At 54.0% G+C, this 53,244-nt stretch overlaps 2 protein-coding genes and 1 long non-coding RNA gene across 6 annotated transcripts; 1 reads left to right on the top strand and 2 right to left on the bottom strand.

Moving 5' to 3' along the window:
• Positions 1 to 1,785: 1,785 nt before the first annotated feature.
• LOC135190084 (uncharacterized) lies at positions 1,786 to 8,121 on the top strand. Its single transcript, XR_010308422.1, has 2 exons — positions 1,786 to 1,911; positions 7,483 to 8,121. It is a non-coding gene; the product is annotated as an uncharacterized LOC135190084 (long non-coding RNA).
• Positions 8,122 to 9,445: 1,324 nt separating this feature from the next.
• TMEM268 (transmembrane protein 268) lies at positions 9,446 to 29,450 on the bottom strand. Of its 4 annotated transcripts, none has more exons than XM_064170985.1 (11): positions 29,377 to 29,450; positions 28,648 to 28,698; positions 28,113 to 28,294; positions 25,523 to 25,840; positions 22,048 to 22,157; positions 20,004 to 20,111; positions 17,031 to 17,180; positions 15,414 to 15,524; positions 12,832 to 12,912; positions 11,650 to 11,835; positions 9,446 to 10,214 (listed from the first exon to the last, which is right to left on the bottom strand). In XM_064170985.1, exons 4-11 carry the CDS (start codon positions 25,626 to 25,628, stop codon positions 10,035 to 10,037), a joined length of 1,032 nt encoding a protein of 343 aa, XP_064027055.1. In that variant the 5' UTR covers positions 25,629 to 25,840; positions 28,113 to 28,294; positions 28,648 to 28,698; positions 29,377 to 29,450; the 3' UTR covers positions 9,446 to 10,034. The 4 variants fall into 4 exon arrangements, with proteins under 4 accessions (XP_064027055.1, XP_064027053.1, XP_064027056.1 ...); XM_064170983.1 differs by lacking the exon at positions 29,377 to 29,450 and adding an exon at positions 29,141 to 29,254; XM_064170986.1 differs by lacking the exons at positions 28,648 to 28,698; positions 29,377 to 29,450 and adding an exon at positions 29,141 to 29,254.
• Positions 29,451 to 41,367: 11,917 nt separating this feature from the next.
• On the bottom strand, positions 41,368 to 45,884 carry ATP6V1G1 (ATPase H+ transporting V1 subunit G1). Its single transcript, XM_064171205.1, has 3 exons — positions 45,742 to 45,884; positions 43,503 to 43,603; positions 41,368 to 42,130 (listed from the first exon to the last, which is right to left on the bottom strand). Exons 1-3 carry the CDS (start codon positions 45,821 to 45,823, stop codon positions 41,957 to 41,959), a joined length of 357 nt encoding a protein of 118 aa, XP_064027275.1. The 5' UTR covers positions 45,824 to 45,884; the 3' UTR covers positions 41,368 to 41,956.
• Positions 45,885 to 53,244: the final 7,360 nt, after the last annotated feature.

Raw genomic sequence — 53,244 nt, 5'->3', positions numbered from 1 at the left:
ATGATAGAATCAAGCAGGCTGGCAGAGAGCTCCAAGCTCAGACAGTCCAACCTAGCACCCAGCCCTGCCCAACCAACCAGACCATGGCACTAAGTGCCCCAGCCAGGATTAGCTTCAATGCCTCCAGGGATGGTGACTCCACCACCACCTCCCTGGGCAGCCCATTCCAATGCCAATCACTCTCTCTGACAACAACTTCCTCCTAACATCCAGCCTAGACCTCCCCTGGCACAACTTGAGGCTGTGTCCCCTTCTTCTGGTGCTGTGTGCCTGGCAGCACAGCCCAACCCCACCTGGCTACAGCCTCCCTTCAGGTAGTTGCAGACAGCAATGAGCTCTGCCCTGAGCCTCCTCTGCTGCAGGCTGCACCCCCCCAGCTCCCTCAGCCTCTCCTCACAGGGCTGTGCTCCAGGCCCCTCCCCAGCATCGTTGCCCTTCTCTGGACCCCTTCCAGTAACACCCAACACTTTGGGTCTGGAGCAGGGGGAAGCCAAACAACTGGTAGCAAAGCCTGGAAAGAGCAGTTTAGTCCCTCCAGCCACCTTCAGTGCCTGAAGAACAGGGCTGTGCTGCAACCATTCCCTTTGTCTTGGTAAGCTCTCCTGTGAAATGGAAAGCTGGGTCCTCTGGAGAGGACTGGAGGTCAGGAGGGGTTAGCAGAAAAGGTCTGCCCAGGGTTTGGGATATTCACCTTCAATTTTGTTCTCTCCTTTAAACACCTAGAGATCTTGCACCACCTAGAAGCTGATGTGATGGCTTAGAGCCAAGGTCAGCTTCCATGTCCCTGTAGGTCTTCACCCTTCACTAACAGCACACAGCAACCTGACAAGACTCAGCTGAACTGAAGGACTCTGTGCTGCACTTCACAGCTTTCAGTGCATCAGAGATTACTCAAATCTGCCAACATGAAACACCAGGACAAGACCAAGGGTGGGTTGGAGAGGTGTTAGCTCCTCCCTGCCTCACACATTGATCCTGCATTTTCTTCTGCAGCAGACCAGGCTGCTGACTTGCAGGGCACGAGTTGCAATATCTGGGCTCCAGCAGCCACATCTTTGGCCAACCTGACAACATCCCAAGGCAAGGCCATCAAAACCAAACTCTGACCTGCCTGAATCACTGAGTGCTTGGTCAGGAGACAGGAGGCACATTGGCCTGGCCAAAGGGCAGAGCAAAAGCTGTCAGAATTCACCTGACTTTGAGATTAAGGAGTGCAAACCAAGCACAAACATCAGCAAGGTTAACAAGGGATGCACAAGCCCTACATTTCCTTAGAGACCCTGAGGACAAAAACCAAGCAGTGCTTTGGAGGTGACATGGGGGAAAGGATGCCAGGGATGTCACCCTTACCTTCTCCTGCATACAACAGGATGAGTAGCAGAGGGTTTGAAGGTCTGGCTGGGGAGGGAAGGGCATTATTCTCCCTACAGTATACAGACAGCAGCAGGAAAACGGAGGAAATGTCCCTTCCTCACCCCTGCTCCACACGAGCAAGAAGCAGGCTGCAGGCATCCTCTCCTGCTCAGCTCAGAAACCACAGCGCAGGATCTGTTCCCCCAAACCCAGGTCCTCCATCAGCCCTGAAGCACAACCATCAGCTCCTCCAGCCAACCCTCCAGCACGCTTGGCTCCAACCTCAGATCATCTGAGCGCTTTCTCCTGCCCAGCAGCTGCTGGGATCCCATGGCAGGCACACACAGCCCAGCCTGGAGGCCGATCCTGCCTCCCAGCATGTGACTGGGTGTTACTGGAGCAACAACCCCGCGGGAGCCAGCCGCGGAAGGAGGAAGCTGGGCTGGGAAGAAGCGAAACCACCACGGAGCTGGCTGCGGGAGGAGGGAGAGGCAGAGGCAGGCTGGCTGGAGAGGAGAACCTTGCTGAGCCCCAGAGGAAATGGTTTAATTGTCGACGGTAAGGAGACCTCTCGTTGGAAGCAGGAGAGCTTGGAGGGGGTTCTGCCAGGGGAATGCGCTGCTGGTTTTATGGCCTTGGCTTGTGGGGCAGAAAGGCTGGAGCTGGAGCGGCTTCAAACACAGCACCAGACGCAGTGACTGCCTTCTAGCCCATGAAATCCACTCCTCCCCCCATCCCCTCTGCTCCTTCTGGCCATGTGCTGCGTGGATGCGGCACAAGCCCCAGCAGGTCCTGCTCTGCAGGGAGCCGCAGCTCAGCGGGAGCTCCTGTTCGGGGCTGCCTGGGGAGGGGGGTTTGGGGCAGCTGGTGCTGCCAGCAGGCAGGCGTTACCCTCCCCACCAGCCTGCCGCTCTGCGGCCGGGAAGATGAGGAGCCTGTGCAGCCAGGAGCAGCAGGAGCCGCCCCGGCCCGGCGCAGGCAGCGCCCACCGCAGGCAGTGCCCACGGCAGGCAGTGCCCGGCGCAGGCAGTGCCCGGCGCAGGCAGTGCCCACCGCAGGCAGTGCCCACGGCAGGCAGTGCCCACGGCAGGCAGTGCCCACCGCAGGCAGTGCCCGGCGCAGGCAGTGCCCACCGCAGGCAGTGCCCGTCGCAGGCAGTGCCCGCCGCAGGCAGTGCCCGCCGCAGGCAGTGCCCCGCGCAGGCAGTGCCCACCGCAGGCAGCGCCCACCGCAGGCAGCGCCCACCGCAGGCAGTGCCCCGCGCAGGCAGTGCCCACCGTAGGCAGTGCCCACCGCAGGCAGTACCCACCGTAGGCAGTGCCCACCGCAGGCAGTGCCCGCCGCAGGCAGTGCCCCGGCGCAGGCAGTGCCCACCGTACGCAGTGCCCACCGCAGGCAGTGCCCACCGTAGGCAGTGCCCACCGCAGGCAGCGCCCGCCGCAGGCAGCGCCCACCGCAGGCAGTGCCCCGCGCAGGCAGTGCCCGCCGCAGGCAGTGCCCGCCGTAGGCAGTGCCCGCCGCAGGCAGTGCCCACCGCAGGCAGCGCCCACCGCAGGCAGTGCCCGGCGCAGGCAGTGCCCGGCGCAGGCAGTGCCCACCGCAGGCAGTGCCCACCGCCACCAGCCAAGTGAGCCTGCGGCTCGCTGCGGGCTGCCACATCCACACTCCTGGGCCCTGGCCGTGCTGGGCATGCAGGGCCCGGGGTTTGCCTGGCCTTACCAGCTGCTGCTGTGACCTGCTACCAGCTTGCGGGGGAGATGCTCTGCCTCCCCAGACCCCCCTGCCCGTGCCCCAGTGACCGCAGCCTGCCTCGCAGCCAGGCACTGTGTCTGGGGAGGAACCAGAACAGGCAGAAGTTGCCCAAGTTTCCGTCTAACCCTGCTTTCTCTTCCCTGGCTGTGCTGTGCCATGGCTGCATCCCAGCCCCTGACAGGCAGGACGAGCGAAGAGCAGCTTTGGGAGGGAGGGCAGAATTCCTCGGGGGGAGCAGGCAGAGGGGGGGTGAGTGGCTGTGACCTGCTGAAGCTTCTCTTCCCCAGAGCTACCTCTCCCTGGGGCAGTGGAGCTTATGCCAGGCACCCTGCTAAATGCCCAAATGCAGCCCCACGCACCCAGCTGGCACAGAGCTTTCTTTCCTGGCTGCCAATCCTCCCCCAGCCCCTTCCTGGCCCATTTAAAGCTCACCAATCGCTGTGGCTTTGCAGGTCCCTCAGGCAATGCTCTGGCGAGCAGCTGCTCCTCCTGGCCACCCCCATCTCAGCACATACCCACCAAGGACTTCCCTGGCTCCTTGTCCCTTCCCCAAGCTCCTGGTGCGGAGGTCTCACCAGGGAGCTGCCGCTGTATCCCCCAGCCATGTGCTCAGGCGTTAGAGCTCAAACAGAAATCATTGCTTCCAGCAGCAGGCAGAGGAATTTCAGCCTGGGAGGATCTGCCCCACCGATAGCAGTTTCAGTGCTGTACCTGAGTCACTCCTGATTGCTCCTGTGCAAACCTGCCCAAGCTGCACCCCAGCACGTTCCCAGGCAGCTGCTGCAGGGGTCAGATGTATCCCATGGTCTCCTGCCTCTTCCAGAAGCTCAGGGCTGTTGCCAGAGACTTGCAGGGAAGATGTAGGGCTGGGCTGTTGCCTTTCTGCTCCTTCCATCTGCTGTGTGTAAGGAAAAAGGGAACCATAGGCCTTGGGGGTGCCATAAAATCTGCTGCAGGTCACCTTTCTCCTCGGGTAACATCATCTGGGTTCTTATTGGGGTGAGGGAAGGGAGATGTTGCTCTTCCTTAGTGATCTCCATTAAGTGCCAATGAAGGGAAAGCAGAACATCATCATCTGGGCTGCAACAAGGCTCTGTGGACCCCAGGACAGGAAGATCAGGGCAAGCACTTGGGTGTGCTGGTGAGAGCAACCACGTTCCTCTGAGCACTGGAAGACCTCAAGCTCCTTCTCTGCAGTTAATTGCTGAGTGTTTAATTGCATCAGGGAGCTGCCCAGTGGTAGCAGCAGAGGGTCTGACCCTGTGCACGTCTGTCAAGTTGGCCACAACTTATTTGTCAGCTGCTGTGGGCACAGGGGCTCCACCGGTATGAAAGCAGTGGTGGGCTGCACCTCTCCTTGGCATGGAGGAGCCCACAGCAGGGAGCTCAGGGGCACCCCAGGGCAAGCTGGCCTGGGACAAGGCACCAGGAGCACACAGCTCAGCAGAGCACAGAGCTGGCTGGCAAATGGGGGTGGTCTGGAGGCACCGGTGGTGTCCAGGTCACAGTTTGGAGGCTGCAGATCCTTCATCCCTCCTTGCAGCAAGCTGGGCTCTGCTGGGGAGCTCTCTGGGGCACTTGGTGCCATGGTCTGGCCTTGAGCTCTGTGGTAAAGGGTTGGACTTGATGATCTGTGAGGTCTCTTCCAACCCTGATGATACTGTGATAAACCTGGCCTGGTGCCCTCAGCCTTACCTAGCGTAAGGTGCTCTTCCCACCAGCAGGTTTCCTGAGCGCCTTGCCCAGCCTGCTCCCTTCAGCAACCACTTTTCCTGCTGGCTAATCCTAAATCCTCCTCTTCTCTCTGCTGTTTTTGCATCTGTGTCCTGGAGTCCTGTATACCCAACAATTCCTCTCCCTCTGCCGTTGGAATGGGGGAGGAAAAGGCACGAAAAGACCTGATCCCCCCTGCCCCTGCCCTGCAGGCATGAAGGGGGCAGTGAGACACTTAGTGCCATGGTCTAGTTGACTGGCTAGGGCTGGGGGATAGGTTGGACTGGATGAGCTTGGAGGTCTCTTCCAGCCTGCTTGATTCTATGATTCTATGATTCTAAGAATGGAATGGAAAGGCCCCTCCAGCACCAGGGCTGCCCACGCAGTGCCCACGCTGGAATCGGGCTGGGATCTGCAGTGTGCTTCGTGCCCAGGCAGTGCTAACTCTGCTCTGTGTCTAGACAGGGTATCAATATCGGGGGGCTGCCCGCCTTGGGGTGCCTGCCTTAGAGCTCTCCCCCCTCTCGCCTGCATAGCTGCTGCAGCAGGAGCCCCTGGCGCTCTGCCCCGAAGGAGCTTCCTACCTTAAGCATCCTTTGTGCAGGCTCAGTAAGCCTTAACGACCCTCGGATGGGCTCTGAAAGAGAGCCAGGGGACAAGCAGCTGGAGGGGACAAGCAGCTGGAGGGGACAAGCAGGTGGAGGGGACAAGCAGGTGGAGGGGACAAGCAGCTGGAGGGGACAAGCAGCTGGAGCGCCCTTCTTTCAGCCAGCCACTAGCAATGTTCTTACACTGATAGGACTGGAAGAGAATGCCATGGCAGGTTAATCAGGATGGACCTTACACACTGTCACTCCTCAAAATTATGGGACTTGGAAAAAGCCTGGATGAGGCACTTAGTGCCATAGTCTGGTTGATTGGATAGGGCTGGGGGATAGGTTGGACTGGATGAGCCTGGAGGTCTATTCCAACCTGGTTGATTCTATGATTCTATGACTGTGTATTGTTTGGTCTTAAATGTGATGCAAGATATGTATTCCATATAACTCACAAGTAACAGGTATTCTTTTTGTGTTTGTCTATTTTCCTTAGCTACTAGCTGCATTATGGTCAGTAGATGGCAAAGCAATCACAGTATCACAGTATCCCAGTATCATCAGGGTTGGAAGTGACCTCACAGATCATCAAGTCCAACCCTTTAGCACAGAGCTCAAGGCCAGACCATGGCACCAAGTGCCACGTCCAGTCCTGCCTTGAACAGCTCCAGGGACGGCGACTCCACCACCTCCCCGGGCAGCCCATTCCAGTGTCCAATGACTCTCTCAGGGAAGAACTTTCTCCTCACCTCCAGCCTAAATCTCCCCTGGCACAGCCTGAGGCTGTGTCCTCTCCTTCTGGTGCTGGCCACCTGAGAGAAGAGAGCAACCTCCTCCTGGCCACAACCTCCCCTCAGGTAGTTGCAGACAGCAATAAGGTCTGCCCTGAGCCTCCTCTTCTCCAGGCTAACCAATCCCAGCTCCCTCAGCCTCTCCTCGTAGGGCTGTGCTCAAGGCCTCTCCCCAGCCTCGTTGCCCTTCTCTGGACACGCTCAAGCATCTCAATGTCCCTCCTAAACTGGGGGGCTCAGAACTGAACACAGCACTCAAGGTGTGGTCTAACCAGTGCAGAGTACAGGGGCAGAATGACCTCCCTGCTCCTGCTGGCCACACCATTCCTGATGCAGGCCAGGATGCCACTGGCTCTCTTGGCCACCTGGGCACACTGCTGGCTCATGTTCAGGCAGGTATCAATCAGCACCCCCAGATCCCTCTCTGTCTGGCTGCTCTCAGCCACTCTGACCCCAGCCTGTATCTCTGCATGGGGTTGCTGTGGCCAAAGTGCAGCACCCTGCACTTGGAGCTATTGAACTCCATCCCCTTGGACTCTGCCCATCATGAAAATAAGAACCTATTAACAAGTCACCATCCCTGGAGGTGTTGAAAAAGCCTGGCTGAGGTACTTAGTGCCTTGGTCTAGTTGATTGGATAGGGCTAGGGGATAGTTTGGACTCAATGAGCCTGGAGGTCTGTTCCAACCTGGTTGATTCTATGATTCTATGACTGTGCATTGTTTGGTCTTAAATGTGATGCAAGATATGTATTACATATAATTCCCAAGTAATAGGTATTCTTTATGCATTTATTTTTCTTAGCTACTAGCTGCATTATGGTCAGTAGATGGCAAAGCAGTCATTTAACCTTAAAGATTTGTCATGAAAATAAGAACCTATTAAAGAGTCACCATCCCTGGAGGTGTTCAAAAAGCCTGGATGAGGCACTTAGTGCCATGGTCTGGTTGATTGGATAGGGCTGGGGGATAGGTTGGACTGGGTGATCTTGGAGGTCTCTTCCAACCTGGTTGATTCTATTAACTTTGGCTCAGCCTTATTAATAGAAGGGGATGCTATGTTTAATAGCTCAGCCTTTTCCAACTCCTGACTTCCCAAAGAGTCAAATTACCTATGGTATCCTTGTAGATCTTCTCAAGCTAACTGAATCTTCTAATTAAAAGCTGAATTAATTTCTGTGTCTACTTTTGAGGGCAGTTTTTTGGGGAAAATAAAATCACTCTATTTTTCTATCCAATTCCTGACTCAGCCATGTTAATTCCCTGCCTCCACAACAGTTTGCAGATGTAAAGGTATCAGCAGCTCCCCAAGCAAGAGCCTCACTTCCTGGGAGCATCAATCCCATCCAACACCAGCCCTGCAAGTGCTGAGGGTAAAAGCCCTTCTGCTCCTGCCCTGAAGGCCACAAGCTTGCTTCCCACTGGCAACCCAAACATCAGCAAATCCCTCCTCAAGACAGAAGGATGATGAAAGAATATCTTCACTGATCTCACGTTACCAGGACTTTTTGGATGGCAGAAGAACAGGAAATTGCCAGCATGCACTTTTGGGGCATGGAGCACCAGGGCAAGAGCAATGAGCTGTTGCCTGCCAGTAGTAAAGCTGCTGTGAAATCAGTTGGTGCTCCCAAAGATACTGGTGTGGGTTCCCATGAAGGCAAAATCAGCTCCTGGGCTGGAGGAAGGAACCTTAGAGCTTAGGTCTGTGGAAATCATCCTTCCCCACCCCGTGCAGCTGTCCTTGCCTGCACGCTGCTGGGACACGCAGCACCCACAGGGCAGACTCCAGCAAACCCCACATGGTCACAGAGAGCAATGACAGCAAAGCCACAAACTCTGCACCAGCAGGGAGGAATCTGCTCGACCCCTTCCTGTGGCAGCCCAGGCTGGGCCAGAAATAAAGGCTGATGGAAGAGACTGGCTGGGAGCAGGGTGGTTTTCCTCCTGGATGGGGTTTGCTGCCAGAGGGTGTTTGAACAGGCTGATGCTGCCTTGAGCTTGCTGCTGAGGTTCACCTTGCTGCTCTTGGAGGAAGGGGTGGAACTTGTCCCATCGTTGCTTGTGATAGACAGGGAGGGAGCAGTCATCCTGCAGCCCTAAGGGCAGCTGGCTGTGAGCTGAGTCTCCAGGCCTCAGCCTCTGGCTGCCATCCTGAGCAAAGCTTTGGCCTTTGGGACCAAAACTCTTCTGGCAAAGAATCATGTGAGGAGGAGATGCTTGGTGACAGAATGGGATGCACACAGCCAAGGAACATGCACAAACTAGTGACCTTAACTTTAACCTCTTCCTGGCTGGCTGTGTCCCATGCTGAGCTGCCTTCTGGTGGGAGAGGCAAAAGCCCTGCTTGGGGGGGGCTGCAGGAGATGGGGAGGGAGGAAGGGCTGGAAGGTGATGAGCAGACATAAACTCTCCTGTGCACACAGCAAGGCTGGAAAACACAGGCTTAGAATTCTTTATTCTGACATCTGCCACTGCCTAACTGGTTAGGGGGTCAGGCAAAGAGCAGTGCCTGCAGTCACCTGGATTTCATGGGGACAGAGGGGGACACCAGCAGCTGCTGAGCCATGCAGCAGTTCTGCATAGGCACCACCTGAGCACACCACCTCTTGAAGGCTTACAGTGTAGCATTGCCCATTGCCCCATGGGCTCCACACAAAATCTCCTCCTCACACCTGGCTCCTCTCACCCAGTGTGTCCTCATGCAGTGGGGAGAAAGGAGGAAAGGAAAACCAAAGATCAGCCTGTCCCAAAGGGAGTCTGAAAAGAGCACTGCTCCAGGATGCCTTACAGAGGATGGCAGAACCACAGATGTCAGGGGTTGGAAGGGATCCAAAGAGATCATCGAGTCCACCCCCCCCTGCCAGAGCAGGACCATACAATCTAGCTCAGGGCACACAGGAACACATCCAGACAGGCCTGGAAAGGCTCCACAGAAGGAGACTCCACAACCTCTCTGGGCAGCCTGTGCCAGGCTCTGGGACCTTTCCAGGCAAGAAGTTCCCCCTTGTGCTGCAGCTTCCATCCATTGCTCCTTGTCCTATCCCAGGGAGCCATGAGCAGAGCCTGTGCCTCTCCCCCCACTCCTGACCCCCAGCCCCCAGAGATTTATAGACATTTATTAGATCCCCTCTTGGTCTTCTCCAGACTCAGCAGCCCCAGGTCCCTCAGCCTCTCATCCTCAGGCAGTGCTCCAGTCCCCTCATCATCCTCACAGCCCTGTCCCTGTTAAACCTAGGAGCCCAAAACTCAGCACAGCACTCAAGGTGAGATCTTACCCAGGGCCTAGTACCTTCTTTTACATTCAATGCCAGGGATCATCAAGAGGTCCATCACCAACCTCCCAGGGAAGGCAGCAGCAGTGGCAGGTACTGAGCATTGTCCCAAGCTAGTTCTTGAGTTATGTCTGTCTTAAGTCCCTGTCCTAAGCCTAGAACAAAGTTCACTGTCACTGACAGCTACATGACACAAACCTAATCTGGAGCAAACATCACTACACATAGACTGAAACCCCACAAGCAGTTCATCTCAAAGGCATGGGCCTGGCACCCAGAGGTTCCCCATTGCTTTCCAGGGTCCCCACGTAACAGCAGTGGGAAATTTCCCAAGGGAGCTCCAGGCTGTCCTTGGATTGTCTCTGGTCCTCAGGACAGCTCCTTCACAGCAGGCAGAAGGTCTCAACGGTGAGCAGCTTTCTGGTGGGGCTCTCACACGTTTCATTAGAGTCACATTTCCACTTGTTCACCCAGGGAAGCCCAGCAGAGCAGTGCCAGCCTCCTCCTCTGCCCCACAGCTTCTGCTCCCTGGTGCATGGACAGCTTTGGTCTCTGTTTTCAGCTGCCCACGCAGCAGCTCTGGTGGGCGCTGAGCGCGGTGGTGCGGATGAACTGGCAGAGACAGGGCACACTGCAGTGCTCCAGGTGCCCCCCTGCCACAGCCCCAGGGAGCTGGCCAGTGACCAGCAGGCGGACGTAGCACCCACTGAAGATGACCAGGAGCTGCTGGGCCATCACCTGGAAGGAGCAGAAGAAGTGTCAGAGCAGAGCAGCTGCCCGCAGGAGCGTGGATGACACAGTGAGTACCATTTGCTCCTTCAGCCAAGGACAGTCCTTGTCTGAAGGGAACAGGACAGGAGCCAACAGCATACATAACTGTCCCAGATCCCCTTCTGGTCACACTGTCCCCACAGAGGAGTGACATGAAATGACCACTCAGTGGTGGGTGGCTGCAAAGCCAGGCTGTGCAGGGACCTGCCTGCTTGGCCAATGCCTCCTGCTGCTTTCGATTTGCCTGTAGACAGGCAGAGAGCTTCAATCTGCTGGATGTCACCTGCACGAGTTTGCTTAGCAACAGCGAGCAGAGAAGAGTGAACTAAATCAAACCCAGCCCTTCTGAGGCTTCTTGCTGAGCAGGAATGAGGACACATTGGCTGCTCAGCACAGCACAAGTCTTTAAAGCCATGCTCCACACAGGAGCCATAGCCAGGCCTCATCTGCACCCCAGACACAGGCACTGGAAGTGGTTGTCTTCCAAATGTGCAGACCCATGGCCACCAGCAAGCCTCTTGTTGGTGATGCCCAGTGACAGGACAAGGGGCAAAGGGTGGAAGTTGAGGCAGAGGAGGTTCCATGTGAACCTGAGAAGGAATTTTTTCCCTGTGAGGGTGACAGAGCACTGGCACAGGCTGCCCAGGGAAGTTGTGGAATCTCCCTCTCTGGAGATATTCAAGAACCATCTGGATGTGTTCCAGTGTGATCTGCTCTGGGTGATCCTGCTCTGGCAGGAGGCTGGACCAGAGGAGCTTGTGAGGTCCCTTCCAGCCCCTGACATTCTATGATTCCTCTGAGGTGTTGAAGCCAAGCCTGGCTGGGGCACTTAGTGCCATGGCCTGGTTAATTGGCTAGGGCTGGGTGCTAGGTTGGGCTGGATGAGCTTGGGGGTCTCTTCCAACCTGCTTGATTCTGTGAAAAGCCCAAGCCCTAATTCCTCTAGGATTCAGCAGTAGCTGCTCAGCAGTGTCAGGGCTGCAGAAACTGTGTGTAGGTCTTCAGGCTTCCAGGTGCTCCTGCTGGTGAACAAAGGAGGTGTTGCCATGGCTAGGTGGCCAGCACCAGAAGGAGAGGACACAGCCTCAGGCTGTGCCAGGGGAGATTTAGGCTGGAGGTGAGGAGAAAGTTCTTCCCTGAGAGAGTCATTGGACACTGGAATGGGCTGCCCGGGGAGGTGGTGGAGTCGCCGTCCCTGGAGCTGTTCAAGGCAGGACTGGATGTGGCACTTGGTGCCATGGTCTGGCCTTGAGCTCTGTGCTAAAGGGTTGGACTTGATGATCTGTGAGGTCTCTTCTAACCTTGGTGATACTGTGATACTGTGTGATACAGAGGTGAGGTGCCTGGGGAGGCGATTCAGGACCTCTACCTTGCACCTCTGGGGTGGGATATTTCTCATTACCTCAGGTGGGCCCTCAGGAATGAGGTGGAGCAGCTCATTGCATGTCACAGGCTCTTTGTTGAGGTTCACTGCAGTGGAGAGCAGAGGAGACTCTTCATGTGAAGCTTCCTCCTCCAGCTGTGGGTCAGGCTGAACCACTGCCTCCATCACCACACACAGCTGGTCCAGGCTGTGCCGCAGGCCTGCCTGGAAGAGAAAGAGATGTTGGGGTGGAGGGAGGGGGTCTCCAAAGGCAGGCAGCAGTGGTGTCCTGAGGACAGCTTTTGGAGGGTGCCATTTCCTCCTGCATGTTTTGAACTTCTGGGAGTTCTCATTAGGAGCTGGTGAAGGGTTTGGAGAATAGAGCTGGTGAGGAGAAGCTGAGGGAACTGAGGGTGTTTAGTCTAGCTGGAATATCACATCAAGATCAAAGATCACATTGGGTGCTCCTGTGCTCCATAACCTCCCTGGAGATGCTCAAGGCCAGGTTGGATGAGGCCTTGAGTGACCTGTTCTAGTGGGAGATGTCCCTGCCTATGGCAGGGGGCTGCAGTTGGGTGGTCCTTGAGGTCCCTTCCAACCTAGACCATTCTATGCTGTGTTTCTGCATCACCTTTAACTTGTTTATGTCTGTCTACACCTGCAGACATTGTAAATCTCTGCTTGTGCATTGTGCTAAGCTGTACATAGAAAGCTTCATTCCTTCATTTCCAGCTGGCTGAGTGATTTCATAAGGGAGGGGGGGATCAGGAAACACCCAAACCATCACATAAGGGCAGATTAGTCTTTGTAGATTTATACACCCAGAGAGGGGGAAAAAAAACCTCTGCTGAAGGCCAAGAGGACAATGTTTTTACCCAGGTAGCCCAGTAGAGTGTTCACTTATCCCTCAGGCAATGCCATTACTTCAGAAGGACAGCTCAAGGTGTCAGCTGTTCCAGGGTGTGCTGCAGGCTTTCAGACTTAGCCCTTGATTCCTGACTTATTAAAGCCACACAGTTAATTATCCAGACATGCAGGTAGCAAATGGAGCCCTGCTGAACTGGGCACTGACAGCTGCAGCTTCTCCCCCTTCCAGGCTGTCCAGATCCCCAGTTCACAGCAGGGGATGCCCAGGAGTACACTCACTCGGTTCTCCTCACCCACCTCCACCCCAGCAGAGCTAGGGCACAGGGGTGGACCTGCTGCACCCCCAGCACTTACCTCTTGTGTCCTCTGCAGGTCTGTGATGTGAGCTGCCAAGGACTGGAGGCAGCGCTCTGGGCTGAAGTGCACAAACCACAGCTGGGATGGGCAAGTTAAGGAAAGGGTCTGTCCATGCTTCCCTCTCCACAGCCCTTAGATCTGCATGCAGGTCGTGGTAGAGACCTTGGAGGAAGTGGAGCTGAGGCAGCTTCTGCCCTAGGGATGCTCAGGACTCAGGCAGGAACCAAGTAACACATCACAGGGCTGGAGCCCAGAGATCTGCACTAAGGCAATAACCATATGGCAATGGGGGAGAGAAGAGGAGTGGCAGTGGCAGGAAAGGAGCCATTGCCTCAGGAGGAAGCCAGTCCTGCTTGCATATCTCCTGCATCCTGGAGGGATGACAACCAGGACAACCCAGGGCATTGCTCTTTGCTAATGCCAGTGGCCTTACATCTAAATGTCTGGAGTCTTTAGCACAGGAAGGACACAGACCTGTTAGAGTGGGACCAGAGGAGGCCACAGCAACGATGGCAGGACTGGAAGCCCTCTGCTGTGAAGCCAGGCTGAGAGAGTTGGGCTTGTTCAGTCTGGAGAAGAGAAGGCTCCAGGGAGACCTTCTGGTGGCCTCATAGTACGTAAAGTGCTGATCAGAAAGCTGGGGACAGACCTTTTAGCAGGACCTGTTGTGACAGGACAAGAGGTGGTGATGATGCTGCAGCAGCCTAAGAAATCATAGAGCCTTGGGTTGTCTTCTGCTTTCAGGTAGTTCTGGGACATGTAGATAAAAATGAAGGCTCCCCTAAAACTCTGTCCTGTGCCATAAAGGTATGTCTGAAAAGCACCAAATGAGCCTCCTCCTACCTGGTTTCTTGTCAGGACAAGAGGAGATGTCCTCAAGTTGCACCAGGGGAAATTTATGTTGGACATTACCCTCTATGAGTAATGGCCAACATAGTTATTCCTCATAGGAATAATTTCTTCCCTGAAAGGGTTATAAAACCCTTGCACAGGCTGCCCAGGGCAGTGGTGGAGTCCCCATCCCTGGAGGGGTTTTGAAGCTGTGTAGATGGTTTAGTGGTGAACTCGCAGTGCTGGGTTGGAGCCAGCAGTCTTAAAGATCTCTTCCAACCTGTTTCTGTGATTCCTCAACCTATCCATTTAAAAGGGCAGAAGTGTTTGGCAGACACACACCTGGCCATGAAATCAAGTCCTTTGATGTGCCCAGGACTGCAAACCACCTGGAGAGCAGAGGCACTGGGATGCTGTTGGCTCAGTTTATCTGATCAGTGCTGGGGCCAGTCCTGGTCAACATCTTCATCAATGACATTGATGAGGGCACAGACAGACAGAGGCTGCTCAGCAGGTTTGCTGCTGACACCAAGCTAGGAGGCTTGGCTGAGGCAGCTGCAGGCTGTGCTGCCATCCAGAGAGACCTGGGCACAGAGGAACCAGATGAGGTTCACCAAGGCCAAGTGCAGAGTCCTGCACCTGGGGAGGGAGAATAAACTGCAGCAGTCCAGGCTGGGAGGTGACTGCTGGAGAGCAGCCCTGGGGAGAGGCACCTGAGGGTGCTGATGGAGAACATCCATGGCACAGCAATGTGCCCTGGTGGCCAAGAAGGCCAATGGGAGCCTGGGGGGCATTAGGAAGAGTGTTCAGGAGATCCAGGGAGGTTCTAATCCCCTCCACTCTGCCCTGCTGAGACCTCATCTTGAATACTGTGTTCAGTTTTGAGCTCCTCAGTTGAAGAGGGACAGGGATCTGCTGGAGAGGGTCCTATGGAGGGCTATGAGGATGATGAGGGGACTGGAGCACTGCCTGAGGAGGAGAGCCTAAGGGATCTGGGGCTGCTTGGTCTGGAGAAGAGAAGACTGAGAGGGGATTTAATTAACGTTTATAAACATCTGGGGGTCAGGAGGTGGGGACAGGCTCTGCTCACTGCTCCCTGGGCTAGGACAAGCAGCAATGGATGGAAGCTGCAGCACAGGAGGTTGCAGCTCAGCACAAGGGGCAACTTCTTGACTGGAAGGGTCCCAGAGCCCTGGCACAGGCTGCCCAGAGAGGTTGTGGAGTCTCCTTTTGTGGAGCCTTTCCAGGCCTGTCTGGATGTGTTCCTGTGTGCCCTGAGCTGGATTGTGTGGTCCTGCTCTGGCAGGGGGGTTGGACTGGAGGATCTCCTTGGGTCCTTGTTGGCTCAGTTTATCTCTGCAAGGCAGAAGAGAAGCTCCCAGGGACAGGGACTCTGCTATTGTCTGGGGTTTCTTTTTGCACAGGCACAGTGCTGTCCCTCTGCTCCTATTACGAGCCATCACTGTCATCTAAGTAGAAGACACTCTAGGAATAATTGCCTGCCCAAAACACTAATCCCTCTTCAATCTCTTAGGCTCATTGTTTTTAATTGCCTTTGGGCATATCTCAATCTCCATTTATTGGAGAAGACAAAAACACTCAATCCCTCCTGCCATCCAAGAGGAGAACAAACCCCAAACCTTAGAAATCCCACCCACTGGAAACCCTCCTGGACCACCTACAAACACCTCCACGTCATGAATTAGCTACCCAGGAGGGGTGCAGATGATTTTCCACGGAAAGGATACTTGCAGGATGTTGTGTGGCCCATCCAGGGCATCTGTAATGCCCAGGATTAAACTGTGTTTGATCAGGAGTTCATTGAGAGCTGCCAGCCTGACATCTGTGTTCATATTGATCTGGTAAGGAGTGCAGGAAAGCTGAGCATGCTCTGCAGCCCAGGCTGGGCCAGCCCAGGGCTGCAAACCGCAGCTGCCCAACCCCAAACGCCACCTCTCTGGGAGGAAAGCAGTGACAAGAGCAGCCTGCAATCAGGCAGGGTTGTCACTAGCCCTCAGCACTGGCCAAGCCACCACTAGCAGATGGCTGTGCTGCCAGAAATCTCACTCAGGGTTCTTTCATTTCACTGCCTTCCTCTGTCACTTCTCTCTTCCTTCCCCAGCAGTCCTCAAGTGAAGACTGGATGAGGCACTTAGTGCCATGGTCTAGTTGACTGGATAGGGCTGGGTGATAGGTTGGACTGGATGATCTTGGAGGTCTCTTCCAACCTGGTTGATTCTATGATTCTATGATTCTATGACTCCTTTCCAGAGCCTCTGTTTGCCAGCTTTTCCTTTGGAAGAGCCACTCCACAGCTGTCAGCAGAGGTTTGCTCCAAAACCCACTGCACTCAGTGCAAAGGTCCCTCTGGATTTTGAATGGAGCCTGTCCAAGATTATTCTCCAGATCACTCCTTAGAAATTTCCATGCTGCTATGGTCCAACAAACGAAAGCTGACAGCAGGCAAGCAGTGGATGCTGCAGACTGGTTGCCTCTCATGCTAGCATCACCTCCTTCTACTGCCCACTCTGCCTCAGCTTTGTAATCTTACTGCAATCTCTTCGAGCTAGGAGTTGCCTTTTTCTCCTGGACCTGTTGCAAGGCAGGTGTGGGGGGGACCTGGACCATGACTCTACAACTGAAAGGATTGTCAAGGCATAGGACAGGCTACCCAGGGCAGTGGAGGAGTCCCCATCCCTGAAGGGGTTTCAAAGCCATGGAGGGACATAGGTTAGGGGTGATCTGGCAGTTAAGAGCTGGACTGAGTGATCTCAAAGGTCTCTTCCAACTAAATTGACAATCCCAAGCACAAATCCAGGCTGGGCAGTGAGTAGCTGGAGAGCAGCCCTGAGGAGAGGGACTTGGGGATGCTGCTGGAAGAGAAGCTTGACAGGAGCCATCAATGTGCACTTGCAGCCCAGAAAGCCAAGCAGAGCCTGGGCTGCAGCAGCAGCAGAAGTGTGGCCAGCAGGGCCAGGGAGGGGATTCACCCCCTCTGCTCTGCTGAAATCCCACCTGGAGTCCTGCATCCAGCTCTGGAGCCCCTGGGACAAGAAGGATGTGGAGATGCTGGAGAGTGTCCAGAGCAGGGCCAGGAGGATGCTCAGAGGGCTGCTCAGCAGCAGGAGCTCTGAGCCAGCCTGCCAGGTTCTAACACCTACATTTCAGGCATCACAACTCTTTCCTTGGCTGTAGAACATCCCTCACCTGAACCCAAACTCCAAGTCTGCTTTCAAAATACTCCTCCCTTCTGAGATAGTTATGCTGCTCATGTGCTTCTAGGAGGTGGCCTGGGTCCCAGCACTTGGGTGGGAAGGAGTCCCCTCTTTGCAGGTTGCATGGGCAGGCAGCCAGCCTCCTCTTACCTTCCTCTGGCGACGGTGGATAACCAGGATGACAGCCACGGTGACAGCGACAGCAGCCAAGGTGACCAGCAGGCTGGCCCCCCAGTAATGGCCAAAGGAGCACAGCTGCACTGTGGAGTAAATGTTTGTCCAGAGAGACACGTAGAAAACCTGTGAAAGCCATGGAGAGTGGTGAGAGCCACAGAGCCATGGGGGAAGTGAAGAAAACATCGGGGTGCTGCTGGAGGAGAAGCTCAGCAGGAGCCAGCAGTGTGTACCTGCAGCCCAGAAAGCCAAGCAGAGCCTGGGCTGCAGCAGCAGCAGTGTGGCCAGCAGGGCCAGGGAGGTGATTCTCCCCCTCTGCCCTGCTGAGACCCCACCTGGAGTACTGCATCCAGCTCTGGAGCCCCTGGGACAAGAGGGCTGTGGAGATGCTGGAGTGTGTCCAGAGCAGGGCCAGGAGGATGCTCAGAGGCTGCAGCAGCTCTGCTGTGAGCACAGACTGAAAGATTTGGGGCTGTGCAGGCTGCAGCAGAGAAGGCTCCCAGGTGACCTTCTTGTGGCCTGCCAGGATCTGAAGGGGGCTACAAAAAAGCTGGGGAGGGACTTTTGAGGCTGTCAGGGAGTGGCAGGAGTGGGGGGAATGGAGCAAAGCTGGAGGTGGGGAGAGTGAGTCTGGAGGTGAGGAGGAAGTTGTTGAGCAGGAGAGTGGTGAGAGGCTGGAATGGGTTGCCCAGGGAGGGGGTTGAGGCCCCATGGCTGGAGGTGTTTGAGGCCAGGCTGGCTGAGGCTGTGTGCAGCCTGCTCTAGGGTAGGGTGTCCCTGGGCATGGCAGGGGGGTTGGAACTGGCTGCTCCTTGTGGTCTCTTCCAACCCTGCCTGATTCTATGATCTATCATTCTGTAAATACCAGTCCCTTGTCCCATGGAATCACAGAACTGCCAGGGCTGGAAGGGAACACAAAGATCAGCCAGTTCCAACCCCCCTGCCATAGGCATGGACACCTCACACTAGATCAGGTTCCTCAGAGACACATCCAGCCTGGTCTTAGAAACTTCCAGGGATGAGGCTTCTACCACCATCCTGGGTGTGATGGCTTGGGTCTTACCCAGCCCCTACTGTTACAAAATCACCCAGAGTAGACTCAGCTGAGCCTGGAAATCAGAATGGAGCTTTCTATGTACAGCTTAGCACAGTGTACAGGCAGAGATTTGCAACACCTACAGCTATAGACAGATACATACAAGGTAAAGGTAATTCAGAAACACTGCAGCCCTCCCAGTAACCAGAGTGCCCAGGAGGGGCTCCCAACCACCCTTCCACCTCCTTCCCACCCCTCTGCCTTACCCCAGACTTTGCCTTATGTGCAAGGTGAGTTTGGAGGATCAGCCAGGGGGGTTAGAAAGCAGATGGATTAGTCACACAGACAGCAGGTTAGGGAGAGAGAAATGCATGCAGCCAAGCCTGAGAGAGCAACTCTGTTATCTATGTTTGTGTTCTTGTTCTTATCCATCTCAGCAAGCCTCTGAGTGCAGCAGACATCACCTTTGTTTCCTTTTCACAGCCTAGCATCCAGTTCCTCTCACTAAAATATCTCAGCTAGGCTCACACTGGCACACTGGGAGACTTATTCCAGTGTCTCACCACCCTCATGCTGAAGAACTTCTTCCTAACATCCAATCTGACCCTAGCCACTTCCAGTTTCACTTAGTTCTCCCTAGTCCCAGAGCAATACCTCACCAGAAACTGAGTCACAGGAGGTTTTCAGAGAGAGAGAAAGGACAGGAATTCTTCCCAATAATGAGTAGGGGAAATAGAGGACTGGAAGGATGAACAAAGGACTAGAAGGATGGAGTGAGCTCTAGTTTATTGCAACATATTACTGCTCCTCAAAGGCAGAGAGAGACAGCAATGATGATTCATACCTAGGAAGGATTGCAACTGAGCTCTTCCATTCAGATAAGGAATGCACTCAATATGGATAGCACTTCTGAAAGTCCCTTTATTTAGAAAGCTCCTCTGTCACAGCAGTCAGGGTGGTGCAGAGACCACTGAGTCACAAGAACACTCAAAGGGTGAGCACTGGGCTCAAAGGCTGTGTTAAGGACTGAGAGATTTGTCCTTGGCATAAAGACAGGCAAAAACTTAACAATCACTTGGCCTTTACTTCACACAGCCTGAATTTGGGTAGGAGAGAGGCCAGAAGCAAGGAGGACATAGATCATACAATCATAGAATCAAGCAGGCTGGAAGAGAGCTCCAAGCTCAGCCAGCCCAACCTAGCAGCCAGCCCTATCCAGTCAACCAGACCATGGCACTAAGTGCCCCAGCCAGGCTTGGCTGCAACACCTCCAGCCACAGAGACTCCACCACCTCCCTGGGCAGCCCATTCCAATGCCAATCACTCTCTCTGACAACAACTTCCTCCTGACATCCAGCCTAGACCTGCCCTGGCACAGCTTGAGGCTGTGTCCCCTCCTTCTGTTGCTGGGTGCCTGGCAGCAGAGCCCAACCCCACCTGGCTACAGCCTCCCTGGGGCTGGAGAAGGTACTCTGCCCTCCACCTACAAAGGTGGAGCCCACTAGAACATGTGAAAACTAGTTATCTCCTGCTCAGCCAAACCTCCCTCCCTCCCTGAGCACAAGAGCCCCAGGTGTAGGTCTTAGAATCATAGAATCAGTGAGGGTTGGAAGGGACCACAAGGAGCAGCCAGTTCCAACCCCCCTGCCATGCCCAGGGACACCCTACCCTAGAGCAGGCTGCACACAGCCTCAGCCAGCCTGGCCTCAAACACCTCCAGCCATGGAGCCTCAACCACCTCCCTGGGCAACCCATTCCAGCCTCTCACCACTCTCCTGCTCAACAACTTCTTCTAACATCCAGCCTGACTCTCCCCACCTCCAGCTTTGCTCCATTCCCCCCAAGTCCTGCCACTCCCTGATGCCTCTTGGTGCATCTCAGCAGGTGCCCCTGCGAGACCCTTGTGTCCTCACCACAGCCACGGCGATCTGGAAGGCGCTGGAGTTGTAGAACATGTACCTCCTCACTTCAGGCTTCAGCACAGCATCCTGGAGCAACCTCCTCCACTGATCCCCTGCCACCTGCTCGGGGAGAGAACAGCAGATTAGAGCCCCACCATCACTTTCGGGCTCCTAGTCCCAGCAGCACTACTTTACAGAATCACAGAACCTCAGAGGTTGGAAGGGACCTCCAGGTAGTCCACACAGGAATGCATCCAGGCAGGGTTTGGAAGTCCCCAGAGAAGGAGACTCCACAGCCTCTCTGGGCAGCCTGCTTCAGGGCCCCAGTGCATCCATCACAGCATCAGTCAGGTTGGAAAAGACTTCTGGGTTCCAGCCCCTGACACCCTGTGATTCTGTGATCACTAAGCCCAGCCTAACACCCACCATTATCTAATCAACTAAACCCTGGCACCAAGTGCCACATCCAGTCTGATTTTAACTGCTTCCAGGGACAAAGCTGGTAGAGGGTGTGGAGAATAGAATAGAGTCAACCAGGGTGGAAGAGAGCTCCAAGCTCAGCCAGCCCAACCTAGCACCCAGCCCTGCCCAACCAACCAGACCATGGCACTAAGTGCCCCAGCCAGGCTTGGCTGCAACACCTCCAGCCACAGAGACTCCACCACCTCCCCGGGCAGCCTGTTCCAATGCCAATCTCTTGCTGTGAAGAACTTCTTAGCATCCAGCCTGAGCCTGCCCTGGCACAGCTTGAGGCTGTGTCCGTCATTCTGTCACTGGTTGCCTGAGAGAAGGGACCAACCCCACCTGGCTACAGCCTGCTTTCAGGCAGTTGTAGAGCACAATGAGATCTCACTTCAGCCTCCTCTACTCCAGCCTAACCAACCCCAGCTCCCTCAGCTGCTCCTCAGAGGTGTGCTCATTGGCAGTCACCGTGGGGCCAGGCTGGCACTGCAATTGCAAGCTGTGTCCCAGAGCACAGCTCCAGTCTCATCCACAGAGCTGTCACAGACCCCAGGCTCATGTTCTTGCCTCATTTGCAGTGAGGAATGTCTCCTGGGAAGTGCAGGGAAAGGTGCAAGGAAAAAAGAACACATTTTAGTGACAAAGGATGAGACAAGAGAGCTTGTGCCAGGGATGTCCCACTAGAGTGACTTTCAAACGTGGATGGGCTTCTTCATGGAGGTTTAATCTAAGATCATTGGAGTTGACTACAGGCTGGGGACAGAGTGGTTGGAGAGCAGCCAGGCAGATCTGGGGGTATAGGTTGGCAGCTGAACATGAGGCAGCAGTGTGCCTAGATGGCCAAGAAGGCCAATGGCATCCTGGGCTGGCTCAGGAGTAGTGTGGCCAGCAGGATCAGGGAAGTCTTTCTGTCCCTGTGCTCAGCACTGCTCAGGTCACACCTTGAGTGCTGTGTCCAGTTCTGGGCTTCTCAAGTCAAGAGAGCTGTTGAGGTGCTGGAAGGTGTTTGGAGAAGGGCAGCAAGGCTGGGGAGGGGCCTGGAGCAGAGCCCTGTGAGGAGAGGCTGAGGGAGCTGGGGGGGTGCAGCCTGCAGCAGAGGAGGCTCAGGGCAGAGCTCATTGCTATCTGCAGCTGCCTGCAGGGAGGCTGTAGCCAGGTGGGGTTGGGATCTTCTCCCAGGCACCCAGCAACAGAATAAGGGGACACAGCCTCAAGCTGTGCCAGGGGAGGTCTAGGCTGGCTGTGAGGAGGAAGTTGTTGTCAGAGAGAGTGATTGGCATTGGAATGGGCTGCCCAGGGAGGTGGTGGAGTCACCACCCCTGGAGGTGTTTAAAAGGAGTCTGGACAAGGCACTCAGTGCCATGGGTTAGTTAATTAGAAGGGTTAGGTGCTAGCTTGGACTCATTGATCCTAGAGGTCTTTTCCAAACTGCTTAATTCTGTGATTCTCATTTTCTGGCTGTGGGGAACAGGCTGAAGTTGAACTGAAACAAGCAGCTCTCAGCTGTGTGGGATGTGGTTGCAAAAGCAAAGGAGATGCAAGGAGCTTTCACTCCCACGTGGTCCCCAGAGCAGATAACACAAGAGGAGCTTACCTGAACCCCAAGGGACTTCAGTTTCTCTGTGCAAAGCTCCATGTCAAAGGAGGTGGTTGAGCAATTGTTGTCCATGCTGAGCACCATAAGCACCTGGCCATTGAGGGATTCTGCAAGAGCCCAGAAATGTCATGAGCACAGCTCTGGTGTGGGTTTTTCTCCTAGGAGCTAAGGAATACCTGGCAAAGGAAAGCTGAGGCCACAACTGCAAGTGGTGCTACAGGCTGGGGACAGAGTGGTTGGAGAGCAGCCAGGCAGAGAGGGACCTGGGGGTGCTGGTAGATAGTAGCTGAACATGAGCCAGCAGTGTGCCCAGGAGGCCAAGAAAGCCAATGGCATCCTGGGCTGGCTCAGGAGCAGTGTGGGCAGCAGGATAAGGGAGGTTCTTGTGCCCCTGTGCTCAGCACTGCTCAGGCCACCCCTTGAGTGCTGTGTCCAGTTGTGGGCTCCTGAATTGCAGAGAGATGTTGAGGTGCTGGAAGGTGTTGAGAGAAGGGCAGCAAGGCTGGGGAGGGGCCTGGAGCAGAGCCCTGTGAGGAGAGGCTGAGGGAGCTGGGGGTGTGCAGCCTGCAGCAGAGGAGGCTCAGGGCAGAGCTCATTGCTGCCTGCAGCTGCCTGCAGGGAGGCTGTAGCCAGGTGGGGTTGGGCTCTGCTGCCAGGCAAGCAGCAATAGAAAAAGGGGACAGAGCCTCAAGCTGTGCCAGGGGAGGTCTAGGCTGGATGTTAGGAGGAAGTTGTTGTCAGAGAGAGTGATTGGCATTGGAATGGGCTGCCCAGGGAGGTGGTGGAGTTGCCATCCCTGGAGGTGTTGAAGCCAATCCTGGCTGGGGCACTTAGTGCCATGGTCTGGTTGGTTGGGCAGGGCTGGGTGCTAGGTTGGGCTGGCTGAGCTTGGAGCTCTCTTCCAACCTGGTTGATTCTATGACCTCTCCTAAATGGGTCCAGAATCCCCAGCTGGCTATTTCTCAGGACACCACAAGGTGCTTTGGAAGCAGCCTAATGTGCCTCCAAAGGAAGCAACCTAAGGAAAGGGAGTAAACCCAAATACGTCCCAGGAGTGAGCAGCCAGAGATAACAGGATGCTCTGATCTTCAGCAGGATAATGTCTTCCTCAATGATCCCTAACTGAAAGGACAATGGACTCAAGCTGCTGGGTGCTGCTATGGTTATCTGCCTCTTAGAGAGGCCCCTCCTTGCCCACCCCCCCTAAGAGGAAGCTTGAGCAGTCAAATGAAAATGCTTTCCAATAACCACATTGCCTGGGATGCAGAAGGCTGCCCTGGAGAATGAGCCTCAGAGGGCATCCAGCATCCAAGTCTCCATTCCAGAAGAGCTCCTGGGCACCTCAAGGCTTTCATTTTCCCAGTTTCAGCGAGGGCCAGGATCAGAGATGTAATCTAGAGACCCAGGTTGCCATCAGGAGCACAGAAAGTGTGAGGACAGCCTGTCCTAGATTTGAGGAGCAGGCTGCTGAGAGCTGAGACAGAGCAGCCTTGGAGAGGCACAGGAGAGCTGTTATCTCCAGGCACCCCATCTGGCATTCACCTAGAGCTTACACAAGCTGTGCTGTGCCAAGAGGAAGAGATCAGGCCTAAGGAAGTGGGTGGCTCAGGTGAGATCCTGTTTCTCTGGAGCCTTTCACCCAGCTCTTCAGCTTCCCTCCCACTTGGCTGACCTGAGATCAGCCTGCTGGCCCCTGGGCTGCTCCAGCTGCACTGCTCAGTGCTCCCCTGGCAAAGACACAGCATGCACTCACCTCTCCCTTCTCTGCCACCTCTGCCCTCCATCCTCATCACCTCTTCACTGCTCAGGAGCAGGAGATGCCAAGTGAAAGGAGGCACTTACATTGCAGCAGGGTATGACTGCCTCGAGTCCGAAAGGGAAGAGCAGAGACATCTGAAACCCTCAGGATAAGAAGGTTCTGTTTGCTGAGGCTTATCTCCTCCTGACAGAGCAGTGGAGGTGGGGAGTATGAACCAAGCATGAAAACAAAGAGCCTCAGCCTTGGGCTCCTCTCTCCTGTTCTCCATGGCTGCTGTGGTATAGGCTTCACCTGGAGTACTGTGGCCAGCTCTCAGGCCTCCAACACAAGAGGGACAAGGAGCTGCTGGAGCAGGTCCAGGGGAGGCCACAGAGATGATCAGAGGGGCTGGAGCAGTGCTCCTATAAAGACAGGCTGAAAGGACTGAGGCTGCTCAGCCTGGAGAAGAGAAGGTTCTGGAGAGACCTTCTAGCTACATTTCAGTAGCCAAAGGGTACCAGCAGGCAGGCTGGGGAGGGACTGTTTAGAAGGGGCTGTGCTGATAGGATGTGGGGCAATAGTTTGAAGCTGGAGCAGAGGAAATTTAGGCTGGACATCAGGAGGAAGTTGTGCACAATGAGAGTGGTGAAATACTGCAACAGGCTGCCCAGGGATGTGGTTGAGGCCCCATCCCTGGAGGCACTCAGGATTAGCCTTGCTGTGGCCCTGGGCAGCCTGCTCTAGTTGTTGGTGTCCCTGCTGCCTGCAGGGGGGTTGCACAAGATGAGCTTTGAGGATCCCTTCCAACACAGTGCAATCTGTGGAAGCTGAGTGCCAAGCTGAGGTACTCCAGGTTGGCAGAGGAGCTCAGGCCCTTGGTCTGTGCTGGAGGGACAGGAGCTGCTTTGCCCCTGCCAAAACCAAGCACTATGGAGGAGCCACAGACTGAGCGAGCAAAAAGGGTTCCCTGCTGAGTGGTGTGTGGAGGGCTTGGTGAGAAGAGCCACCCACAACACTACCTTCTGTCTCTGCCCAGCACCTCAGACCCTCACAGAAGCAGGACTGAGCAGAGAGGGAGCAGATTGTTATCAGGGAAGGGAATCACTCAGAAGGCACAAGTCAACTTTCCCAAAGGTTTCTTGTCTTCTGATGGCTAAGACAGGAGGATTTCCAGGGCTCTGGTTCTCAGTAAGCAGATGTCCATTGCTTCCTACACATCAGGCCTTCCAATAAAGGTACAGAGTGTCCCTATGCTCTCCCCAAAATGCTGAAGCATCCCCCACGTCCAGCTGCCTTTGGAAATGAGCTGCTGTTGATGAGCACCGCTGGAAAATCTCTCTTCTGGTCTTTTAAGGGCACTGCACTCAGCACAAGTTCACAGAACCATGGAACAGTCTGGCTTGGACAGGACCTTAAAGATGATCTAGTTCCAACCCTCTGCCGTGGGACAGGGACACCTTCCACTAGCCCAAGTTGCTCCAAGCCTCACCCAGCTTAGCCTTGAACACCTCTAGGGAGGGAGCATCCACTGAGAAGCCTGTTGCAGTTCTCCCCACCCTCACTGTGAAGAATGTCTTCCTAATGCCTAATCTAAATCCCTCCTCTTTCAAGTTGAAGTCATTACTCCCCATCCTATCTCCACACTGCCTGATAAAGTCCCTTCCCAGCTTTCCTGCAGGCTTCCTTTAAGTACTGGAAGACCACAGTAAAGTCTCCCTAGAGCTGCTTGCTTACCTTTCACCCACTGCAGGGATCCTTCCTTCAGGTCACTCTTAGAGTAGAGGATGGAGGTAAGGGACTCATTTTTGTCAGCTCCACCAGCCTGGCTGTTGTGTGCCATGCTGAAGGTGCCTCTCCTTGAGGCCCTCTGTGTGGTGCTGTCAGAAGTTCAGCACGTTGTCTATCCCCCTTATCTTCCACCACTGAGCAGCACAGCTCCTGCCCCAGCCTGCTCTCTCCCTTGGGGAGCAGATGGTGCAATCCTCATTCACACTCCCACCGATGGCTTGCTCGAGATCCTGCTTTCCGTGAGCAAGGAGGCATCTTCTAGCCCTGAGAGGAGAAAAAGAGAATCCCATATCTTGCAGAGAGAGAGCAAATCAAACATGACAGCCCAGACCACTTGGGTGTACTCTGCCCTTTGGACCCTGCTCCCTGAGCAGGCTGTCACCATGTAGGTGTTGGCCAGCCACAGGAGCAGCAGGCACAGCCTCACCTTCGGCTGCCATCACCTTATCTTGGGGTAAAGGTGGAAAAGTTAGCCTTAAGTGTGCCTTAAATTAGCCCAACGTCCTTGTATCTTCTCATTTGGTGAACAGCTACTCAAGGACTAGGCAGGATCCCTCCTTGTGAAGCCAGCAGGTGCTGTGCTATTGCTCTCAGGGGGCACTTGCAAAGGGAAGTGGAGCAGGTGTAAATGGCCCTCCCAGGAAGCGAAGCAACCTGCTCCCTGCTGCCTTGGACTGCTCCCAGCACATGCAGAAGCAGTGCAGATAAGGAGGAAAAGTGAATCTGCTGAAGGCAGAGGCGAGCAGGAGCTCCTGCCCAGTAGCACTGAGGGTCTCTGCTTTCCTTTGCCCTCTCTTTTCCTCTCTGGGTGGTGCCAGCAGCCAGCAGGGCACATCCCCACAGCAGGCACCGTGCCCGTGGGTTTTCCAGGCAGATGCTGCTGACGTAAGCCTCTAAGCTACTGCCAGGACCTGTGAGTGGTTATTAAAGCAAGTGCTTGGAAGACTCTAACATTTACTTTTCAATCATCTTCCACTCACACAGCTCAGCCACAGCCAGGCTGGCACTCCACAGCCACCGTTTACTTTCCAACCTCCCCTCGGCCTCACTTTTGCACCAGGAGTTTGTGGCTGTCTCTTGGTGCAAGGGACCCTCTGCTCCCCCTCCCATAGAGGGTTGCTGTGCTTTTGTTGGTTGTTGCTGTCACTGCCCCTCTGCACAATGCCAGGGCAACCACTGGTCAAAGGATCAGCAGAAAGGAAAGTGAGGCAAGAGAAACAACACCAAAACCTCTTCTAATTGCAGAAAATAACTTGCAGAGGGCTGGGAACTGACAGGTAAAGGAATCAAGCCATGGTAGACGTGGCACAAGAGGTGTGCACTCTGTGTGTGTGTGTGTGTGTGCAGGGCATGGACACAGCAGCTGCTCTTCACCACTGCAGGTGAGGAGTGCTGCCGCTGTGCCTTGAGTTTGGCTCTTCTGAGTGATCCTCTTGCTGAGCATGTTACACAGCATGTCTGCCAGCACCAAAGGTGGATTCAGACAGGCAATTTCTCACTGCTCTCCCTCTTTTGCCTTCCATCCCTTCAGGTTAAGGAGATAGGGGAACAAAAAGCAAGACACACACACCCCCCAAAAAAACAGCAGCAAAGCAGAGTGTGAAAAATCAGAGGAAACAAGAGGGAAAATGTAATTAAAACCTCCTAGCCTGTTGCTGCTGCTCTCACATTTAGCTAGGGATGAATCAAGGCTCTCTTTGGGTTAGATGTTGAGAATTTTGTGTCTCTAGAGGACAGTCCCCAGATCACAGCAAAGGGTGCAGCAGGGTGAGGGCAACTCAGCCTCCTCCAGCCTGTTGAGGAGCTGCAGGAGGGAAAGAGCCTCCTCCAGCCAGGGCCAGCTCCTTGGCAAGGGCAGCTTTGCTTTTACCTTTTGGTGCAGCACAGACCTGGCTTGGCTCCACTGCCTTCTATTCCAGAACAACTGCCTGTTTTGGAGATGGGTCCTCCCCAGATCTGCCCCTGTCACCTCATGCACTAGCACAAGAGGCATCCTCTCTTCTCCTGCACTCCCCAGGCTCTGTGTCTCTTTATGCAATGCCAACGACTCTCTGATAACTTTGACTCCTTCTTCTCAGGACACCTCCAAGTCTGGCTACAGAGCAGAGAAATACTCAGTAAGTCTTTTTACTTGATTCCCAGAGCAGAGGCTTACCTGGTCCAGCTCACCTCCTGGTCCTGGGAAGCCAGCTCAGTTCCCTGCTTCTCCTCACTGTCCTTCATCTGCCATCATCCTGCTCTGAGCTGCTCAGGTGCCTCAGTGTCCCACCACCGAGAGGGAAAGTTGCTTTCCTCTCTGTCTTCCAGGGACCATGGACTAACCAGACACAGCTCACTCAAGGCAAGAAAAGCCTGCACCTCCACACTCATTCCCCTGAGCTGCAAGCACCAACTTGCAAAATCTCCCCTGTGCATGTGACTTTTCCTCTAAGCTGGTTTCAGCAACAGAGTTTTAACCCTCTAGAGCTCCTCAAAAGTGCTTCCCCACCACAGGCACAGCCACGGGAGGAGATCACACCCTGGGAGTTATCCTCACCTTTTGCAGGGTGGGGGGTCCAGAGCTGGAGCCTAAAAGGCTGTGAAGAGCTGAAGAGTGGTGCAGACAGCAGGCTCTCCTCCTCCTTCTCCTCAATCAACAGGGCAGGACTGGTGGAGTACAAATCCCAAGGTTGCATCAGATTAGTTGGCTTAAGTCGAAGCCAAGCCTCGATGGCAGGGCTGCAGGAATCAGAAGAGGTGAGTGAGGATCCGAGGGCTGAGAGCAGGTCACTACATTTAGCACAAGGGGGGAAGCAGGGGGAAGCAGGGATGACAGTGCAGGGTGGCAACTGCAGCTTGCTCGAAACGAGAGTCTCTGCTGGTAGAGAAGGAGCCTGCCACCTTCCTCCTTACATCTCCAGCTGCTGGACTCAGGAGAAGAAAGCAGGAGGCTGAGACACAGGGTCAGACAGACCCTCCAGAACAGCTTAGTATGCTGGAGAATTCATTTGCTTTCATGCAAAGAGACAGTGCCAAGAGACAGCAGATGAAAGAGGAAGCATTAGCCTGGGAATCATGGCTTCATGGCTCACCAAAAGCTAGAAGCTCCATGGAGGGTAGGAGTCAGGCCTCTCAGGGAGTGTCTGAAAGTGAGAAAAGGAAAAGAGAAGCAGCTTGGTTGCAGTGCCTGCCTGCTGTTCTGCTCTTGGAGGGAGGAAACTCTTCAGCCCTGCTTGCTGCAGACATTGCTGAGCAATGAGTTCACTGCGTCATGTGGCTGCACGGGAAGAGACCTTCCTGCAAAGCCACTTAGCCACATGGGATCCTGTTAGCCTGGGAACTGCCAGCTCCCAGGGCCCAGGTGCTGAGAAAATCCAGATCAGTCTTCAGGCTCTTGCCTCTAGCTCCAGGCCCAGCTCAAATCCCCACCCAAGATAGGGCCATGCAAAGCTTTCATCAAAAGCTTTGGCTTGGTTTCCTCCTCTCCTGGCCAAGGCAGGGATCCTGGCAGAGGGGGAATAGAGCAACCAGAGTGCTCAGAAAGAGCCCCAGGCACAACTCTGTGCAGGCAGTGTCGATAATCACCTGCAGTGCTCACACCACACAACTCTTGTTTGGCAGGACCTGCCTGTATGGGCTGCTCTTGGCACCAAACCTCAGCCTATCAGCACAAGCAGCAAAGTGCTGCTTGCCTGGGAAGGGAGTTGCAAGAAAACAAGAAAAAGCCACCAAAAACAACAACCCCCAAGTAAAATAAGGCAATCCCAAGGTGAAAGCAAATCAAATTCAGCTGCTCTCAAGGAGCTGAGAAAGCCACACACCATTAACTCTTTAGGACCTCTTGGCTGTCCCCCTGCAGGCTTTCAAATCATCTGTTTCATGCCTAAGCAAGTGTGATGGTTTGGGTGTTACCTGCCCCTCCCACTTAAGAGCATCACCCAGACTCGAGTCAGCTGAGCTGGAAATCAAATGGAGCTTTCTAAGTACAGCTGAGCACAATATCCAGGCAGAGATTTGCAATGCCTACAGCTATGGGCAGACATAAACAAGGCAAAAAGCAATAGAGAAACACAGCAGCCCTCCCAGAAACCAGAGTGCCCAGGAGGGGCTCCCAACCACCCTCCCACCTCCTTCCCACCCCTCTGCCTTACCTCAGGCTTTGCCTTACGTGCAAGGTGAGTTTGGAGGATCAGCCAGGGGGGTTAGGAAGCAGCAGGATTAGTTACACAGACAGCAGGTTAGGTTAGAGAGAGAGGAGTGCAGCCCCAAAGGCAGAGAGCAAACAACTGCATTATCTGTGTCTGTGTTCTTGTTCTTATCCATCTCAGCAAGCCTCTGAGTGCAGCAGCCATCACCTTTGTTTCCTTTGTACAGCCTAGCATCTAATTCTTCCCACCAGAATATCCCAGCTAGGCTCACCCTGGCACAGGAAGTGAGGAGGGTGGTCCATAGCAGCTTAAACCATCCCACATCAAAGGCAAGGTTGTCTAATTGTTTTTTCTGAGACAGTTTTCCACCCAACCACCTCCCTGAACTTGAAGCTCTGACCCAAAGGAGGTCTACAACTACCTGAGGGGTGGTTGTGGCCAGGAGGAGGTTGCTCTCTTCTCTCAGGTGGCCAGCACCAGAAGGAGAGGACACAGCCTCAGGCTGTGCCAGGGGAGATTTAGGCTGGAGGTGAGGAGAAAGTTCTTCCCTGAGAGAGTCATTGGACACTGGAATGGGCTGCCCGGGGAGGTGGTGGAGTCGCCGTCCCTGGAGCTGTTCAAGGCAGGACTGGACGTGGCACTTGGTGCCATGGTCTGGCCTTGAGCTCTGTGCTAAAGGGTTGGACTTGATGATCTGTGAGGTCTCTTCCAGCCTTGGTGATACTGTGACACTGTGATGGATCTGAAGGCTGGGTTGTAAGGAGTGAAGGTCTCCTAGGCCAACTTCAAAGGAACACAAGGCCTGTGAGGAGAGGCTGAGGGAGCTGGGGGTGTGCAGCCTGCAGAAGAGGATGCTCAGGGCAAGGTTCACCTACAAGGTTCACCTTAAACCATAGCCCCAAGCACCACATCCAAACCATCCAGGGTGGGTGACTCCATCACCCCCCTGGGCAGCTCATTCCAGTCCCTGGCCACTCTCTCCATGAAAAACTTTTTTCCTAATATCTAATCTAAACCTCCCCAGTCTCAGCTTGAGGCCATTCCCTCTTGTTCTGTCTCCAACTACCTGTGAGAATAGCCTCACCATCATGTCCCTTCAGGTAGCTGTAGACACCTTCAGCTGGATTTGGGATTTGGCTTATACAAATCAGAGTTATGCAGCTTGAGGCTTGTCTTGAGCTTCACTCACTGGAGTCTGTGAAGAAGCAAGTCCTGGCTTGACAGAGACTTTATTGCTCTCTACAAGTACCTGAAGGGAGGTTGTCTCTTCTCCCATGTAACCAGAGACAGAACAGGAGGGGATGGTCTCAAGCTGCACCAGGGAAGGGTTAGGCTGGACATCAGGGAAAGAAATTCACTGGAAGGGTTGTCAGGCACTGGAACAGGCTGCCCAGGCAGGTGGTGGAGTCACCATCCCTGGAGGTGTTTAAAAGCTGTGATGGACTTGAAAGAGTAGAGTTAATGATGACCTTGAAGATCTTTCCCAACTTAAATGATTCTATGATTCTAAGTCATGTTGAAGATAGTTGCAAAGTGCTCTTTGCCTCTTTTCTGCTTCCCCATTTATCTCTCTAAGTGATGAGCTCCCACTGCAGCCTTCTCACAAAGGAACACTTTCACCCCAGCACCAAAGGAGACCTCACTCTTCCTTCCATCACCATGAAACCAGCTGCCAGAGCCAAGTTATTAAGGGGCAAAGCCCCTCCAGTCTACAGAAGGACACAGGGAGAGGAAGACTCACTGGTGGCAATGCTGGAGCCTCCACAGCCATCCACACCTCAACCTTCCTGCAGAAAAGCATTTCCAAACCTTTCCCACTTCAAAAGAAACTGACAGCTTCTTCTGGCCTCAAGTTGTGCCAGGGGAGGTATAGGCTGGATATTAGGAAGAAGTTCTTCCCAGAGAGAGTGATTTCCCATTGGAATGGGCTGCCCAGGGAGGTGGTGGAGGCACCATCCCTGGGGGTCTTCAGGAAAAGCCTGGATGAGGCACTTAGTGCCATGGTCTGGTTGATTGGTTAGGGCTGGGTGCTAGGTTGGACTGGATGATCTTGGAGGTCTCTTCCAACCTGGTTGATTCTATGATTCTATGATTCCTTGAAAGGAGGTTGGGGCCAGCTGGGGGTTGGTCTCTTTTCTGTAGTATCAGGTGATAGAAGGAAAGGAAATAGCCTCAAATTGTGCCAGGGCAAGGTTGAGTTGGAGATTAACAAACATTTCTTTGCTGCAAGAGTGCTGAGGGATTGGAACAGGCTGCTCAGGGAGGTGGTGGAGTCACCATCCCTGGAGGTGTTCAAGACAACTGTGGACTTGGGGATGTGGATTAATGGCCACTGTGATGTGAGGCTGGTGGTTGGACTTGATGATCTTAGAAGTCTTTTCCAGCTGAAACAATTCTATGAAGTTTCCAGACTAATTCCATCCCCATCACTCCCTGCTGCATTTGCCACCCCCCACCCAGGCCCTGCAATGCTCTATTCACAGAGCAATTTATCCTCACCTCTTTCAAAGCTCAAGGTCCCAGCAGGGAAAGGAGACTTCACAGCATTCAAGACCATTACAGCTCTGTCACCTCCACCTTCTTCCCCAGGACACTTGTACCAATAGACTGGAGAGTGATGGCTCCATTTCAAGCACAAACCACTTGCCAGCTCCAGGGGAGCTCCCCCTCATTCCACAATTCCCATGGTGCCAAACAGCCAGTTATGGATTGCTGGGGGCTGTGTGTTTGATTGCTGGGGATTGGCTTTGCTTTCACCTTTCTGAGTCCAGCTTTCCTCTTTCTCTTCAGGCAGTCTCATGCTGTTGCTTTCAGATCCTCTCTCCCATTTATCATGATCGTTTTGAATTGTCATTCAGTCTCCTGCACTGTTTGTATCTCTCCCCAGCTTGGTGCCCTGGACATGTGTCATAACTGTGCTCTCTATTCCATCCTGCTGCACCAAGGAATACATTGCAGGGAACCTGGTTCCAGCAGAAAAACATCTGCTGTGTGAAGTGCTGCCTGACAGCAACACCACCCCTGTCCCTGGGGACAGCCTCATCCTCTGTTGTGATCTTCAGCTCTGAGATGCTTGAACTGCTTGATGCTCACTGCTTGTATAGTGAGACACACTGTCAGACCTGGACCTGCTGGAGCAGGGCCAGAGGAGGCCACAGCAGTGCTGGCAGGGCTGGAGGGACTCTGCTGTGAGGCCAGGCTGAGAGGGTTGGGGGTGTTCAGCCTGGAGAAGAGGAGGCTGCAGGGAGACCTTCTGGTGGCCCTTTCAGTGTGTAAAGGGCTGATCAGACTTATGAGTGGGGCCTGTCATAGCAGGGCAAGAAGTGGTGGTTTGAAACCTGAGCAAAGCCTTTGACACTGTCCTACACCACATCCTGGTCTCCAAGCTGGAGACACATGGGTTGGATGGGTGGAGCACTGGATAGATAAAGAACTGGCTTGATGGCCCCACCCAAAGAGTGGCTGTCAGTGGCTCCATGGAGGCCAGTGACAAGCAGAGTCCCTCAGGGATCAGTCCTGGGACCAGTCCTGTTCAACATGTTTGTGGGTGCCATGGACACAAGCACTGAGTGCAGCCTCAGCAAGTTTGCTGCCCACACCAAGCTGTGTGGTACAGCAGCCAGGCTGGAGGGCAGGATCCATCCAGAGGGACCTGGACAGGCTGCAGAGGTGGGCACAAGCCAAGCTCAGGAGGTTCAACAAGACCAAGTGCAACCTCCTGCAGCTGGGTGGAGGCAATGCCAAGCACCAATGCAGGCTGGGCAGGGAGTGGCTGGAGAGCAGCCCTGAGGAGAGGGACTTGGGGGTGCTGCTGGAGGAGAAGCTCAGCAGGAGCCAGCAGTGTGCACTTGCAGTCCAGAAAGCCAAGCAGAGCCTGGGCTGCAGCAGCAGCAGTGTGGCCAGCAGGGCCAGGGAGGGGATTCTCCCCCTCTGCTCTGCTCTGCTGAGAGCCCACCTGGAGTCCTGCATCCAGCTCTGGAGCCCCTGGGACAAGAGGGCTGTGGAGATGCTGGAGAGTGTCCAGAGCAGGGCCAGGAGGATGCTCAGAGGCTGCAGCAGCTCTGCTGTGAGCACAGCCTGAAAGAGTTGGGGCTGTGCAGGCTGGAGCAGAGGAGGCTCCCAGGTCACCTTCTTGTGGCCTGCCAGGATCTGAAGGGGGCTACAAAAAAGCTGAGGAGGGACTTTTGAGGGTGTGAGGGAGTGCCAGGAGTAGGGGGAATGGAGCAAAGCTGGAGGTGGAGAGAATCAGGCTGGAGGTGAGGAGGAAGTTGTTGAGCGTGAGAGTGGTGAGAGGCTGGAATGGGTTGCCCAGGGAGGTGGTTGAGGCCCCATGGCTGGAGGTGTTTGAGGCCAGGCTGGCTGAGGCTGTGTGCAGCCTGCTCTAGGGTAGGGTGTCCCTGGGCATGGCAGGGGGCTTGGAAGTGGCTGCTCCTTGTGCTCCCTTCCAACCCTGCCTGATTCTATGATTCTAGAAGAGGGAGATTTAGACTGGAGAGAAAGGGGAACTGTTTGAGAGTGGTGAGAGCCTGTCCCAGGCTGCCCACAGAGGTGGTATCTGCCCCATCCCTGCAACCATTCCAGGTGAGGCTGTCTGGAGCTCTGAACTACCTACTGTAGTTGTAGATATCCCTGTTGATTGCAGGTTGGGCCTGATGGCCTTTAAAGCTCCCTTCCAAGCCAAACCAGTCTGTGAGTCTATGATCCCAAACCCCATTTTCTGTGTTACTTGAAGTCCTTTAAATGCATCAGCCAGCAGCAGCCAGCATGGGCAGCTCTCATCAGCTTGTGATGGAGCTGCACTTTCAGTGGAGAACTCTGCCATCATTTTAATGTTTGTTTGTTTTTATTTAGTGCTTTTATTTTTCCCAGTGAGCCTTAATTAGGAGGACAAAGCTGTTGAGAGCTTCGTTGTGTCCTTCCCTTCTCTTCCCTGCACAGAGCCTTCTCCTCACGGGCTCTGGTTTGTGTCAAAGCTGACAGATTGGCAGTCATTAAATATAAAGCAACTTTATTTCACCAGCTCCCTGAATTACATGTTTCAAATGAAAAAATGACACTTTGAAGGCATAAAGTGTGATTCTTGGGTGTTGTGAGCTTGCTGGCTTCTCCCTCCCCCTCCCTATTTCATGTAGGAGCTGGGGGTGTGCAGCCTGCAGAAGAGGAGGCTCAGGGCAGAGCTCATTGCTGTCTGCAGCTGCCTGAAGGGAGGCTGTAGCCAGGTGGGGTTGGGCTCTGATGCCAGGCACCCAGGGACAGAAGAAGGGGACACAGCCTCAATCTGTGCCAGGGCAGGTCTAGGCTGGATGTTAGGAGGAAGTTGTTGTCAGAGAGAGTGATTTGCATTGGAATGGGCTGCCCAGGGAGGTGGTGGAGTCCCCATCCTTGGAGGTGTCCAAGCAAAGCCTGGATGAGGCACTTAGTGCCATGGTCTGGTTGACTGGCTAGGGCTGGGTGCTAGGTTGGACTGGATGAGCTTGGAGGTCTCTTCCAACCTGGCTGATTCTATGATTCTATGATTCTGCCTTTTTCCTGTGAAGATTTAAAGCATTACTCTTTTTAGGGTGGTAATGTGAACTCCTCTTTCTTGCATCTCAAATTAAAGGAGGGAGAGCTCGCTGTGTGCTTTGGATAATGATGCAGCTATTGATCCAGAAGGTGCTTTATTAGATTGTTTTGAGGCAGCCAAATGTATTTTAATAGCTATTTATTTTCTAGCCCTATGCCAGGCTGAGGTAGAATGTTTGCTGTATGAATCATAGAATCATTGAATCAAGCAGTTTGGAAGAGACTTCTCCTTTCAGCCTGAAAGATGGCACTGGGCTCCTTCCTAGCATTCCTTTGGGCAACTCTTTGGGGACAAAACATTGATCCTGAGGATTCTTCAGAGTCTTTTCTTGTAATATTTTGAGGCCTGCTGGGATCAGTTGCACCCTGGGCTGATCTCTAGATGTGTGGGCAGCAGGGGCAGCAAGGAGGGGATTCTGCCTTCTGCTCTGCTCTGCTCAGAGCCCACCTTCAGTGCTGGGGACAGCTCTGGAGTTCTCTGCACAGCACAAACAGGGACCTGCTGGAGCAGGGACAGAGGAGGCCACAGCAGTGCTGACAGGGCTGGAAGGGCTCTGCTGTGAGGCCAGGCTGGGAGAGTTGGGGGTGTTCAGCCTGGAGAAGAGAAGGCTCCAGGGAGAGCTTCTGGTGACCTTTTCAGCGCTTCAAGGGCTGATCAGAAAGCTGGGGACTGACTTTTGAATCATAGAATCAACCAGGTTGGAAGAAACCTCCAAGATCATCCAGCCCAACCTAGCACCCAGCCCTAGCCAGTCAACCAGACCATGGCACTAAGTGCCTCATCCAGTCTCCTCTTGAACACCTCCAGGGACGGTGCCTCCACCACCTCCCTGGGCAGCCCATTCCAATGCCAATCACTCTCTCTGACAACAACTTCCTCCTCACATCCAGGCTATACTTTCCCCAGCACAACTTGAGGCTGTGTCCCCTTGTTCTGTTGCTGGTTGTCTGTCAGAAGAGCCCAACCCCACCTGGCTACAGCCTCCCTGCAGGTAGTTGTAGACAGCAATGAGCTCTGCCCTGAGCCTCCTCTTCTCCAGGCTGCACACCCCCAGCTCCCTCAGCCTCTCCTCATAGGGTTTGTGTTCCAGGCCCCTCACCAGCTTCGTCGCCCTTCTCTCAACACCTTCCAGCACCTCAACATCTCTCTTGAATTGAGGAGCCCAGAACTGGACACAGCACTCAAGGTGTGGCCTGACCAGTGCTGAGTACAGGGGAAGAATAACCTCCCTTGTCCTGCTGGCCACACTGCTCCTGATGCAGGCCAGGATGCCATTGGCTCTCTTGGCCACCTGGGCACACTGCTGGCTCATCTTCAGCTACTATCCACCAGTACCCCCAGGTCCCTTTCCTCTTGGCTGCTTCCCAGCCACTCAGTCCCCAGCCTGTAGTGCTGCTTGGGGTTGTTGTGGCCAAAGTGCAGAACCCTGCCCTTGGCCTTGTTCAATCTCATCCCCTTGGCCTCTGCCCACCCATCCAGCCTGTTGTGACAGGATGGGAAGTGATGGTTTGAAAGCAGAGAAGGAGATTTAAACCAGCTGCAAGGACAAGGTTTGCTGCAGTGAGAGTGCTGAGACCCTGTGGGTACAGAAGAAGTGAGCTGGATCAGGGGCTTCGATTTCCCCTCTGCCTCCCCATCCCAGAAGGCTGTGAGCTGTGACCGCTCTGTGGCTCCCAGCTCCAGCAGGCAGCAGCGAGCAGACAGTGACCTTCAGACCAAGCTCTGTGAGCACAGACATGCCTTCAGAAATTGAACCCTGGCTTCAAGCAGCACCAACACGTGTCCTAATTGTGCCTCCAGGTGACAGTCTCATTCTGGTGTCAATAAGCCATTAGCCCATCTGCTGCTTCTCAACGGCGTTTGACAAGAGGAAAGCATCAGCTCTGGAAATGCTCAGATCAGGTCTGAAACAGCTCCACACAAATCAAGTACAAACTGTTGTCACTCAGCATGAATCACAGAACTATGGAGGACTTTAGGTTGGAAGGGACCTTTGAAGGTCCTCTAGTCCAACCCTCCTGCAGTCAGCAGGGATATCTGCAACCAGAGCAGGTTGCTCAGAACCCCAAAGAAGCTCACCTGGAATGGTTCCAGGGATATACCACCTCTCTGGGCAACCTGGGCCAGGGTCTCACCACCCTCAGTGTCAAAAATGTCTTTCTTCTCTCCAGTTTCTGCCTAGGTTAGGCATGAAGGTAGCAGTTGGCTGTTCAAGGCAAGGTTGGACGTGGCACTTGGTGCCATGGTCTGGCCTTGAGCTCTGTGGTAAAGGGTTGGACTTGATGATCTGTGAGGTCTCTTCCAACCCTGATGATACTATGATTCTATGATACTATGATAGTTAAGTCTTTCCCAGAGCATTACAGTGCAAGATGAGAGATTCTCAACATAAACTCAAACATCTACACTGCCTATGTGGAGAGGAATAATAAATTGCACCAATACAGGCTGGAAGGTGATCTGCTGGAGAGCAGCCCTGTGCACAGGGACCTGGGAGTGCTGGTGGAGACCAGCAATGTGCCCTTGTGGCCAAGAAGGCCAATGGGGTCCTGGGGGGGCATTCAGAAGAGTGTGTCCAGCAGAACAAGGGAGATTCTCTTTCCTCTCTACTCTGCCCTGGTCAGACCTCATCTTGAGTGCTGCTTTCAATTTTGGGCTCCCCAGTTGAAGAGGGACAGGGATCTGCTGGAGGAGATCCAGCGAAGGGCTACGAGGATGACGAGGGGACTGGAGCACTGCCTGAGGAGGAGAGGCTGAGGGACCTGGGGCTGCTTAGTCTGGAGAAGACTGAGAGGGGATTTAATAGAAGTTTATGAATGTCTGAGTGCTGGGGCTCAGGAAGAGGGGAGACATGCTCTACTCATTGCTCTCTGGGATAGGACAAGCAGCAGTGGATGGAAGCTGCAGCACAGGAGGTTCCAGCTCAACACAAGGGGGAACTTCTTGCCTGGAAGGGTCCCAGAGCACTGGCACAGGCTGCCCAGAGAGATTGTGGAGTCTCCTTCTCTGGAGCCTTTCCAGGCCTGTCTGCATGTGTTCCTGTATGCCCTGAGCTAGATTGTGTGGTCCTGCTCTGGCAGGGGGGTTGAATTCAATCTCTTTGGATCCCTTCCAACCCCTGACATCCTGTGAGCCTGTGAAGCCAGCCTGGCTGGAGAGCAGAAACTGGAGAAGCTCCTGTGCAAAGTCCTCGAGGCTGGGAAGTCTCAGCAGCTAAGTTTCAGGGAAGTATTACAGCAAATTCTATGATTCTATGAAAATTGATCTTCCTGCAACACTTTGTTCTAGAGGGAGCATCTTCACACCACCTTTTGCCAAGAGGAAATGATCAGGGAAGGGTTTTTCTTTTTCTCCTGCCTCTTGTTGTTCTAGACAGCAAGGAGAGAAAGTCCTCATCAACAAAGGGAAACTTAGGAAGCAACACAAGCAAGTGGGACATGCACTGCTTTTCCTGGACAGAGTAGCAGGCTTTCACTGAGCAGCAAACTGGAGGAACTTGCTAATTACAGCCTGGAGCTAGCAGGACTTTCATGAGCCCTCATGCTGGAAACTGAGCACCTGTTCTCAACAGGAGAAAGTGTTTCATCTCCATAGGACAGCCTGGAATTAGCATAGCTGCAACCTTTTATGAGGCCACAGCACCTCTCCAGTCATCAGACCACACCAATTACAACTGCTGTGATCCTGTTCTCCTTGCACTGACCTGGCTCTTCCCCCAGCCTGGCACACTTGACTTTGCAGGAGGCTTTTGTTTCAATTTTACAACCTGTTTAACACCTTGGATTCCTGAAGGGATCCTTTCAGAACTAGATCACAAAATCTTACAACAGGAGACACCATGGCAGTCTCTCATCATTCTGTGTGACTGCAGGCAGACTTTCATCCCTCCATCAAGGCTTTCATCCATCCTGCTTTCCTCCCTCCCAACCACACTCGAGTTCTGAGAGGCTTTTCATGCCAGGCTGAGGGCCCGTGGAAATGAGGGATGTTCTGAGGAACAGCACCACTAAGTGTGCCCAGCAGATCCCTGTCCCTAAGATATCTCATGTGAATCCTGAACAGATCTCCACGCTCAGGTTTAATCAGGTACATCAGCCAAGGCCAGCTGGCTGAAGCTCAACAACCCTGGAGGTCTTTAATGCCTGGCTGGATGTGGCTCTGATCAAACTGATCTAGGGTGAGGTGTCCCTGCCCATGGCAGGGGATTGGAACTACATGATCCTTGAGGTCCCTTCCAGCCCTGACAATTCTGTGATTCCACAAGGCTAAGTGCTAAGGCCTGCACATGACTTCAACAGCCTCATGAACGCTTCAGGCCTGGGGCAGAGTGGCTGGAAACTGCCCGTTAGAGAAAGGATCTGGAGGTGCTGGTTGGCAGCCAGATGAGGATGAGTCAGCTTGTGCCTGAGTGGGCAGGAAGACCACCAGCATCCTGGCCTGCATCAGGAATAGTGTGGCCAGCAGGACCAGGACAGGGATGGTCTCCCTGTATTTGGGAGACACACACCTTGAGTATTTGGGTCAATTTTGGGCTCTTCACTCTGAGAAGGACATTGAGGTGCTGAAGCATGTCCAGAGAAGGGCAACAAAGCTGGTGAAGGGTCTGGAGAACAGGGCTGATGAGGAGCAGCTGAGGGAACTGGAGGTGTTCAGCCTGGAGGAGGCTGAGAAGAGACCTCATTGCTCTCTACCGCTCCCTTAAAGGAGGCTGGAGCCAGGTGGGGATTGGTCTCTTCTCCCAAGGCACAAGTGATAGGACAAGAGGAAGCACTCTCCAGGTGTGCCAAGTGAGGTTTAGTTTGGACACGAGGAACAATTTCTTCCCTCATAGTGTTGCCAAGCCTTGGCCCAGGCTGCCCAGGACAGCAGTGGAGTTCCCATCCCTGGAGAGATTCCAAAGCCATGTAGATGTGGTGCTGAAGGACAGAGTTTAGTGGTGACCTCGCAGTGCTGGGTTAAGAGTTGGACCTGATGTTCTTAAAGGTCATTTCCATCCTAGAGGAATTTACAACTTAATACTCTGCTGGTGAGAGGAGGAAAAAGAAAACACTGAAACATGAAACTTCTTGATACAATCCTGGATACTTTGAAGAGAGAGGAAAGCAATGCCCAGACAGCTCCAATGCCCTTGTCTCTCACTTTTGGGGCCAGCAGGATGCTGCAGGATACAGCATGACCTTGGTCCAAACAAGCAGTGCCCAGTACTTGACCAAAGGGTAATTACTGCACAGCACTTGGCTATCAAACTATTCTAGTGAACTGGCAGCGTTCTGCTTCCCCTAATGGTCAGAGGAACATTTGTTCTGAAGGGCTTTGAAATGATCTGGCAGGTAAAGCACCAGACTGGAGCCAAGAGGAGGAGCTGGGTAATGGTTTTTTAACTTACCTGCTGCGACCTTCAGACATTTGCTGCATCTCCTACTCTTTCTTTTATCAATACTTGAGACTTTCTCTTCAGAGGGCAGACTCCCAAGCAACACAATGAGACCTGCCAAGGCTCTCAGAACAAGTCAGCAGGAACAAGGAGTGTGACCTGCATGAGAGGTGATTGTGTCCCTCTAGTCTGCTCTCATGAAACCCCACCTGCACTACTGCAATCAGTTCTGGTGCCCCCAACACAAAAGGGGCATCAAACTCTTGGAGCAGGTCCAGAAGAGGCCACAAAGATCCTCACAAAGCTGAAGCATCTCCCGTATAGGGACAGCCTGCAGAAGAGAAGCCTCCAAGAAGACCTCAGAGCAGCCTTCCAGTAACTGAAGGGGGCTACAAGAAAGCTGGAGAGGGACTTTTGACAAGGGCCTGCAGCAACAGGATGAGGGATAATGGCTTTGAGCTGAAACAGGGGAGATTAAGATTGGGGATTAGGATGAAACTGTTTAGAGTGAGGGTGGTGAGACACTGGCACAGGTTGTCCAGGGAGTCTGTGGATGCCCCTCCCTGGAGGTGTTCAAGGCCAGGCTGGGTGAGGCCTTGAGCAACCTGAGCTATTGCAGGGTGTCCCTGCCCATGGCAGGGGAGTTGGAGCTGGAGCTGGATGATCTTCAAAGTCTTTTCCAACTCAAACCATTCTGATTCTATGAACAAGGCTGACCAGAGACTGGAGTTGAAGAAGGATTTTACTTTCAAGTGTCATAGTGCCAGAATTGTAACTCAAGCTAACAGCAGAATATACAGAGAATATTCAATACAGAGGAACTTTGAAGCACCTGGAAATCATCAGCCAGCACTGTACAGCCAGAGAATTCTTCTGATAAGGTTTAATCCCTGTCCAAAGGTTAACAACACACTGAAAAATGCATTTTGGTCAAAACCACAGCTACACAGGCCTATTACTGACACAGGCTGGCCCTTTAAACCTGGCCAGCAACCCTCTCCCTTTTCTCCTTTGCAGAGGAAAGCCTTTCCCTGACCACCACCCAGAGGAAATGAGAGCAGTAATGTGCCCACGTGCACATACACTTAATAACTGAGCACAGATGTGAGACATGGCCATTGATAAGCTCTGAATCCATGGCAAGAGAGGAACTGGCAGACCTCCAACGAGACACTGATGACCTACAACTCACTGAAATAACTGAACACATGTACAAGGGGAACAGTGAAGGTATGGCTGAGAGCTGTACATTCCACCTAAAGCTCAGGTGGTACTGCCAAGCATTTCCAGTGTGCTCATTCCCTCTCCTCTGACTACCCGTTGATGCGGTAATTCACATGGATTTCAGGTTTGATGTCACACACCAGTGACAGCAGCTGGGAGAGGACCACCTCACGGTTCTTCTGGAAGCTCTGCTGGATCACACTCATCTTCTCCTGAGTTTCTTTCTCAACTTCAGTGGTGCAGCTGCCATGAGATCCAAGCGCCTACAGACAGCAAAGGAAGGAGAAAGCTCAGGTGAGAGGTGGTTGGACAAAGGTGGCTCTGTGTTCTGTTCCTCTGGACTGCCTTGCAACAGACCCCAACCACTCCTCTGGGCTGAGGGAAGTGCACTTAAAAAGCCCAAAATACTGTTGGATTCACAGAATGGTTTGGGTTGGAAGGGACCTTAGAGGTCATCTAGTTCCAAGCCCTCCACCAAGGACAGGGACACCTCCTACTAGGCCAAGCTGCTCAAAGCTTCATCCAATCTGGCTTTGAAAACTTGCAGCAGGCTTGCAGCCTCCACAGCTTCTCTAAGCAACCTGTTCCAGTGCCTCACCACCCTCATGGGGAACAATTCCTTCCTAATGTTTACTCTAAATCCAGCTTCTTCCAGTTTGCAGCCACTACCCCTCATCTTGTCACTCCAAGCCATTGTAAAAAGTCCCTTTCTGGCTCTCCTGTAGCCCACTTCAAATACTAGAAGGCCACCAGAAGGTTCTCCCTGAGCCTTCTCTTCTCCAGGCTGAACAACCTCAAGTCTCTCAGCCTGCTCTCACAGCAGAACCCTTCCAGCCCTGCCACCATTGCTCTGGCCTCCTCTGACCCTGTTCCAACAAGTTTGTGCTGTGCTGAGGACTCCAGAGCTGGCCCAGCACTGCAGGTGGTATCTCAGCAGAGCAGAGGGGCAGAATGCCCTCCCTGCCCCTGCTGCTGGGATCAGCATTAGACACAGCTGGTTTCTGGTCTACAAATTAATCATGACCCATTGTCATGGAGGCTATTACACAGGAGAATATAAGAGGTTGTGTTGTGCTAACCAGAAGATAAGCAGAGGGGAAGGCTGCCAGGTTGTTTACTGAAGAGTTCAGAACTAACAGGGACATACAAGCAGCAGACACAATCTCAGCTCCCTGCCATCTGAGAACACCTCTCTTTCAGGAGGAAGGGAGAACAAACCCCTCAGGCAGAAGTGCTGAGTGGAGCACATGCCCTAAAACTACTTCAGCAAGAGATCAGCATCCAGAAGGCAAGTGGTCTCTACCACATTCACACTGTAGAAACCAGCTTGTCCCAGGAGAAACGAGTTTGGTCTTTTTGTGATGCTGCCACTCACAGCAGGTTCTGGGAGGCTGCCACCCATCAGGCCACCAGCCAGTACATGAGCTCATTGAGCTCACTCCCTGCCAGTCGATAGTCCTGGCCCTGGAGATGCAATACAGCACACTCTGATTCACTGCCACTGGTTTTTCCACGACACGTGGCTGTGCATCAGAGGATGGCAGTTAGGGAAGTCCTGCTCCAGCAACACGGTCTCAGGGCAAGTAACCCCTACAAGGCTGAGGGGTAGGTGACAGAAAGCTCTAGAAAACCAACCGCTGCCTCCTTGGCTTTGAACTCCTTCTCCCTCTGCAGGCGGTACTGCTCGATCTCTGCCTGGGCCTCTTCTTTGGCCTGCTTCAGCCTCCGATTCTTCCCTGCATCCACAGGACATCACCAAGTAAACAAAGAGAAAGCACCAGAGCATGCTCCCCCCAGCCTCTCCAGTGCACTGCAACCACTGCAGTGTTTGCACCTCCCAGGGGAGACCGCAGCAGGGCCCTCACAACTCCTCCAGCTCTGTGGTGTTGGCCAGCCCCAAGGAGCATGAGGTTGCCCTGTGGGCCACCAAACCATCACCATGCAGTGAGAGACCAATGCCTGTTCACAGGTGGCACTTCAGGACATGGTTTATTGTTGGGCTGATGGTTGGACTTGGACTTAGAGGTCTGGTCCAACCTCAATAATGGTTCTCTAGGCCAGCTGGTGCATTAGGCAACCCCCATGGGTCTGGCCTTGCTCATATGATATCATTATGCAGCATCCTTGAGTGATCCCAAAGAGGACAGCATAAAGAACTCTCTAAATGTGAGTTTAGCCTCCGGCCTCTTGTGCAACCCATATTAAAACTGCCCTGACTTCCTCTCTTGGACTTTCTCTTCATCACAGCTGCAGTTGTCTCATTCTCCTCACAGCCAAGGCACAAAACTGCGAGGCAGAGCAGCTTCACTGCAAAGAACCAAACCCCAATCAAGACACGCTTGAAAGAGAAGCGATTTGCAACGCTGCAGATCTCTGCCGCCCCAAATTCCTCCTCTCTCTGCTCACTCAGACCCACTCAATAAAACCACAGTATCCCAGTATTATCAGGGTTGGAAGAGACCTCACAGATCATCAAGTCCAACCCTTTACCACAGAGCTCAAGGCCAGACCATGGCACCAAGTGCCACGTCCAGTCCTGCCTTGAACTGCCCCAGGGACGGCGACTCCACCACCTCCCCGGGCAGCCCATTCCAGTGTCCAATGACTCTCTCAGTGAAGAACTTTCTCCTCACCTCCAGCCTAAGTTTCCCCTGGCACAGCTTGAGGCTGTGTCCTCTTGTTCTGGTGCTGGCCACCTGAGAGAAGAGAGCAACCTCCTCCTGGCCACAACCTCCCCTCAGGTAGCTGTAGACAGCAATGAGGTCTGCCCTGAGCCTCCTCTTCTCCAGGCTAACCAATCCCAGCTCCCTCAGCCTCTCCTCGTAGGGCTGTGCTCAAGGCCTCTCCCCAGCCTCGTCGCCCTTCTCTGGATATGCTCAAGCATCTCAATGTCCCTCCTAAACTGGGGGGCCCAGAACTGAACACAGCACTCAAGGTGTGGTCTAACCAGTGCAGAGTCCAGGGGCAGAATGACCTCCCTGCTCCTGCTGACCACACCATTCCTGATGCAGGCCAGGATGCCACTGGCTCTCTTGGCCACCTGGGCACACTGCTGGCTCATGTTCAGGCAGGTATCAGTCAGCACTCCCAGATCCCTCTCTGTTTGGCTGCTCTCAGCCACTCCGACCCCAGCCTGTATCTCTGCATGGGGTTGCTGTGGCCAAAGTGCAGCACCCTGCACTTGGAGCTATTGAACACCATCCCCTTGGACTCTGCCCATCTGTCCAGGCAGTCAAGGTCCTGCTGCAGAGCCCTTCTGCCCTCCAACCCAGCCACATCTGCCCCCAGCTTGGTGTCATCTGCACACTTGCTGATGACTGACTCCATGCCCTCATCCACATCATCTATGAAGCTGTTAAAGAGGATGGGGCCCAGCACAGATCCCTGAGGGACACCACTAGTGACAGCTGCCAGCTGGATGTGGCACCATTCACCACCACTCTCTGGGCTCAGCCCTCCAGCCAGTTCCTAACCCAGCACAGAGTGTTGCCATCCAAGCCGCGGGCAAACACCATCGACGGGAAAACACCGTTTGGATGGGGGAGAAAACAAAGCAAGAAGCAGAATCCCACACCCCCCCCACACACCCCCCCAACTCCTGAAGCCGCAGCTGCCGTGAAGGCCAAGGCTTTGCCTGTGTTCTACACCCAGGGCACAATCGCTGCGCTTCAGCCCTCGCTACCCTCCTCCAAACGCTGTTCGAGCCCCTCCAGTCGCCATCGGTTGCCCATCCCCAGCGGCCTTGCTGTCACCGAATCGTTTACCCCCTGAGGCGGCCGCGGCGGGCGAGGCCCTGCCGGGCACCCCCCGACGACCTATGGTCGTCGGGGGGTGCCCGGCAGGACCTCGCCCGCCGCGGCCGCCCCATACTCACGTTTCCGAGCCTCTGCCACCTTCTCTGCCGCCCGTTTCTCGGCCTGCAGCAGCTGCTGGATGCCTTGCGACTGGCTCGCCATGGCGGAGCCTTCCCGGTGCGGTGCCTTCCCCTCAGCGCCGGTAGCGTCGCTGCGTCAGGGCAAGGCTCCGCCTCGGCGGCGCCGCCTCCGTAGCCCTTCAAGGCTCCGGCGGTGGAGCGAAGGGGGGAAGGTTTTAGCTTGGCTTGTGGTGGTGTGAAGGGGTTTGGGTTGGAAAGGAGCTTTAGCCTACAGCGAGCCCAAGCCCTCCGCGGTCCGCAGGGACGTCTGCGGCTAGAGCAGGTTGCTCAGAGCCCCCCCCCGAACGACCTCGCTTGCGGTGATAGCTTTAGTGATGGTCTGGGCCAGGGGATTGAGTCCAGCAGCAGGGAGTTTGCAGGTGACACCAAGCTGGGAGCAGCTGTGGAGCTGATGGAGGGGAGCAGAGCCCTGCAGAGGGACCTGGCCAGGCTGCATGGGTGGGCAGAGGCCAAGGGGATGAGACTGAACAAGGCCAAGGGCAGGGTTCTGCACTTTGGCCACAACAACCCCAAGCAGCACTACAGGCTGGGGCCAGAGTGGCTGAGAGCAGGCAGGCAGACAGGGGCCTGGGGGTGCTGGCAGAGAGGAGCTGAAGCTGAGGCAGCAGTGCCCAGGTGGGCAGCAGAGCCAATGGCATCCTGGGCTGGCTCAGGAGCAGTGTGGGCAGCAGGACAAGGGAGGTTCTTCTGCCCCTGTGCTCAGCACTGCTCAGGCCACACCTGGAGTGCTGTGTCCAGTTCTGGGCTCCTGAATTGCAGAGAGATGTTGAGGTGCTGGAAGGTGTTTGGAGAAGGGCAGCAAGGCTGGGGAGGGGCCTGGAGCAGAGCCCTGTGAGGAGAGGCTGAGGGAGCTGGGGGGGTGCAGCCTGCAGCAGAGGAGGCTCAGGGCAGAGCTCATTGCTGCCTGCAGCTGCCTGCAGGGAGGCTGTAGCCAGGTGGGGTTGGGCTCTGCTGCCAGGCAGCCAGCAACAGAACAAGGGGACACAGCCTCAAGCTGTGCCAGGGCAGGTCTAGGCTGGATGTTAGGAGGAAGTTGTTGTCAGAGAGAGTGATTGGCATTGGAATGGGCTGCCCAGGGAGGTGGTGGAGTCTGTGTGGCTGGAGGTGTTGAAGCCAATCCTGGCTGAGGCACTTAGTGCCATGGTCTGGTTGGTTGGCCAGGGCTGGGTGCTAGGTTGGGCTGGCTGAGCTTGGAGCTCTCTTCCAACCTGCTTGATTCTATGGTTCTATGATTCTATGGTCGCAGGGACAAGGCAGCTACCACTGCTCTGGGCAGCCTGGGCCAGAGCCTCCGCGCCCTCGGTGTAAAAGATTTCAACCTTCTACCTCATCTAAATCTCCCTCTTCTGATTTATTAGCAACCCTCCCCAAGTCACAACAGGCTCAGAGGTGAAACACATGCAGGTGGGACGTAGATTCACATGGAGGGGGACTTGGGCTGATAGCAAGAAGTCAGCGATGTGCAATCCCAGTTCAGTCCCAGCTGTGTCCTGGGCTGATCCCCAGCAGTGTGGACAGCAAGGAGAGGATACTGGCCCTCTCCTCTCCTCTCCTCTCCTCTCCTCTCCTCTCCTCTCCTCTCCTCTCCTCTCCTCTCCTCTCCTCTCCTCTCCGGAGGAAAATTTTGATGCTGAGAATGGTAAGACCCAGGCTGCCAACAGAAGTAATCTCCAGCACAAATCCAGGCTGGGCAGGGAGTGGCTAGAGAGCAGCCCTGAGGAGAGGGACCTGGGGGTGCTGCTGGAGGAGAAGCTCAGCAGGAGCCACCAGTGTGCACTTGCAGCCCAGAGAGCCAAGCAGAGCCTGGGCTGCAGCAGCAGAAGTGTGGCCAGCAGGGCCAGGGAGGGGATTCTGCCCCTCTGCTCTGCTCTGCTGAGACCCTACCTGGAGTCCTGCATCCAGCTCTGGAGCCCCTGGGACAAGAGGGCTGTGGAGATGCTGAAGAGTGTCCAGAGCAGGGCCAGGAGGATGCTGAGAGGCTGCAGCAGCTCTGCTGTGAGCACAGACTGAAAGAGTTGGGGCTGTGCAGGCTGGAGCAGAGGAGGCTCCCAGGTCACCTTCTTGTGGCCTGCCAGGATCTGAAGGGGGCTACAAAAGAGCTGGGGAGGGACTTTTGAGGGTGTGAGGGAGTGTCAGGAGTGGGGGGAATGGAGCAAAGCTGGAGGTGGGGAGAGTGAGGCTGGAGGGGAGGAGGAAGTTGTTGAGCAGGAGAGTGGTGAGAGGCTGGAATGGGTTGCCCAGGGAGGGGGTTGAGGCCCCATGGCTGGAGGTGTTTGAGGCCAGGCTGGCTGAGGCTGTGTGCAGCCTGCTCTAGGGTAGGGTGTCCCTGGGCATGGCAGGGGGGTTGGAACTGGCTGCTCCTTGTGGTCCCTTCCAGCCCTGACTGATTCTGTGATTGTGGGACAGCTGCCCCATCCCTGGAACCATTCCAGATTGGGTCATTTGGGTCTTTCAGCAGCCTGCTGTAGTTGCAGGTTATTGTAGAGCAGCTGGATTAGATGTTGCAGATTATTGTAGAGCAGCTGGATTAGGTGAGCCTCCAACCCAAACCCCTCTATGATTTTCTAGGGGCTCCCAGAGGACTCAGACCCCTCTAAGCAATCACATCTACTTCACCCCCAAACCCTACTTCGCTGCAACCTCGCTCCAGCCCAAGCCTCAGCCAGCACATCCTGGGAAGGATTGAAAGTCCTGGACACAATTCCCCTGACACTTTAAGAGAATAAATTACCATTATTGCCAAATAATATTGCTCTGAGGAAGCATCAGAGCCCTGTCAGTGAGTCACATCACTGCAGGGAGGAACGAGGGGCTGTGGGTACGCCTTTGCTGTCCCCCACGATGAATCAAATGCATATTTATAGTGCTGGAGAGGAACTGTGAGTGTTTGGCAGGGTGACCTTCATCTGGGCCCAGCCATTAACTAAATGGGCTTAGCAGGCCTGTCTGTGGAGTGTTATATTTGCTTCAGTGAAAGAAAGATAAAGAGGGAAGATGAAGTGGAGAGCTGCAGTCATAAATCTGCAAGCCTGGGAGCCAGCACTTCACGTGCAGGGAGCAGGGGCTGGGGGCAGAGGGACAGAATCAGTGTGGCTGGAGAAGACCTCTGACCTATAACCTAACAGCCTGGAACATAACACCACAATATATAAGCCATGCCACCAAGTGCCACAGCCAGGCTTTTCTTCAAGACCTCCAAGGATGGTGACTCCACCACCTCCCTGGGCAGCCCATTCCAGTGCCTAATCACCTTTCCCTGAGGAATTATCCAACTTAAACCTCCCTATGCCCTCTTGTCCTGTCACAAGTTGCCTGGGAGCAGAGCCTGACCCCCACCTGACTACATCTACCTTTTAGGTAGAGTGACAACTACCTTTTAGAGAGTGACAAGGTCCCTTCTAAGTCTCCTGTTCTCCAGGCTGATGAACCCAAACTCCCTCAGCCTCTCCTCATATGACTTTCCTTCCAGCCCCCTCACCAGCTTCATCCTGCTCCTCTAGACCTGCTCCAACACCTCAATATCCTTCATGAAGTGATGGGACATAATACTGGCTGCTCCCATGGGACACAGAGCTGTGCTGGCAGGAGGAAATCCAAATCATCTGATCTTGAGTCACAGCTGGGGCAGGTTTGGCCAAGGGAATGCAGATTAGCACTGTCCTGGTGAGCACAGAGAGGAAAGGGCAGAAGGCATGGAGGCAATTCAAAAGTGGAAAAGGCAGAAAGTTCGGGGGCAATTCAAGAGGTGATGGGGTTCAGCTGGGCTATATCCAAGCTGTTTGACAAGACAACTGGCCCAAAACTTGAAGTTGTTTCATCTGGCTTTGAATCCGAGGAGCCACTTGCCCTCCTTTTACCTCACACCTCTGCAAAAGCCACCACATTAATTAAACTCTCCCACCGACTCCTGCAGTCCTTAGGTGATGCCTCCTCTGCTCTGCTCCCATCTAGAAACTCACCAGCCTCATTAGCTGCTGCCAGTTTTTTCAGGGATGTCCATCTGATGCTCATTAAAGCCCTTGAGCTGAACCCCTAGATTGCCCCCACAGCAGGTTGCTCTGAAGGCAGCATCACACATCCAGCCAGGTTTGCAGCAAAGGAGCTGAAACAGGTCTGGCTCTGCCCTGAAGTCACAGCAGTCACCAGGAGGTTGTTTTCCTCCCTGGTGGCTGTGATTTTTCAGAGCTGCTGCTTCTGTCTGTAAGATAATGATGATCACAGTGCCCTTTCCTGCCACCAGAAACATCCTTGCTACGATTGCCCAAAGTCTTCACACAGTAATCCCCTCTCAAAGTACAGCTTCAGATTGGCCAAAGCCATCTGATGAGTTTTTCATTTTGATGGTTAACAGGTGAAGCCATCACAGCTTGCATTTAAAACAACCTTTTGCTTGTGTTGCTTTTAAAGACTGCTCAGAGGCTACCTGAAGGCTCCTGGTGAGTGTCACATGAAGCAGACGAGTCAAAGCTGTTGGAGCAACTTTGTTGTTCACTTCTACTTATTCCTTACCAAAAAAAAGTGCTTCCAGTTCTCAAACCTGCATCTGGGTGAGTAAGAAAGCTGCTTGTACAGCTTGAATTCTAGCAAAAGTGGATTGCTGTGATGGTTTGGGAGTTCCCTGCCCCAGCACTCTTAGGAAATCACCCAGACTAGACTCAGCTGAGCTGGAAGTTAAGGAATGAAGCCAGTGGCATCCTGGGCTGGCTCAGGAGTAGTGTGGCCAGCAGGACAAGGGAGGTTCTTCTGCCCCTGTGCTCAGCACACCCCTGGAGTGCTGTGGGCTCCTCCATTGCAGAGAGCTGTTGAGGTGCTGGAAGGTGTTGAGAGAAGGGCAGCAAGGCTGGGGAGGGGCCTGGAGCAGAGCCCTGTGAGGAGAGGCTGAGGGAGCTGGGGGTGTTTGGCCTGCAGCAGAGGAGGCTCAGGGCAGAGCTCATTGCTGTCTGCAGCTGCCTGCAGGGAGGCTGTAGCCAGGTGGGGTTGGGCTCTGCTGCCAGGCACCCAGCAACAGAACAAGGGGACACAGCCTCAAATCTGTGCCAGGGCAGGTCTAGGCTGGCTGTTGTTAGGAAGTTGTTGTCAGAGAGAGTGATTGGCATTGGAATGGGCTGCCCAGGGAGGTGGTGGAGTGGCTGTGGCTGGAGGTGTTGAAGCCAATCCTGGCTGGGGCACTTAGTGCCATGGTCTGGTTGGTTGGGCAGGGCTGGGTGCTAGGTTGTGCTGGCTGAGCTTGGAGCTCTCTTCCAACCTGGCTGATTCTATGAATCTATTATATGATCAGGCTGCTCAGGGCCCCAGACAACCTCACCTGGAATGGTTCCAAGGATGGGGTACCTACCTGGTCCAGGATCTCACCACCCTCAGTCTCAAACATTTCTTCCTTCTCTTCAGTCTAAATCTCCCTCTTTTCGATTCAAACCATCACCCTTTGTCCTGTTACAGCAGGCACTGCTAAAAAAGTCTGTCCCCAGCTTTATTCTTAAACCCTCTAAGAACTGAAAGGCCACCAGAAGCTCTCTCCCTGGAGCCTTCTCTTCTCCATGCTGAACAACCCCAACTCTCTCAGCTGCCTTCACAGCAGAGGGCTTCCAGCCTTCAACTATCAGAAGGCATTTTAGAATTAGGAAGAACAGAACCATCCAAATTCCCTTGGTCCTTGCCTCCTTTCAGTTGCCAAGCACAGAAGACACTTGCCATGCCTTCTCATCCTGTAGTCATTAAGGATTCCAATACATTTCCTAAGAATAAGATTTAAAACATGGTCTCTGCCTTCTTTCCAGAGCAGGTAATGAAATTCCACCCCACCCCCCAAGATCTCCTTTACACTTCCAATTGGATACATCATTATTCTCCATTCCCTAACTTAAACTGTTGGGCTGCACAATTGTCTGCTCCTTCAGCAAGGTTTTGTGTTGAACTCCTGGGAGCTGAACTGATTTCTCTCTTCTGAGGTTTCATTCATTAACACAAATCACTTGGAGGCATTGAGATGATGCAGCTGTTGGGGGTTGATAAATGATCATTAGTCAATCATTAAAAGACTGCCAATGAATACTAATTCATTACAATTCATAGTTTGGAGGGATGCTTTACATTTGTCAAGTGAGAGTCAGGAATCTAAGCTTGACACTGCAGTTAACAGTCACACAGAAAACTCAAAGCCTTCACCTGAGCTGTGGCTCAGTGCTACCAGGCTGGACCTGACCTGCATCCAGACTCTGGCCCAAATATCCCAAACTAAAACAAACAAAAAAGAATCTTTCACTTCTCCTTTGGAGCTCTTTTATGATTGAGGGCAACTGAAAACCTGGAGTAACCTGATGGCAGTGATGGAATTACAGCAGAAGGATTTATATGGTAAGAATTGATCTTTATTTTAAAGGCAGCTCAAGAAGCTGTAGTTCTGCTGGCAGTTCTTATTATCTTTGGGTCAAATGCTGCTTTGGGATGCTGCTAGGTGTGCTGCAGTGGTTTGCCAGGTAGCTAGGGGTTCCCCAAGCTGCACCCATCAAGCAGGGTGCTCTCGTGGCTGCATCTTCAGAGCACCAAGCCACGCTGCAGCCCCTTCTGCTGGGCTCCCATCTATCAGCCCTGCTGATAGGTGAGCACCTGCAAGTGGAAAGGAGAAGAAATGCTGAAGCAGCATATTTGGTGGTAAATTCAAGCAACACACCTGCTTAAGCACCATGGTATGGAATTCCAGAGTCATAGAATGGTTTAAGTTGGAAGGGACCCCAAAGCTCAGCCGGTTCCAACCCCCTGCCATAGGCAGGGACACCTCCCACTAGAACAGGTTGCTCAATGCCTCATGCAACCTGGCCTTGAACACCTCCAGGGAGGGAGCAGCCACAACCTCCCTGGCCAACCTGTGCCAGTGTCTCACCACCCTCACTCTAAAGAACCCTTTCCTAACATCTAGTTTGAATCTCCCATCTGCCAGTTTAAACCCATTCCTCCTCATCCTGTCATTACCAGACCTTGTCAGTAGTCCCTCCCCAGCCCTCCTGTAGCCCCCTTTAGATCCTGGAAGGCCACTCCAAGGTCTCCTCCAAGCCTTCTCTTCTCCAGGCTGCACAGCCCCAACTCTCATAGCCTGTCCTCATAGCAGAGCTGCTGCCACCCTCTGAGCATCTTGGTGGCCTCCTCTGTACTTGCTCCAACAGTTCCATGTCCTTCTTGTGTTGGGGGCTCCAGAACTGCACACAGGACTCCAGATGGGGTCTGGGAGAGCAGAGCCAAGGGACAGAATCCCCTCACTTGCCCTGCTGCCCACACTGCTCCGGCTGCAGCCCAGCACAGGGTTGCTGTCTGGGTTTGGGTGGGAAGGGACCTTTAAAGGTCATCCAATTCAACCTCTCTGCAGTCAGCAGGGACATCCCCAACTAGATCAGGTTACTCAGGCTCCATCAGACTGACCTTGAATGTCTCCAGGGATGGGGTTTCCAT

This window comes from Pogoniulus pusillus, chromosome 35 (assembly GCF_015220805.1).
Source record: "Pogoniulus pusillus isolate bPogPus1 chromosome 35, bPogPus1.pri, whole genome shotgun sequence".
In the NCBI taxonomy this organism is placed as follows: Eukaryota; Metazoa; Chordata; class Aves; order Piciformes; family Lybiidae; genus Pogoniulus; species Pogoniulus pusillus.
Note: the sequence above shows the minus strand (reverse complement) of the source record. Positions and strands in the feature narration are given on the sequence as shown.

Excerpts from the sequence above, each read along its gene's own strand:
- ATP6V1G1 (XM_064171205.1), bottom strand. The coding sequence starts at position 45,823 with ATGGCGAGCCAGTCGCAAGGCATCCAGCAGCTGCTGCAGGCCGAGAAA. Across the intron at positions 43,604-45,741 it reads GGTGGCAGAGGCTCGGAAAC|GGAAGAATCGGAGGCTGAAG; the intron begins GTGAGTATGGGG and ends CTGTGGATGCAG. Across the intron at positions 42,131-43,502 it reads TCAAAGCCAAGGAGGCAGCG|GCGCTTGGATCTCATGGCAG; the intron begins GTTGGTTTTCTA and ends TGCTGTCTGTAG.
- TMEM268 (XM_064170985.1), bottom strand. The coding sequence starts at position 25,628 with ATGGCACACAACAGCCAGGCTGGTGGAGCTGACAAAAATGAGTCCCTT. Across the intron at positions 15,525-17,030 it reads TCCACCGTCGCCAGAGGAAG|ATCAATATGAACACAGATGT; the intron begins GTAAGAGGAGGC and ends ACTCCTTACCAG. Across the intron at positions 11,836-12,831 it reads ACCTGCAGAGGACACAAGAG|GCAGGCCTGCGGCACAGCCT; the intron begins GTAAGTGCTGGG and ends TTTCTCTTCCAG.